Genomic DNA, 51,123 nt, shown 5'->3' on the forward strand with positions numbered 1-51,123 from the left:
TGTGCAAGGTGTGGTAAACTACACAGAGGGGTATGCCGTTTTGGGACGACAGCCTGCTACAGGTGTGGGCAGGAGGGACACATGTCCATGGAGTGTCCTAGAGCAGTTCCTATGGCACGACCCCAGCAGACAGCTTCAGGTAGTGTGGCACAGCCAGCAGCTTCAGCCGCAACACAGGCTAGTGGCAGAGGCCGAGGGAGAGGGTCAGCCTCTTCTTCATCAGTTTACAGAGGGGAAGGTCCGTCAGCTCCAGCACGGATCTTCACAATGACACAGCAGGAGGCAAACGCATCCAACACCGTGGTGTCAGGTAATATCATCATTGGTTGTTCAGATGCTTATGCCTTAATGGACCCGGGTGCATCCCATTCTTTTGTTTCTCCGAGAGCGGTCGAGAGGTTGGGTTAGATGGTCTCTGGGTTAGAGTGTCCCCTATGGGTCAGTGGACCCAAATGTGACCCGTCAGTGGCAGAGTCAGTCTGCCAGTACAGTCCGGTTTTCATAGAGGGAAGATGCCTATCCGCCGACCTTGTGGTTCTAGATTTGACAGATTTTGACGTCATTCTAGGGATGGACTGGTTATCTACCCATTGTGCTACCTTGGATTGCAGAGACAAGGTAGTTAAGTTCAGATGTCAGGATGGGTCAGAGGTTGTCTTTAGAGGAGACAGGGGGAGTACACCTAGAGGTTTAATATCAGCCCTACAGGCTCGTAGGCTGCTCAGGAGGGGTTGTCAGGGTTATCTAGCTCATGTGAGAGAGCTAGACAGAGATGTCAGAGAGCCCGCCTCAGTGCCTGTGGTTAGAGAGTTCTTAGATGTTTTCCCAGACGAGCTGCCAGGTTTACCGCCTCCTAGGGAGATAGAGTTCGAGATAGAATTGATGCCAGGAACCAGACCGATCTCTATCCCTCCCTACAGGATGGCGCCAGCAGAGCTGAAAGAGCTTAAAGAACAGTTGCAAGAGCTGGTAGACAAGGGTTTCATCCGACCGAGTGCCTCACCTTGGGGTGCTCCAGTGTTGTTCGTGAAAAAGAAGGATGGATCCCTTAGGCTTTGTATCGACTACAGACAGTTGAACAAAGTCACTACCAAGAATAGGTACCCTTTGCCAAGGATCGATGATCTATTTGACCAGTTAGCAGGAGCAGGTTGTTTCTCCAAAATAGATCTGAGATCTGGGTACCATCAGCTGAGGATCAGAGATGAAGACGTACCGAAGACAGCTTTCAGGACCAGATATGGGCATTTTGAGTTCCTTGTAATGCCGTTCGGGTTGACCAACGCCCCTGCAGCATTCATGGATCTCATGAACAGAGTGTTTAGTCAGTATCTGGATCACTTCGTTATTGTCTTTATAGATGATATCCTAGTGTATTCTAGGAATGCAGAGGAGCATGCCCATCATCTGCGGTTGGTCTTGCAGACTTTGAGGGAACATGGCTTGTATGCCAAGTTCTCTAAATGTGAGTTCTGGCTGAGGAGCATTTCGTTCTTGGGGCATGTAGTGTCAGAGAATGGTATTGAGGTGGACCCCAAGAAGACAGAAACTGTGGCTAACTGGCCTAGACCCACTTCAGTGACAGAGATTAGAAGTTTCTTGGGTTTGGCAGGTTACTACAGGAGGTTCGTTCAGGACTTCTCAAAGATAGCAGCTCCTCTGACCAGGTTAACCAGGAAGAATCAGAAGTTTCTGTGGACCGACCAGTGCGAAGAGAGTTTTGAAGAGCTTAAGAAGAGGTTGACTTCAGCACCAGTTTTAGCTCTGCCATCTAGTGATGAGGACTTTACAGTCTTTTGTGATGCGTCCCGTGTGGGACTGGGTTGTGTACTGATGCAGAATGAGAGGGTGATTGCTTATGCTTCGAGGCAGCTAAAGAAGCATGAGTTGAATTACCCCACACATGACCTTGAGATGGCAGCAGTAATCTTTGCACTCAAGATGTGGAGGCACTACCTCTATGGGGTAAAATGTGAGATCTTTACAGATCATAAGAGCCTGCAGTACATCCTGAGTCAAAGAGATTTGAATTTGAGACAGAGAAGGTGGGTGGAGCTGCTGAGTGACTATGATTGCAAGATTCAGTACCATCCGGGCAAGGCGAATGTCGTGGCAGACGCCCTAAGCCGGAAGTCACTAGGCAGTTTATCCCACATATCGGCAGAACGAAGACCAGTAGTAAAGGAGTTCTACAAGCTCATCGAAGAAGGGCTACAGTTAGAGTTGTCGGGTACAGGTGCCTTGTTGGCTCAGATGAAAGTGACACCCGTGTTCCTTGAGCAAGTTGCTCAGAAACAGCATGAGGACCCCGAGTTAGTGAAGATTGCCAGGACTGTTCAGTCAGGCAGTGGTAGTGAGTACAGATTTGATAACAAAGGGATCCTCCGCTATGGGAGTAGATTATGTGTACCGGATGACATCAGTTTGAAAGGAGACATTATGAGAGAGGCTCATAATGCTCGATACAGCGTTCACCCTGGAGCCACCAAAATGTACCAGGATCTGAAAAGAGTTTATTGGTGGCCAGCTATGAAACGAGAAGTGGCACAGTTTGTGTCAGCCTGCGAGGTATGTCAGAGGGTGAAACTGGAACATCAGAAGCCGGCTGGAATGTTGAACCCACTGCCTATTCCAGAATGGAAATGGGAAAATATTGTTATGGACTTTGTAGTGGGGTTACCGGCGACGTCCAACAGATTAGACTCTATATGGGTGGTTGTGGACAGACTCACCAAATCTGCTCACTTCATACCTGTCAGGAGCAACTACTCTGTGGACAAGTTGGCGCAGGTGTATGTCGAAGAGGTTGTCAGGTTGCATGGGGCTCCTGTTACAATAGTGTCGGACAGAGGACCCCAGTTCACCTCCAGGTTTTGGCGGAGTCTGCAGAACGCTATGGGTACCAGGTTGGATTTTAGCACGGCTTTCCATCCTCAGACGGACGGACAGTCAGAGAGGACCATCCAGACAATAGAAGATATGCTCAGAATGTGCGTGCTAGATTTTGGCGGTTCTTGGAAGCAACATCTACCTTTGGTGGAGTTTGCCTACAACAACAGCTATCATGCTAGCATAGGGATGGCTCCATATGAAGCTTTGTATGGGAGGAAGTGCAGGTCACCTGTATACTGGGAAGAAGTTGGAGAAAGGGCCTTGGCAGGGCCTGAGCTAGTAGAGATCACCAGCAGGGTGGTGCCCATAATCAGAGAAAGGATCAGAATTGCTTCCAGCAGACAAAAGAGTTATGCAGATACCCGCAGAAGACAGTTAGAGTTTCAGGAGGGGGATTTGGTATTGCTCAAAGTGTCTCCTATGAAAGGGGTGATTCGGTTTGGAAAGAAGGGTAAGCTAGCTCCACGGTACATTGGACCCTTTGAGATCTTGCAAAGGATCGGGGGCGTGTCGTATAAGCTGGACTTGCCTGCATCTATGGAGAGAATCCATCCGGTTTTCCATGTTTCCATGTTGAGGAAGTTTGTGTCAGATCCGGGCAAGGTTCTTAGTGAGCCTGATGTAGAGATCCAAGAGGATCTCACCTATGTTGAGCAGCCAGTACGGATCCTAGACACTCAGATCAGGAAGTTGAGGAACAAGGAAATCCCGATGGTAAAAGTCCTTTGGAATCACCACAACATGGAGGAATGCACGTGGGAGACACGGGAGTCCATGCTCCAGCAATATCCTCATCTCTTTTGAAGTAAGTGTAATGTGTTTTATGTATGTTTATGTTTATGTTTTATATGTGTTGTTTGGTGAACATTCGGGGACGAATGTTCTTAAGGGGGGGAGAATGTAATATCCGGCTAGACTCCGGTATCGGAATTCCTACCGTCCGGTAGAATCTCGAATGTCGAAAACCTCTAGAAGGGTAAAACCACGTTTTATGAAATATTTTTAATGTATTTTATGTTTTTAAGTGAAAAGAAAATTGAGTTTTGAATGAAAAAAAAGACCAAGGAGGCTTTGCCAGGTTCGGCCGCCGAAAGTTAAGTTCGGCCGCCGAACATGGTAAGGTTTTGGGAGCGCCTTAGGCCTCCGAAAGCCTTGTTTGAGTGAGCCAAGGTTCGGCCGCCGAACCTCATGTTCGGCCGCCGAACATGCATGAGATGTGGGGGCATGTTAGGCCGCCGAAAGGTGGCAGAACCAGCCCTATAAGAGGCCCCGTGACCGAAATGGGCGAGGTTTTCTCTCCCATTCCGGCCGACGGTGAGTTCTAGCCTCCTATAGTGATTTTTAAGTGTTTTCCCTCAGATCTTTCAGATTTTAACGAGTTATGTTGGTTTTTGAAGAGTTTTAAAGAAAAGAGCAAGTTTTGAGCTTGGAGACCCAAAGAGGTGAAATCTCTCCCATCTCCAAGTCTAGGTCGTCTCTCTCTCGATCTTCAAGAGGTAAGAGCCGATCTTAAACTTTTAGCATGTTTTAAGTGAGTTTTAAGTAGATCTAAGGGGTAGAAATGCATGAGTAGGCTTGTTGGGTTTTTATGAAAATCCATGAGTTTGATGTGCATGTTCTCGAGCAATGTAGCTTGCTTGTGTGTTGTAGTTGGGGTTTAAGTTAGTTTGAGGCCCCTAGGAGCTTGTATGCTTGAGTATGCATGTTGTAGAATAGGGTTATGCATGATTGGTTGTGTAGGGGGTTGAAATGGGCATGAAGAACCAAGTTTCTGCCCTTTGGCAGAAACCAGGTTCGGCAGCCGAAGGCACTTTCGGCCGCCGAACCAGCTTGGGAGGCAGCTTTAGGCTGCCGAAGCCTGCCCCCGAAAGTGGGAGTTTCGTCTCTGTCTGAGACTTTCGGCCGCCGAAGGTGCCGCCGAACATGCATGAGTTTCGTCTCTGTCTGGGAGTTTCGGCCGCCGAAGGTGCCGCCGAACCTGCCTGACTTTCGGCTCTGGAGGGACTTCCGGCCGCCGAAGGTGCCGCCGAAAGTGCCCTTCCCAGCCTTTTCTTGCATGTTTTCTAGGGATGTTTTGAGGTGTTTTTAGGAGGTTTTTGGGGGTATGTTTAGAGTTATGTTCTTGTTGTTTGGTGCCTCATTTGAGTCCACCTGTGTAGGTTCGGACCCGAGGAACCGAGACCCCCGGTTGTGAGATAGTCGTTCAGAGTCCGTTGTTAAAGATTCAGTCACCAGGTGAGTGGGATAACTCCCTAAGTTTCTAAGTAAAGTAATTGAATAAATGAATGAATCTGAAAGCATACTCATGCATCATTAATGCCATGAAATATTCCAGGATGTTTGCATTAGAAATTCACGAATATGTTGCATTGCATAATTTGATGTTGATGTGGATGGTTGTTGGGTGATCCATAGTCCTCTGATGTTATGTTATGATGATATGTTATGGAAGACCAGCGAGACCCATTCTACGCCCCTGGCACTATGTAAGAGAAAGACCAGCGAGACCCATTCTACGCCCCTGACACTTTAGAATGTTATGTTATGTAAGAGAAAGACCAGTGAGGCCCATTCTACGCCCCTGCCATTTGGAGATGTTGAGGACTAATGGTGACAATACCATCCTTTATGTGATTAGTTGTGATGTGTTGCATTTCATGAAAGCATGAATAAGAAAAAGAAAAGGTTAAATAAATATGATAATAAAATAAAATAAATAATAATAAACATAAAAATGGTGAAACTAAATCACATGTTTTTTTATCTTTCTGCTCGCTGGGCTTTATAGCTCACCCCTCTCCCCTAACCCCAGTCTTGCAGGTGCAGTGTAGATAGAGAAGTCAGCAAGAGTAAGAGAAGTCTATGTAATAGTATAGTAGTGGACATGGTTTATTTGTAATGTAAAAGTATGTTATGTAATGTAATGAAAGTTTAGAATGTGCTTGACTAGAGTTTGTTTTAATCCCTTGTGTATATGATCCAAAAATGTTTTTATGATGTTTATGTTATCTAAGCCTATCATATGTTATGTTACCCATTGGAGTATTTGATGAGGACTCCAATGAGGGGTTTATGATATGTTATGTATGCACAGGTTAGGCTTGGAAAGAAAAGTTTTAATTTTTATGTATGTTGTTGATCATGTATGGGATTAAACAGGTTCACAGGATATATGTTTGGCTTGCTACGGGTTCTGGCGGCCTTAAGCCGACCTGAATCCTAGCGCCGGTAGCGGTCCGGTTTCCTGGTCGTTACAATTCATACATGTGCATTAGTTTATATGTGATGTATGCTGATATGTGTTGCTTATGTGCTCTGTGATGTGTTGTTTTCCAGCGAGAGGTAAGATGCGAAGAACTCGTCGATCTGCGAGATTGACTGGAGTCCCACCTGTAAGTGAGGGTACAGCTGCTCGTCCACCTGCCTTGCCAAGGGCATGATCTCACAGGTCAAGCAGGGAGGGAACGTCAAGAGACCCTAGAAGGTCTTCTGACGAGAGCAGAAGAGGAATAGGCAGAGGGGGAAGATCAGACGAAGAGAGAGTTTCTATGGAGGAGGATCAGAGGAGAGAGGTCAGTATGGGTATAGGAAGGTCAGAAGAAGGTATGGGGGAGTCCCAGGGAGGCGCACATGCCTCAGGGTTTGGCTATCCACCTTTTCCTCAGGGCCCAGAGTATCCGATGGGAGGCACGTCGGATTACTCCAGCTTTGCCCCATATCCACCCTACATGCCATATATGCCCTATCCTTCCTTCTATCCACCATATCATATGTATCCACCCCCACCTTTTCAGCCAAGTTCAGCATCGCCTGAATCCAGAGAAACAATACCTCCACCACCACCACCTGAACCAATAGCCCCTGTTGTTGAAGTACAACCCAGTTCTTCAGGGGGAACTAAGGTGAAGATGACTGAGTACTTAAAGTTGGATGCTCCTAAATTCAATACGGGAGATGATCCCTTTGAGTATCTCAGTGCAGTCAGAATGATAACAAATGAGTTGGGAGCAGATGATAGCAGGGCCATTGAGATGGCAGGGTTCACATTAAAGTGCAAGAAAGCCAGAGAATGGTTCAAGAACTATGTGGACCCCAGAATTGACAGTATGACATGGGAAGAGTTCGCCAACGAATTTGCTGGGTGGGCTTTCCCTGACAGTTCCAGGGAGCTAAAGGTTGTGGAGTTTGAGCAGTTGAGACAGACAGAGGAGATGAGCGTTGATGAGTATACAGATAAGTTCCTGGAATTGTTACCATACGTGGGTCAGGCGTATGATACAGATCAGAAGAAGGCAAAGAGATATGCCACAAGGCTTCATCCCCCATATTTCTCTTTGATTCTCCACGCGGAGAAGGAGAGTTTCCACTCCATTGTGGATGCTGCTAGAAAGATGGAGGCCAGTGCCATAAGTCAAGGAGTAGTCAATCAACCAAAGGCACAATCTTCTGGTACTAAACCAGGTTCCTCCTCACAGAGTGCGAGTAAGAAGAGATGGGACAAACTTAGAGGAAAGAGAGGCAAGTTCTGGAACCGGATTAAAACGGGTCTGGGAATGAGGAACGGCTCCAGTTCTGGCACAGATATTCCAGTTTGCAATAGGTGTGGGAGACCACATAGCGGAGCTTGTTTGCTGGGATCTACAGCCTGCTATAGATGTGGGCAGGAGGGACATTATGCACGGGAATGTCCTCAGGCGACTTTGGTTACACCATCCCAGCAGATGACCTCAGGTAGTGTCGTTCAGTCAGCAGCTTCAGTCCGTCCACCAAGCAGTGGCAGAGGTAGAGGAAGAGGGGCAGCCTCTTCATCAGGGATGGGTTCCCGAGGTGCAGGTCCGTCAGCCCCAGCACGGATTTTCACCATGACTCAACAGGAGGCAGACACTTCGAACACAGTGGTGTCAGGTAATCTCATCATTGGGTGTTCAGAAGTGTATGCTTTGATGGACCCCGGTGCTTCTCACTCTTTCATTTCTTATAGAGCCGCAGAGAGATTGGGGTTGATAGTCTCCGAGTTAGAGTGTCCTCTTTGGGTCAGTGGACCTAGATGTGACCCATCATTGGCAGAGTCAGTCTGTTAGTTCAGTCCAGTGTTTATAGAGGATAGATGCCTTCCAGCTGACCTTGTGGTTCTAGAGTTGACAGATTTTGATGTCATTCTAGGGATGGATTGGTTATCTACCTATAGTGCTACCTTGCACTGCAGGGACAAGGTAGTGAGTCTCAGAGACCAGGATGGGTCAGAGTGTGTCTTCAGAGGAGACAGGAGAGGGACACCTAGGGGTTTAATATCAGCCCTCCAGGCTCGTAGGATGTTGCGGAAAGGTTGTCAGGGATTCCTAGCTTATGTGAGAGAGCTAGACAGTCAGGTTAGGGAACCATCCTCAGTACCAGTTGTTAGAGACTTCCCAGATGTGTTTCCTGAAGAGCTTCCAGGACTACCACCTGATAGGGAAATCGAGTTCGAGATAGAGTTGATGCCCAGTGCCAGACCGATCTCTATCCCTCCCTACAGGATGGCACCAGCAGAGTTGAGAGAGTTGAAAGAGCAGTTACAGGATTTGGTAGCTAAGGGTTTCATCCGCCCGAGTACCTCACCCTGGGGTGCTCCAGTTTTATTTATCAGAAAGAAGGATGGACCTCTTAGACTTTGTGTCGACTACAGACAGTTGAACAAAGTCACTATAAAAAACAAGTATCCTTTACCCAGGATCGATGATCTATTCGACCAACTGTCAGGAGCAAGTTGTTTTTCTAAGATAGATCTGAGATCCGGATACCACCAGTTGAAGATCAGGGAAGGAGATGTCTCCAAGACTGCTTTTCGAACCAGATATGGGCATTATGAGTTCCTAGTGATGCCGTTCGGATTGACTAATGCCCCTGCAGCATTCATGGATCTCATGAATAGGGTTTTCAGGGAGTACTTGGATCGTTTTGTGATCGTCTTTATAGATGATATCTTAGTGTACTCCAGGAATGCAGAAGAGCATGCCCAGCATCTGAGGATAGTGTTGCAAACCTTGCGAGAGCATGGCTTGTATGCCAAGTTCTCCAAGTGCGAATTCTGGCTAAGGAGCATTGCCTTTTTGGGACATGTAGTTTCAGAGAAAGGAATAGCAGTAGATCCCAAGAAGGTAGAGGCAGTAGCCAATTGGCCTACACCCACGACAGTGACTGAGATCAAGAGTTTTCTGGGTTTGGCAGGCTACTATCTGAGGTTCGTTCAGGACTTTTCGAAGATAGCTGCTCCTATGACCAGACTAACCAGGAAGAATCAGAAGTTCGTATGGTCAGAGGATTGTGATGAGAGTTTTGAAGAGTTGAAGAGACGGTTGACTTCAGCACCGGTGTTAGCTCTGCCGATTAATGATGAAGACTTCACAGTGTTCTGTGATGCATCCTGAGTGGGATTAGGTTGTGTGTTAATGCAGAATGACAGAGTGATAGCTTATGCTTCTAGGCAGCTGAAGAGGCACGAGCTGAACTATCCGACACACGATCTTGAGATGGCAGCTGTTATCTTTGCACTTAAGATGTGGAGGCATTACCTCTATGGGGTAAAGTGTGAGATCTATACGGATCATAAAAGCCTGCAGCACATCTTGAGTCAAAGAGAGTTAAACTTGCGACTGTGGGTAGAATTGCTCAGTGATTACGATTGTAAGATCCAGTATCATCCGGGTAAGGCTAATGTTGTAGCTGATGCCTTAAGCCGAAAATCACTTGGCAGTTTATCCCACATTGCAGTAGAGAGAAGACCGGTGGTGAAGGACTTTTATAGACTCATGGATGAAGGACTACAGTTGCAGTTATCTGGTACAGGTGCTTTGCTTGCACAGATGAGAGTTACACCAGTGTTTCTAGAGCAAGTGGCTCTGAAACAGCATGAAGACCCTGAGTTAGTGAAGATTGCCAGGATTGTTCAGTCTGGCAACAGTGCAGAGTTCAGATTTGACAGTGAGGGAATTCTTCGTCACGGTAAGAGATTATGTGTACCAGATGACGCCAGTTTAAAGGAAGACATTATGAGGGAAGCTCATAATGCAAGATATAGCGTTCACCCTGGAGCCACCAAGATGTATCAAGACCTGAGAAGAGTATATTGGTGGCTAGCAATGAAGAAAGAAGTGGCACAGTTCGTGTCAGCCTGCGAGACATGTCAAAGGGTGAAACTAGAGCATCAGAAGCCGGCTGGAATGCTTAACCCACTGCCGATTCCAGAGTGGAAATGGGAGAACATAGCTATGGATTTTGTAGTGGGGTTACCGGCGACGTCTAACAGACTAGACTCCATATGGGTGATTGTGGATAGACTCACCAAATCTGCCCACTTCATTCCAGTCAGGAGTAACTATTCTGTGGACAAGTTGGCGCAGGTGTATGTAGACGAGATAGTGAGGCTGCATGGAGTTTCCGTGTCGATAGTATCAGATAGAGGACCTCAGTTCACCTCCAGGTTTTGGCGGAGTCTGCAGAGTGAATTGGGCACAAGATTGAATTTCAGCACTGCTTTCCATCCACAGACAGACGGTCAGTCAGAGAGGACCATCCAAACCATAGAAGATATGTTGAGAATGTGTGTGTTAGACTTTGGCGGTTCTTGGAGGCAGCATCTACCTCTGTTGGAGTTTGCCTACAACAACAGCCATCATGCTAGCATAGGGATGGCCCCTTATGAAGATTTGTATGGGAGGAAGTGTCGAACACCTGTTTGCTGGGAAGAGGTAGGAGAGAAGGCTCTTGCAGGGCCAGAGCTAGTTGAGATTACCAGCAAGTTAGTGCCTATCATCAGAGAGAGGATCAAGACAGCTGTTAGCAGACAGAAAAGCTATGCAGACATCCGTAGGAAACAGATAGAGTTTCAAGAGGGGGATATGGTATTGTTAAAGGTGTCTCCGATGAAGGGAGTGGTTCGCTTTGGAAAGAAGGGTAAACTGGCCCCACGGTACATTGGTCCCTTTGAGATTTTACAACGGATCGGAAATGTGTCGTATAAGCTGGATTTACCTACCTCTATGGAAAGAATTCACCCGGTATTCCATGTTTCTATGTTGAGGAAGTTTGTGTCAGATCCAGAGAAGGTTCTTAGTGAACCTGAGGTGGAAATCTTAAGTGATCTCACCTATGTAGAGCAGCCAGTGCGGATCTTAGACACCCAGATCAGAAAGCTGAGAAACAAGGAGATACCAATGGTGAAAGTCCTATGGAACCACCACAATCTAGAAGAGTGCACTTGGGAGACACGGGAGTCTATGCTCCAACAGTACCCATATCTGTTTTAAGGTTAGTTTTTCCCCTTTTCTATGTGTTTTATGTTGTGTTAGGAACATTCGGGGACGAATGTGCTTAAGGGGGGGAGAATGTAATATCCGGCTCGAGTCCGGCCTCGGAATTCCTGTAGTTCGGTGGAATCTCGAGTGTCGGAACCCTCGAGAAGGGTAAGAAATATGTTTTCATGTGTGTTTTAAGAGTTTTGAATGTTTTCAAGTGTGAAAGGAAATGAGTTTTGAAAGAAAAGCAACAAGGGAGAAATGCAAAGGTTCGGCCGCCGAAGGTCACTTTCGGCCGCCGAACATTGCATGGTTTCGGATTCACGTTCGGCTGCCGAAGGTGGTCTGGCCAGCCACCTATAAAAGGGCCAAGGGTCGGTGGAAGGAGGCTATTTCTCCTCCACTTGCAGCCAGAGGTGAGTTCCAGCCTCTCTCACGTTGACTTTCATGGTTTTTATGATTTCCTTCAAATCTTTCCAAGGTTTTAAGAGTTTTGATGATTTTTGAAGGTTTTAAGCAAAAAGAACAAAGTTTGAAGCTTGGAGATTTTGAGAACGGATTTCTCTATATCTCCACGTTAGGATCGTGTAATCTCTTGTTTAGAAGAGGTAAGTACAGATCCTGAACCTTCTTTGTTGATTTTTGAAGGTTTTATGAAGTTTGTATGGGTAGTATGCATGTTTAGGTTTAGGTGAGGTTTTTGGTGATCTTTCATGTTTAAGTGTTATGTGCTATGTTTGTTTGGGGTTTAGGATAGTTTGAGACCCCTTTGTGCATATATATGTGTATGTGCTAGTTGGGAGTAGTTGATATGCATGTTGTAGGTTTTTGGGCAAAGTTTGCATGAAGCAGAGCAAGGTTCTGTCCCCTGGACAAAACCAGGTTCGGCCGCCGAAAGAAGGTTCGGCCGCCGAACATGCTTGGAGGCAGTTTCGGCTGCCAAAGCTTGCCCCCGAAAGCTAAGCTTTCGGTTTAGAAAGGGACTTTCGGCCGCCGAAAGAGGGAGTTCGGCCGCCGAAAGAGGGAGTTCGGCCGCCGAAAGTATGTGAGTTTCGTCTCTGGACGAGACCTTCGGCCGCCGAAGGTGCTGCCGAACATGTATGAGTTTCGTCTCTGGAGAGGGGTTTCGGCCGCCGAACCTGCCGCCGAAAGTGCCCTGTCCAGCCTTCTTTTGCATGTTTTCTGTGAATGTTCTAGGATGGTTTAGAAGGGTTTTGGGGAGTTTCTTAGAAATGTTCTTGAGTGAGTTTGGTCCCTCATTTGAGTCCACCTGTGTAGGTACGGACCAGAGGAATCAGGGAGGTCAGCAGTGAGTCCAGTTTCAGAACCTGCAGAGTCAGTTCAGAGTCAACCCGAGGTGAGTGGAACTGAACTTAGTATTTTAATATGAAAAACGAGTATTTTATCATGCTTCATGCATCATGAATATGCTATAGGGTGAGTGCATTAGTGTACACGAATATGATGCATTGCATTTATCCTTGATTCTATGACTGTATGGACATAGTAAGGATTCAATAGCCCTCAGAGGAAAGACCTGGAACAGCCCTACGGGGACCAGGCATAAAGACCTGGAACAGCCCTACGGGGACCAGGCATAAAGACCTGGAACAGCCCTACGGGGACCAGGCACAAAGACCTGGAACAGCCCTACGGGGACCAGGCATCTGGTATAGAGGGAGTGTTGATCCGTCCATGCTGAGATGTGATTACTTGTGATGTGATACCTTGCATGAAAGCATGTTTTATCACCTGTTCTTTATTACTGTTCTACTCACTGGGCTATAGTAGCTCATCCCTCTCCCCTAACTCCAGTTGTGCAGGTTCAGAATTCAGAGGGAAGTCAGCAGGGTACAGGAAGAGTATATAGTTTGTAATAGTTAGTTAGTGTGGACATGTAACTGTAAATGTAAAGAGATAATGTATGTGTACAGTGTATAGAATGGTGCTTGATTACAAGAGATGTAATCCCTTTTTGTGTTTTCACATGATCAGTTTATGTTTCTATATTGTTGTATGTTTATGAGAAAACCAGGCTTAACATTATGAGTTTTATCCGCCTAGAGCAATGAGGAGCTCTAGTAGGGATTGGTAGAGAACAGAAATAGTGCATGCACAGGTTAAGCCTTGGAATGAAGAAAAGTTTTATGTTTGTACAGCAAATATATGATCATGTATGGGATGTCACAGGTTCAGGATAGCAGGCTTGCTACGGGTCCCGGCGACCTTAAGTCGATCTGGATCCTAGTGCCGGTGGCAGTTCGATTTTCGGGCTGTTACATGAATCTAGCACATACTCTCTCAGGAATTCATTCCTCGTTTGCCGCATGGTTTCTAAGTAGCTCATTTTTTCTTTTCGTAGGAACTGCGACAATGAATCTGCTAATGAATACATTAGTCAGGTCTATGAAGTTCTTGATGCTCTCTGACTCAAAGCTGTTAAACCATGTCCGTGCTGGTCCCGTTAAGATGGTGGGGAAGACCTTACACATTAGAGCGTTCGAATGAGTCTGCAACTCCATGAATGTCTTGTAGTTCAAGATATATTCTCAAGGGTTTCCCTTCCCATCATAGGCTACCATAGTTGGCATCATGAACTTATTTGGTATGGTTTCTTATTGAACCCATTTTACAAACGGCGATGAGGTTGGCAATAAGGGACTGTTGTTGTTTCGTTCTCCCAACTCTGTCAGGAGTTGCTCTTTTAATCTTTCTAGCTTTTGTTCTACGTCTGCATCTTTTCTTCTGGGTCTTTTCTCCAGGCAGTAGTTTCTTTTTAACTCTTCACCTTTCGACCTTTCTATTGGCTCGGAAGAGTAGCTCTTACCCCCATCATTCTCAATAAGCTTCCTCACTACCTTGCCTCTAGTGTAACGACCCGGAAACCGGATCGCTACTGGCGCTAGGATTCGGATCGACTTAAGGTCGCCGGGACCCATAGCAAGCCTACAATACATCCTGAACATCTGATAAAATCTCATACATGATCATACTTTTGCATAAAAATTTTAAACTTTCCATACACCAAGCTTGACTTATGCATGCACCATAACTGTAAATATAAAACCCCACACTAGAGCCCTCATCAAATGCTCTAGTGGGGCAACATACCATATGTCAAGCCTGGTTCAACATAACTCATCATTAAAACATTTACATAAGAATCATGTACAAAAAGGAATTACCACTACTGTTAGGGCCAAGCACAATACTAAACCATGAAACATTTCTTTACATTACATTACATTATATCATTTTACATTATATGCCCACTACTAATCTATTACACTTAACACAACCTTCAACCTTGACGACTTTCCGGTCTATCCTGAACCTGCAAACTTGAGGGTTAGGGAAAAAAGGTAAGCTACTAAAGCCCAATGAGCAGAATAGTAAAATAATTTACTAAACATATGCTTTCATGAAATACATCACAACACAAACAATTCACATCACGGATGGACTTGTCACCAATAACCCCCCCTTTCCTCTTAATCATAACAAAATGTCAGGACGCGTGGAATGGAGTCCTGGACTTTCTTACGTGGTGTCAGGACGCGTGGCATGGGCAGCCCCAGGACGCGTGGCATGGGCAGCCCTGAACTTGCTTATCATACCATATCATATCATATTGAGGGCTAGTGGGTCATCCAATATCCATCCACATCAACAATCATATTATGCAATGCATCATATTCGTGAATTCTAATGCAAAACAACCTAATATATATCATGGCATTCGTGATGCATGGATCATGCTAAAAAGATTTCTTTACTTTGAAAAATAAAAGAAGTTATGTTCTACTCACCTCTGGCTGACTCTGAAACAGCTAACACTGCTGGCCTCCTCGGTTCCTCGGGTCCGATCCTACACAGGTGGACTCAAATGAGGGACCAAACATACTCTAATATGACTCTAAACATCTCCCCAAAAACCTCCTAAAATATCATAAACATGCATGGAAAAATAAGCAAAGGAAGGCTAGGCAGGGGACTTTCGGCGGCAGGTTCGGCGGCCGAAGGTCCCTACAGATCCGAAAGTCAGGCACTTTCGGGGGCAAGGTTCGGCGGCCGAAAGTCCTTCCAGAGCCGAAAGTCACAACCTTTGGGGGCAGGTTCAGCGGCCGAAACTCCCCTTCAGAGCCGAAAGTCACAACCTTTGGGGGCAGGTTCAGCGGCCGAAACTCCCCTTCAGAGCTGAAAGTTCAAACTTTCGGGGGCGAGTCTAAGCGGCCTAAACTGCCTCCTCTGGCAGGTTCGGCGGCCGAACCTGGATCCTTCTGGGTGGCAGAACCTGATTCTGCCATCCCCATCTTGCCTCCCAAAACCCTCCAAACTCATACTCCACACTCAAAAGCATGCATAAACACATTTTCAAGCATAAAGGGGCTTAAAACTAGCCTAAACCCCAACAAACATCAACATTTAACATATATTTATCATTTAACTAACATAAACCCTAACATTTTACAACTAGCCTAAACATGCATCAAAACCCTTAACCCCTTCTTAAAACTTACTTAAAACATCATAAAAGGCGTGGATCTACACTTACCTCTTAAAGATCAAGAGGATATGCGATCCCAAACTCGGAGATATGGAGGAACAAACTCCGGGGGTCTCCAAGCTTCAAAACTTTGATCTTTAGCTCAAAAACTTTCAAAACAAAATAAAACTCATAAAAAACTTGAAGGGATTGAAGGAAAACACGAAATCAACCATGGGAGGGCGAAACCTCACCTATGCCCGAAAATAGAGAGAGAAAACTCGCCCATTTTCGGACATGGGGCCTTTTATAGGTGGCTGGCCAGACCACCTTCGGGGGCCAAAAGAGCTTCCGCAAGCTCCCTATGTTCGGCGGCCGAACCTGAACTCTTCCTCCATGGTGTTTTCTTTCAAAAACTCATTTTCTTTCTTCATTAAAACTATAAAAACATGTAAAAACATTTTATAAAAACATATTTTACCCTTCTAGAGGGTTCCGACATCCGAGAAATTCCGGATTCCAATAGAAATTTCGCCGGAAGGTAGGAATTCCGATACCGGGGTCTAGCCGGGTATTACATCTAGCTTGGGCTGTCGGCTCATTTTTTTACTGGCTTTTGTCTCCATTATCTGTCTTCCTACTGTTCTGTTGAAGGATTTGATAGTTTAATGTGAGTTGGAGCTCATTGATGTTGAGTCCCTCAGCTACAGGTGGTATGCTCAACGGGGTACTGAGCCCTCTCTGTTGTAATATCTAGCCTAGCCAGTGGACAATGTTATGTAACTGGAGAGTCATGCTTTGCAGTTCTTGATCAGATAGGGTAATTCGAGACATGGTCCCAGCTGAGCTTGGTGAAAGGTTAAACAACATGGGTGGCTGATTTATTAGGGCGATTGGGCTAGAGAATAAGAACTGTGAACCTTTATGAGTTGAACTCAGGTCATTTAGGGTGTTTTCGGTATGGTTTTTGCCGTGATTGGCCATGTAAATCTCAGTAGGTGAAATGAGGATGAGAACTCCAGTGATGAAAATATATTATTCGTTCCCATAGACGAAGCCAATTGATGTCTGAGATCCAATCAGAGGTCAAACTCAGAGTATATTTTGATAAGTTTGGTCTCTATTTATCTTTGCATATCATTTTATTTCTTTTCTCTTTTATCCTTTAGTGACATATAACCGTTGTACTATGCTCGTACCCTTTTGTCATAGTCATGTTGGCCGCACGTACGGATGTACTACGTCATTTTCTATCGTCAAGCGACCATTTAATTCCATTCGGCGCCACTTGAACACGATTTCAAATATCACGAGGTTTATTGCCCTATGAGACTAACGAATATTCGTGGTCAAGTCCCCACATGTAGGTTCGCGCCCAAACTGGTTCATTGCCCCATGAGACTAACGAATATTCGTGGCCAAGTCCCCACATGTAGGTTTGCGCCCAAATTGGTTCATTGGAGCAAATTTTGTATTAATACAAGGAGTAGGCTTGTGCATTGGACCCTAATAGAATTAAGACCCAATTTTTCTAGAATGGATTTAGCTAAAACCTGAGTGTCCAGAGTCCGACCGTCATTAAATACATCTCTCATATTTCCTGCAGAAAATAATTAACGGAAAAGTACATCAATTCAATGACATTTTCAATTTCATATAATTATAATGCCACCTTAAAGAGTTTTATACATAATTTTAGCTCATCATATATGGTAGTATAGTGCTATCATAAAGAGTTTTATACATAATTTTGGCTTAATTAATACCGGCTTGCACCTATTCGAGCAGCACCAACCAAAATCTACAATACAGAAAATATAACTCCAACCCACAACTACCTGCCCATATGAAATCCAAGCCAACACGGACAAATTGAACTCAAACTCGACCCTCATTAATAAAATTTTTATTCATTAGTTTCTTTGTTTTAATTTTTAAGAAACATATTTTTATGGCTTAATGGCTGGGAAGTGTAATTAGTGCATTATTAAATAATATTAATAATAATTTTTCAAATATTGACCTAACTTAACACGGTGTCAAATGCGCTTAAATTAAATTTTGGGAGATGTGTTTAACTTCAATTCTTAAATTTTTTATTTTTTTATAAAAAAGTTTTAAAATATCATATTAGCTAAGAATGAACATTTGGTCAGTTCGATTTAAAATCGAATCGAACTGAATAAATCAAAAATCAAAATTTTGATATTTATAAAAATCGAACTAAATTGATTTTAGTCAGAAATCGAATCGGATTGAATCGGTCTGATTCATTTTAATTCGGTTCAGTTTGATCGGTTTGAATTTTTAATATTATTTTATATTTTTTTTACATTTTATTTTTAATATTTTAAAATTTAATTAAAATATTTTAATTTTAATTATAATCTAATTTTTATATATTATTAAAAATAATATATTATTATCATTAATCGATTCGGTTCGATTCGATTTTTTATTATTTTTAATAAAATTAAATTAAATTGAAATAATTAAAAATTTAAAAAATAAAAATCAAACTGCACTAAAATAAATAAAAAATTAAATTAAATTTTAAATTAATTTGATTTCCATAATTTTAAACTTTCAATGGACTTAGAATAAGAAAAGAAATAGGACAACAATAAATATTTCAAAAAGATAAGAGTACAGTCCTTAAATTTTATCTTCTAATTGCATACGAGGATTGATCGAATTTTTACAATTAGTAATACTTTTTAACAGTATTATTTTGCTCTTATCTTTTTTAAAAAACTTTAAAAAGCAAACATAATTAAATAATTATATATTTTTTCTATTTTATAAATTATTAATTCTTCGATCCACTTAAAACTCAATCAATTATACTGATAAATTTAATCTAATAATAAATATATTTAAATAAATTCAAAAAATCTTATATTTTACTCTTCACCTCAAATTTTCATTTCAAAAAAAAAAAAATCAACCAGTTAAACTCTTAAAAAAAAAAAAGTTAAACATATTGGAATACTCATTGCAGCATAAAGGCCTCGTTGTATTGACTTAATAGGGAAATGGGCATCCAATAAATATGTAGTTTTATATATATATATATAAAGATTAATTTCATTTTTAAGTTTTTAAAATTTTTATATATATATATTACTTTTATGTGCATTTCAAATAAAAATTTAATCTAATTCACTTCTTTTTTAGTAATTCTTTTATTTGTAATAAAATGATTTATTTATTTTTTATTTAAAAACTTCATTTTAAAAAATTGAAACATTTTAAGGATAAATTTGAATTATTTTTAATAAGATGAATAATTATAAACGGAGAAATATGGTGGGAAATTAGAATATTCAATAGCAAAAAGCACTCTGGCCTCTGGGCCTTATTGTACAAGCAATTAAAAGCAACGGACCTGACTCATCTGCATGCGAACGTGGCAACGCCCCGTTGGACTGAACACTACAGTTAGATTCAAGAGATTCCTTTTAATAACAGAACTTACATGTGACTTGCAACGTAACGTAAGCACGGCTTACGTGTTCGAATCCAATGTAACAGCTACTACCCATTTCTTGTGTTGTCCCAAAACTCACCAATCAAAAACCCATGTGGAAATCTCAATTTTCTAAACTACACTCACTTTTAACTGTTTAATTCCTTAAATACCCTCTCTCCTAAAAGAATAGACTTGCTTTCACATTGAAAATCTCCTCTCGGATAAGATGTTTCTCTCTCTTTCGTTTTCCCTCTTTTTTCCATATTTATGACGCAAACACAAATTCTCAAAATCCCTCTCTTCCTGTACTTCTCTTTCTCCGTCTCCCATTAGGTTTTCGAAAAATCTTTACTGCTTAGATCCAGAAGCGCGTATAACCCTAAATTTAAAGCAAGTTTAGCTTTCCTTGGGGGGGGGGGACTCGATTCTTCTGATTATCTTGATTTGGTGTTTGGTTATTCGAGGAAGATTATAAGTTTTTAGGGTTTTGCGGGGTTTGATTAACCTGAATTTCTTAATTTGGCCTTTTTGGTGTGTGAGAAAGTTAAGGTTTTTGGGGTTATTATGCATGAGGTTTTCATTAACTTGTGTATATTTTGGGGACTTTTTCTGTTTGAGAATTGACTTGGACCTTTTGCGTGGAGTTTCAGGGTTTAGGCTGGTTTTATTAGCTTTAAACTGTCTCTAAATTGGCTTTTTTTAGAGTGAATTTTGTTTTATTCTAGGTTTGGTTTAATGGCGAAGGTGGGCGAAGAAGACATTGAATATGAGAGCGATCCTGAAGAGGAAAAGCGCCTGCTGGGGATGAGAAGGCGTGAAGCGGCAAGTGACGATGAGGAAGTCGAAGGGGAAGAGAAGCCCACAATGGAAAGGAGGGCTCCCATTCACTCTGACGAATCCGATGGCCAGGGTGGGGCAGCAGAATATGAAGATGATGAAGAGGAATTAGAAGGGGAAGATGATGAAGAAGAGGTTTATGAAGATGAAGAAGCTTATGGGGATGAGGAAGAAGAATATGAAATTGATGAGATTGAGGAAGGGAAAGAAGGAACTGATGAGAGAGGAGGAGGTCATGGTGGAGTGGAGGTTGAGGAGAAGGGAGTAGAGGGGAGGAAGGTAGATGAGCTGGTAGAGATAAAAGCAGTGGAGAATCATTTGGAGGAGGAGGAGGAAGAGGAAGAGGAAGATCAAGAGGGGAAAAAGGAGAATGAACCGTTTGCAGTACCTACTGCTGGGGCTTTTTACATGCATGACGATCGGTTTAGGGACAATGCTGGTGGTCGACACAGGTACTCTTTTAGTAGCATAAGTTTGGTAATCCAGTAGAAGATATTTGTTGGAAAGACTTATTTTTTCCCACGCGGTCATTTCGCATTGTTGACTATCCAGCATAGTTAACTGTTATTCCCCTGAAATGCATGTAGAGTTTGTGTTTTTCGATAAATACAGGCGTTATGCGTTGGGTGGTTACTATTAAGTTTCATTGTGAAATGACATTACCCTTTTAAAATATTAGTGTAGGACCTGATCCTATTTGGTATTTATCCAAACTATTCCCTTTTTCGGGATAAGTGGAAGGGAACAATTTTCTGCCGATAATGACATGTCTAAAATTTGCAAATATAAGTGTAAGACCTGAGATCTATTTACAAATTTCCTATGCTTTGAACAAGTATAGTTCGAATGCAGGGGAATAGAAAAAGGCATTTCAGACAATCTGATATCATTGTGGTTTTTGTTTTTGAGGGGATATATCAAGCTATGCTACCAATGGGTTAGTGAGGCGTCTGTTCCCAGTAAATGTTGCTTGGATCTAAGGAAGACACAGAAGTTTGACGTGTTTTTACTGTGCTTGAACTTTTCCATCTTGTTTGCCTTTTCAAATGTAGATGGCTTTTGGAGGTTGTGTTCTTGGTGTATCAATATTTAAATGTCCTCTTTGGGTTGCTATTACCTTGGAATTTTAAGCATTTTCTTCATAAATTAGTTCACATCTATATCTCTTCATTTAGTGGTTCTGGTGGGATGTCAAGTTTCTGTTTTGTGTTTGAGGAGAAAATACAGTTCTTCTTTTTCTTTTTTTCCCCCCTCCATTTTCTCCCTTTTGCAGGGAATTTTTTCTTTAGATGTTCTTGGATGACTTCATGCTGGTTGAATAGGAATATGCACAGTTAAAATTTATCATACACAATGAATCTGTAACAATATTGTTACAGTTGCATGTGCAGGCCTAAATATATGCTTTCATGTCGTTCAGATTTTGTTGTTGAGGTTTTTGTACTGTATCATGTGCGTGTCTCTATCCACATTTTGTATTTGAACTGAGACACGGTTATGCTTTTCTTGATCCCTTTGCATTTCTTTTTCCAATTTGATGGTCTCAGATAAAACTTTGTTGTTGCTTATACCTTTCTGGCTAGGTATTGATGGAAAAAACAGGTGAAAAAAGGGGGTTGAAATGATTTTCACGTCTAGCTGTTGTGTCATTGCATGATCATGTTATTTGTGATGTTGCGCTTCACTTTCCATATTGCCAAAGTGCTAATATTTCCATCTTATTTTACCTGCTATTGTGTCAATTTATTAAACAAGTAATTTTAAAATCAATGTCATATTTGGTTTAGACGAACATATGTTGGAAGGAAGTTGTGGGAGTCCAAAGATGATAAGAAATGGGGGCATGACAAGTTTGAGGAGATGGATTTGCAGGAGAGGCGTTATGAACAGGTGATATATATATAGTATGAGTTTGCCTATATTCTTTCATTTCCTTCTTCCCTTTTTCTTCTATCTCTCTGAAGCTTTCCTTGACAATAATATCAGGGAAGGAGGGGTTCTAAAGGTAATTTTCGAGGTCGTGGTGGGAAAAACCAAGCTCCAGATCGTGGATATGGAAGAAGGAACAAATCAAAAACATACAGCAATAGTAACAATCAGAACCAGGCACCTATAAGTGTTAGGGGGAGGGGGCCTAGAAAGTATGAAAGCACATGGAAGACCAGCAGCCTGGCACCTCCAGCACAAAACAAGCAGCCTGGGAAATCATTGGATAAAACTTCACGAAGTAACTCTGGGAGAGCCTTTACACCAACACCAAATACAGAATCAGATCAAGTGCCTACTGCTAGAAAACATTCAAGCTTGAGTTCTGCTTCTCCTCCTTTTTATCCTTCTGGATCTTCAAATAAAGATATCCCTTTGACTCAGAAAAGGGATATACAAGCTGGAAGTACAAGCAGGAATATTCGTACTTCTGTTATGGATGAAAGTTTTTCAATCCAGCAAACCAATGCATTGATTCAGGGAAAGAATATAGCTGCTTCTGTTGGTATTGACAAGCTTTACATTGACGATTCTGTTGCTTCAACTGCTGCTAAGTCCTTGAACACTATGCAAAAGTCATCTGGATCTTCATTGGTCAATGGCACACAATCTTCTCAATCCAGAAATCAAGGAAGGGGTGTAAGTATTTCAAGTCAGATGACTTATCAATCAGCCCCTCTGCAAAACCAAGTTAACAGAGTCTCCTCTTCAACACAGCCCCATTCTATTCAGCGGAGTCCTGTTCAAAACCGTGCCCAACCTTCTGTTCAAGTTTCTGGTCAGCAGTTGGGACAGCGTCCTGGTAGTGGATCTCAAGCTTCTTCACCACCAAAAACAGCATTGTCAATAAATTCTTGTGAGCCTGGAGAAGCAGAAACTAATTCAGAATCAAGTAAATCTAGAAGTGCATTGGTTGGAAAGGGAAAAGGAAGCAGTCAAGGGAGTGGAAGAGGCTCTTTTATGTATGGTGGGGCACAGGTTATGGGAGCCTCAGGAAATATGGGTGTTGGTCATGGTGATCAGAACTTCCCTGCAACTCCAGCCTTCTTGCCAGGTATGGGTTCTTAGATCACCTTTTTGTTGTTTTGTGGGGAATAGAGAATTTAATATTGGATAGTTGAGTGCTTCCATTATGGTGGCCATTTAGGTTACTGCATTTGTTTTGTTACAATGCGGTACAATATTTTCTTTTTCTCTTTTTTTTTTAAATTAATTTTTTTTTTGTTACAGTTCATTAGATTATCCAATATCTCCTTTTTGTTTTATAAATTGTTGAAAGCTTTTCCTTTTCCTTTTTGTTTTATGGTGTAGGAAGGAGCTTTGAAATAGCTTGTTGATTATATTTGTGCCCGTATTATCTAAGAAACTAAGAATTTCAAGTATTATATTTGCATTTGGTTTATTCCTTATCATGAGTGATTGTCATGCAGTTATGCAATTTGGGGGCCAGCATCCTGGTGGTATTGGAGTTCCTGCTGTTGGCATGGCATTTCCTGGATATGTTGCTCAATCTCAACTTGGTTTAGGAAATTCTGAAATGACATGGTATAACAATTTTTTTAATTATTTTTTTCCTTGTCAGCTACTGCACTATTCTATTTAGGGATGCTGGCTAAGGTGATCTCTTTTTTCACTTACAAGTGACCGATTGATGCTTTTTGTGTATTCCTTTTCTCCACTGGCACACTCACACTGGTTATAATTCAACTCTTAAAAGTTCCTTCTTCGTTACTTTAAAGTTGTACTCGATTGTGTGATATCCAATCGGATAGCACTCTTGCAATGTAGTTAATAGCAGATAAGAATGATCACATGATATGGTGGATTTGATTGCTAAGTAAAATCTGTTGCAGTATTTTTCTCAAGGAGCTTCTTTTCCCTTCTAAATGATAATAATAATAATGGTGGCAGTTGTTTTGATATTTAGGCTGCCAGTTTTGGCTGGTGCTGCGGGTGCTTTAGGGGCTACTTATTGTTCACCTTATATTGCTGTTGATGGGGCTTATCATGCACGCCCGTCTGGACAGACATCTTCTGTGGGTTCTTTGAGGTTAGTAGGCTGTCACTTGTGTTGTTTATCTAGAATGTTCCAATCATCTTTTGCCTTTATGGTTCAATGGGATGTATCGTAAGCTCTGCCTAAAGTGTATCATCACTGGTATTTTTACTGTTTGTCATATAAGCTTCATCATGATATGCTATAGGTAGATGCGCACATATGTACAAGTGTTACTAGGCCTAATGCACAAAATTTTCCCTTGAAAAAATTATGCAACCTTATTAAACCACTAACTTTCATTTTTGACCTATTATACCATTATACTTTTTCCCCTTCGTGTTTTTATATCTATTAATCCACTCATTATGAGTTTCTTACTTTAATCTCTTTGAATTCTATCTGTGATATGTTGAATTTTTTTTATTTGGCCCTGAAAGTTGCCATGTTAGCCCTGGTTGAAGTTGAGGCTTTGTTGACGTATTATTGGTCCAAGATTATGACTTTAGTTATTTATTTATTCATTGGTGTAGCAAAGAGAACAACGGTACTAACAAGACCAATAATGAATGGAAACTTACTTCTCAGAGACCCGGTGAGACATAATTTTTCTTTTTATGCTTTTGCACTTCAATTTTGTGGACTTAGCTTGCAACATGGTTATTATATTCTTATAGGTAATTTGTCTTCTACAGAACTTGTGAATGATGAGTTTGGGCAAAGACAAAAGCCTCGCAGGCAAGTGGGAATTTATATTTTGCGAAGGGGACATGCCCCTTTTTTCATTTATGTTGGTGTGATATCGCTTAGGTTTTCTTCTTTTTTATTTAATTATTATTTTTTCTTTTTTATAGATACTCAGAGATGGATTTTAAGCAGCCAAGTCCAAGTACTTAGCTAAGGAGGATCATATCTGAATAAGCAGAAAAAGGTTAAGTTCAGCTCAATTGACATTTTATATTGTTTGATGGTTTCAAGATCCTTAGTTGTGATGTGGCTGTGTTCTGCAGGCCCTTGATCATGCCCTATGTGTTCTCCAGCATTTGTTCTGGAGTGCCTTGGGCTGCATTATGCTCCAGGATATTTTAGGTAACTACATTCTGGCCTCTTGACTGTCTTAAAGGAAATATCCCTTTCCATTTTTTTTTTTGATTATTTTACCAGGCCCAAGCTCCTTGAGGGATTTGATGCTGTTTCAATTAAGTTGTCTTTTTTTTTAAAAAAAAAAAAGTTATTATTATTATTATTTTTTTATAAATTAACAGCTGTGAGAAATTTGAAATCCAAAACTCTTTTATCAGTAGGCTTGTTGTAATTTCATGATTCAACCCTTTTAACTTGCTAGTTTAAATGCCAAATAATCCGTTCTTTGGTTGAACTCCAGCTTGCTGTTTGAATGTTGCAGTTACACATAACAAACACCTGCTCATGCTGCAGTCAATTTGAGAACATAATTGTGGCTTGACGGGTGGTAGTTTCTTGTTTAAATGTGAGGTACAAACACTAGAGAAAGATCCCTTTTGATGTGTTAGTTTCTGAAGGAAAGTTTGACAGACTGAGATTTTGGCTGGGTTTTTGTTGTTTTCAGGTTTTCTTGTGGTTTGGTTTTGTAGTGAAGCTTGAGATGAAGGCTTCTTCAAAAACTATATGCTAAAAAATATGAAAAACAACAAGAACTATTATGCATAAGCGGCTTGGTCAGTGACGTTGAGTTCTCCAATTCATACTAGTAGATGGTGTTTGAATTTTCCGTCCGACTTTAATGACCTTAGCTTTGTGGTTGAGTGTGGTTACAAGTATGTTGGGATTTTTATTTAGATGAGGGCAGCATATTTGCTGATTTGTTCAGCAGACATGTATTGTGTTGACAAGTGCTTTTTAAAGCTACGGAATGGGCTGTATGATTTACATGTTATGAAGAAATTGTGGCAATAAATTTCCTAGCCATATTAATGTGTTTTGAGGAGTTTGATTGAAACCCAGGAACTGCATTACATCCCAATTCCACCTTTTTTCTATGCTGCAGCATCCCTGGCCTCTCCTGTAGAGGGAAGATGAGGAGTGGCAGTCTGGCAGATGGCAGTCCTTTGATGAATTTTGAAAATTCTTAGCTTCTTGTGACCTATATGAATTCCAAGAGGCAGTCTGTCTATTTGGGTTCTTTTATATGGTCCCCCTGCCTCGGCATAAATTCACAAGTTTGCACTTTGGTCTGTGTTTAATCGATGCTGGCTGCTACTGCTGTTGTTACATTTTCTTCTTTTCTATAGTTTTCTTCAGCGATTAATAGAGCTGAGCTTTCATTACAACTAGTTCGACTGGCAATTCTATAAATGCTTGGATGAGGTTACCACTTAATAATTTAACCTTATCTTAAAATGATTCCTTATTAATTTATACTGGCTAATATGTCAACACAACTCACTATACTCCAATAACTTAATGAAACTATATTAATTTATTTGGTAATAGTAAAATTAAAAAAAATTTATTTATAATTGACCACGCGTAATCAATCCTGCGGTTATGATCCATTGATCTATGGATGTGCATATGCAAGTGAGTTTCACAAACAATAAATAACAGAAAATGGTAAAAGAAAAAAGAACAATAAAAAACAGAAGGCGAAGGTGTTGGTGTTCTATCTAAATCACAATTGAACAGATCAACGGCCAAGATCGAACAATGTGATGCGCCGACAAGCACAATATTTCCCAACATCTAAGTCAATTGACATAATAAGAGAAATCACTAGCATAAGATAGAAACCAATTGAGGATTTATATAATTATTGGAAAATGTTTGAAAGACTATGTACAGGTTGTCCATAACATGATATGTCAGACAGGTCCCTCATGCAATTCTTCTATGGAGGATTAACACCTTCCGAAAGGAGATTCATTGATGTAGCTTGTGGAGGATCCATTGCAGACAAGACGCCTAGGGAGATGAGGGAACTGATCTCCACTCTTGCAGCCTCATCTAGGCAATATGGAGAAGAAAAGCAAATGCAAAGAGGAATACATGAGGTAAGTACATCCACTGTTGAATCGCAAATTTTAAAACTGACTTCTCTTGTGGAAAAGATTGTGTAACAGCCCGGAAACCGATACCCCTTTGTAACGGCCCGAACCGCCACCGGCACTAAGATCCAGATCGGCTTAAGGCTGCCGGGACTCGTAGTAGGCCAACTATGAACTCTGAGAACCTGATAAAATCCCGTACATGATCAAACATAAACATAAAGCTATAAACAGTTCTACCAACTACCAGGCTTAACTGAAACACACACTCAGATATACCAATCTGAAACAGCCCTCAAGGCTTACACTAGTGAATACAGCCGCTTTGGGTTTATGCCCAGCGTTCTTCCCCTCACGGGTTAGCTTCTGGGTCAAGGGATTCAAACCCTGTCCTCCCAAGCATATGCACAGGAAACTCTTAACAAACCTGCCATACTATACACTAAGCCTGGTTCAGCACATTTCTCATCAAGAAACGTAAAACAGGATCCATGTACAAAGGGATTAAACATACACTAGCATACCAGGGCATAACACAACTCTATCCATACATGACATTACATAGCTATACATAACTGTACAAGACATAACTTTACATACAATCCTTTATATTTACATCATGTCCACACTAAAGGCTATTCTATTACAAAAACATCACGTCTACCCTTGACGCCTTCCTGATCCACCTCTGACCTGCAAAACTGGGGTTAAGGGAGAGGGATGAGCTACAAAAGCCCAGTGAGCAGAAACTAATAGAACAGTTCATTAAATCATATGCTCTCATGAAATACGTCACAGCACAAACATTTCACATAAACTCAGGTGAACATGTCACCACTAGTCCCAGAATACTATACCGTTGTGCCAGGGCGTAGTCAAAGGCTCCTGGACTTCCTATATATCTGCCAGGGCGTAGTCAAAGGCTCCTGGACTTCCTTAGGACTAATGGATCATTCATCATTCACCCGCACCAACAACAGTAAAATGCAATGCAACATAGTCGTGAACTAGTGCAACCAACTTATTGCATATTCATGATGCATGAAACATGCTAAAAGCATTTAATCTTTCAGTTAAAATGGTTAAGTTTAGTTCCACTCACCAGGCAGACGCTGACTGACTCTGCACAGCAAACACTGCTAAACACCTCGATGCCTTGGGTCCAATCCTACACAGGAGGACTCAAATGAGGTACCAAACACACTCTAACAAACCTCTAAACAACTCCCCAAAAACCCTCTAAAACACCCTAGAACAATCATAGAAAACATGCAAAGGAAGGCTGGACAGGGCACCTTCGGCAGCACCTTCGGCGGCCGAAAGTCTCCTCCAGAGATGAAAGTCCAAATGTTCGGGGGCAACCTTAGGCAGCCGAAATTGCCTCCACAAGTGGTTCGGCGGCCGAACCTGAGTTTATCTAGAACCCAGCTTCGTGCACAACCAAGCCCCCCAAACCTCCAAACTCCCACAACATGCATCCAACCTCTCCAAAACATGCACAAACACTTAACCAAGCATATAAGAGCTTAAAACATACTAAAACTCCAACAAACAACATACATAAATGATAGAGCATAATTTAGTCCATTTTATATTGATATTATTAATGATTATTTACATGATTTCTGCTTAATTTAGTGCTTTTGATATTATTTTGCAGAAAATGGTGTAGAAGGACACTTTGGAGAAAATCCCCCTAAAATCGCCTTATTTGGAGTCAAATAAGGCAAGCCTATCAAGTTGGATTTTAAGTCAAACTGAATAAGCAAAATATTTTGGAAATTAAATATTCAAGCTCATTCTCTCACGTGGATCAAGTCCATTCTTGCACATGGGCCCGCGCATCCTCCGCATGGACCATTCACGCACACGGGAATTCACAGCCCGTGCACACCCACGCTTCACGCCATTGGGCCCGCGTCATCAACTCCAGCACCTTTCACTTGCAACATGGCCCACACCAATCCATCAATTCACGTGAATGGACCAAGCACAAGTCTTCAACCTTCACGCCGTGGCCCCACCAGGCGCTCAACACTCACGCCCCAGCTCCCGCACACTCCTTCACCTTGGGCCGAGCGCGCAAATGGACCAACACTCATGCACAAGCTCAACAGGCAGCACTTCACATGGACCAAGTGGACCCACCTTCATCATCCACGCTCACCAGCCTTCACGCAACCTTCGCACACGGACAGCCCGTGGACCGAGCTCTTCACATGGGTCACTGCCACTCCGCAATTTCCAATTTATGGCGCCTCTCTGCACTTATAAATAGAGCCTTCAGTGGCCGAATTAAAGGCAGAATTTCAATTCGGCAATTCCACCGCCCGGCGCAATTCGGTTCTTCTTTCTTTTCTTTTCTTTTTTTATTTTATTTTTCTGTTTTTAATTCAGTCATGAGTGGCTGAATTATTTTCATCTAGTTGAATATTGGTTGAAACTTTAATTGGTTAATAGGTTGTGAGACTTGATCAAATATTATTTAATTTTTGGAAATTCAATATTCATGCAATTTCATATTTAATTCTCATATTATTTTGTTATTGAGATCTACGTTGATTTTTGATTGCAAAATAATTATTTGTTAGTTTGAATAATTTAAATCCGTAATTGCTTGGGTTATTCTTACATGAGAACACTTGGGATAAAATCTAAGGAAATTGCATGATCTAGCGTTATCTCCATACATTTGGGTAGCTAGGATTGGATCTCTCTATTTCTTAATGCAATTAACAGTTGTTTTGATGCCTAAGGTCCAAGGACGTTCCTTGGCAACTTGTTGATTAGTAATTAATTAGAGGACGTTCCCTAATTAATTTATTCCTAAGGAGAGATAATGGTGGTGAGAAGCGTCTTCCATCTCCATAAACTGATTTATTGAATCAACCCAAAGTGTCTGTAATCAATCCCAACAGCTAAAGTGGATCCAATACTTCAACTAGAGCTTTCTTATTATTTATTTCTCTTTTATTTTATTATTCGCTTATTTTAATTGTTTTCAGTAGTTTGTTAATCAAATCAATTTCAAACCCCCCATTTTACTTTTACTGCAATTTATTTTTATTCCACTTTCAGTTTATCTCGCTTTCAGTTTTATCTCGTTTCAATTTATTCCTCTTTCAATTATATTTCTTTTCAGTTTATTTCTCTTTCAGTTTTATTTCTGTTTATTTTTATTTCAGTTTATTTTATTGGTCTTGATAAGGAAAATAGGTAAGTATTCAATTCCCTGTGGATTCGATCCTTTCACCACTATCTGCAGTTATAAATTGTTGATAACCAGAAAGGTTATTTTTGACCGGCTTCGACAACCGCGAGTCAATAAACAAGCTTTCACCATCAAAACACCAAAAACACCCTATTTACCCTAAACATGCAAACCTGCCCAAAAACTCCATAAAACCTTCTTAAATCATGAAAAGAAGTTCTGGATCTTCACTTACCTCTTGGAAACAAGTAGATGAACGATCCAAACGTGGAGCTTTGGAGCAACTCTCCTCCAACACCACCAAACTTCCAAAACTAGGGTTTATAGCTCAAAAGCTACAAAACAACATTAAAACCATCAAAACCTTGCATGATTTGGTGAAAATATGATGAAATCTCAAGGAGAACCCTGCTCTCACCTCTGCCTATGCAAATGGAGTCAATCCTTATCCATTTGCCGACTGAGGGACCCTTTATAGGTGACTCACCGCCTCACCTTCGGCGGCCAAAGCTGCAAGCAAAATCATGCAACGTTCGGTGGCTGAACTTGGAGTTTCGGAAGCCAAACCTAGGGCATTTTCGGCGGCCGAACATCACTTTCGGCGGCCGAACCTGGCAAAATCCTTCTTGTTCTTTTCTCTTCAAAACTCAACTCTTTTCTAAACCAAAACCTTAAAAACACTTAAAACATTTTAGAAAACCTTTACTTAACCCTTGCTATACCCCTCAAAAAGGATCTGACATCCGAGATTCCACTGGACGGTAGGAATTTCGATGTCTGAACGAGCAGGGTCTTACATTCTACCCCCCTTAGAAAAACATTCGTCCCCGAATGTTAAAACAACAAACAACAAGCAAGCAAGCAAGCGAAGCCTAAGATCTCTCTCCAAAGAGAGACACAGATACCGCTGGAGTAAAAACTTCCGGGTCTTCTAAGCACACTTCCATTCTGTGGTGATTCCAAAAGACTATCACCACCGAGACTCCTTGATCCTTAACTTCCTAACCTGGGTGTCTATAATCTACCTTGACTACTCAACACAGGTGAGATTTCCTAAGATCTCCACCTCTGGTTCCTTAAAAACCTCACTTGGATCTGACACAACTTCCACAACACAGGGACATGGAAAATCTAGATGAACTTTCTCCATCTGAATAGGTAAATCTAGCTTAGATACATCCCTAATCCTTCACAGGACTTCAAAGGGTTCGACGTATCTTAGAGCCACTTTACCTTTCAACTCACAATAGATCACCACTTAACTAAAAAAGACACTATAAACAAAACTCCAACTTCCTTCTGAACTCCACAAGCTTCCGCTGTGCACTCTGATCTTTGCCCTTCTCTCTTCATCTTTACTATACTGGCCTCTTCGCTAGCTCTCAACAGGCTACTACTGCTTACTCTGAAAGAAAACTCTTCTATCTTCTCACTACTAAACGAAAACTAGCTCTAACTCTCAACAGGTAGTACCCAGATCTCAGATCTATCTTGGAAAACAACTGGCTCCCACGAACTGTTCCAATAGATCATCAATCCTGAAGGAAACACCCGTCCTTGGCAACGACCTTGTTCAACTGCTTACAGTTGCTACAAAGTCTCAAGAATTCATCCTACTTTTCCCACAACCACACTGGAACACTCCAGGGTGAGATACTAGGTCAGATAAAACCCTCGACTACCAAGCCTCTCCACTGCTCTAACCAATCTCCTACAACTCAATAGGTGCCATCCTGCAGGGAAAGATAGAAATGGTTCTGGTACCAAGTACCACCTCTAAACCAATCTCCATCTTCCTGACAGATGGAAAACCTGACAGCTTACTTGGAAAGACAACCAAGAACTCTCTCTCTACAACAGGCACTGAGGCTGGTTTCCTGACCCAACTACTAAACTCTCACACAAGGGCTAGAATCCTCTGACAACCTCTCCTGAGCAACCAAGAGCCTACAGGGCTGACATCAAACCTCTAGGCACTCCTACTCTGTCCTCTCCAAGGACAAACTCTGATCCATCAGAACCCTAAACCTGACTACCTTGTCTCTACAGACACAGGTAGCACCACGGGTAGCTAGCCCAACTGTAACGACCCCAAAATGGACCGTCACCGGCGCTAGGATTCAGGTCGGCTTAAGGCCGCCAGAACCCGTAGCAAGCCTGCTATACTCTCTGTGTACCTGTAAAACTCATACATGATCATACATTTTCTGTGAAAATAAAACTCTTTGCTGAACCAAGGCTTAACCTGTGCATGCACTATCTCTGTACTCTGTACTCTGTACTCTGTACTCTGTACTCTGTACTCTACCCCTGACTAGAGCTTGCTCTAGATGGGTTAATTCATACCTGTTAAGCCTGGTTTGTCACATACAGAAAAACATAGATATAGATACATATCCAGATCATGTACAACACATACAACACTAAGTCAAGCACATGTCTAACTTTAGACACACAATTATTACATCTCTTTAATATTACATGTCCACTCTAGGCTATTACAAATCTCTTTACTCTTTCTGTACTCTGCTGAACTGTCCCTGTACACTGTACACTGAACCTGCAAAACTGGGGTTAAGGGAGTGGGATGAGCTCTATAGCCCAGTGAGTAGAACAGTAAAATATCTCAGTAAAACATGATCTCATGGAATGCGTCATAACACAAACATTTCACATCAAGAGTAAACCTGTCACCACATAGTCCCAGTAACTCTGTGCCAGGGCGTAGAATCGAGCACCTGGTCTTCCTGTCATATATGTATATGTGTATATAACACCTCTGTACTTACCATTGCCAGGGCGTAGTCAAAGGCTCCTGGTCTTTACTATACCTGCCAGGGCGTAGTCAAAGGCTCCTGGTCTTTACTATACCTGCCAGGGCGTAGTCAAAGGCTCCTGGACTTCCTGTCTGAGACTATTGGATCATTCAGCATTCACCCACATCAACAAATAACTATGCAATGCAACATATTCGTGGATACTAATGCAATCAACCTATGGCATAATCATGATGCATGAGATATGCTAAAACATTCCATTAGTCAATTAAAAGAGTTAAGTTTAGTTCCACTCACCTCTGGCTAACTGGACTGACTGACTCTGCAGGCTCTGAAAACGCTGGGCAGTACTCACTACTGCTCTCTCTGGTTCCTCTGGTCTGTATAGGTACAGATAAACTCAAATGAGGGACCAAACTAACTGCTGACCAACTCTATTAAACTTCCCAAAACTCCCCTTAAACTCACTCTACACCTCATGCAAAGCATGCAAAGGAAAGCTGGACAGAACACTTTCGGCGGCAGGTTCGGCGGCCGAAAGTCTTCTCCAGAGACGAAACTCAAGCACCTTCGGCGGCACCTTCGGCGGCCGAAGTCCCCAAACAGAGCCGAACATGCAAAGCTCGCGGGGGCAAGCTGTGGCAGCCTAAGCCACCATGCAAGAGGTTCGGCGGCCGAATGAACCTTCGGCTGCCGAACCTGAGTTCTTCCAGAACTCAGCCCGACGGCAAACCAAGCTCTTCCTTCCCTTCAACATCTCCAAACATGCATATATCAACTCCTCAACACTCATATACATAAGTATATGTTCACAGGGGTCCAAAACTATCTACTAACCCCAAACAACAAATCAAACATAACACATAAACATGTATACATCCATAAATCATCAAAACCACCATGACTAACCTAAGCATGCATCTCTTTCCTTAATCCCCATAAAACCTTCAGAAAACATATAACAAGATCCGGATCTTCCCTTACCTCTATAAACAGGAAGATGAACGTTCTGAACCCAAGGAAAACAGATCAACTCTTCTTCAACCGTACTCACTCTCAACCCTCACCTTTTTACTTCAAACTCTCACACTTTGATGAACACAAGCTAACTCGTGCATGAGCTGCTCAAACTGAGCAAATAAAACATGGGAGACGTAACCAACTTCTGGACATGACCTGGTGATAACACCTGTCCAAAATGCTGACTAAGGGATACAAAACTGCTGGCTCAGCAACTCAGCTTCGGCTGCCGAAGCGCATGCAAAACCATGCAACATTCGGGGGCCGAACCTGAATTCGGAAGCCGAACATTGAGCACTTTCGGCGGCCGAACTTACCTTCGGCGGCCGAACTTGGCTCCTCTGCCTTGGGTCATTTCAGCTCAAAACTTAATTACCACAGTAAAACACATCATAACCCTTAGTCAAACATAAAGCCTACCCTCCTCTAGAAGTCCGACACCCCGGATTCCACCGGACGACAGGAATTCTGATGCCGACTTCTAGCCGGGTATTACATTCTCCCCCCCTTAAAAACATTCGTCCTCGAATGATTCGAAAACAAATAACACAAAAACCGGAGGAAACTAACCTCAAAACAAATATGGATACTGCTGAAGCATCGACTCTCGCGTCTCCCAGGTGCACTCTTCTAGGTTATGGTGGTTCCATAGAACTTTCACCATCGGAATCTCTTTGTTCCTTAGCTGTCTGATCTGTGTGTCCAGAATCCGCACTGGCTGCTCTATATAGGTGAGATCTGTATGAATCTCCACCTCAGGCTCACTCAGAACCTGATTCGGATCTGACACAAACTGCCGTAGCATAGAAACATGAAAGACCGGGTGAATCCTCTCCATAGAAGCAGGCAAATCTAGCTTATACGACACATTTCCGATCCTCTGCAAAATCTCAAAGGGTCCAATGTACCGTGGAGCTAACTTACCCTTCTGTCCCAAACCGAACCACTCCTTTCATTGGAGACACTTTCAGCAATACCATATTACCCTCCTGAAACTCTAACTGCTTTCTGCGAACGTCTGCATAACTTTTCTGTCTACTCTGCGCTGTCCTGATTCTATCTCTGATCACGGGCACTACTCGACTAGTAAGCTCTACTAACTCTGGCCCTGCAAGAGCCTTCTCTCCTATCTCTTCCCAACAAACAGGGGATCTGCACTTCCTCCCATACAAAGCTTCATAAGGAGCCATCCCAATGCTAGCATGATGGCTGTTATTGTAGGCAAACTCCACCAAAGGTAGATGCTGCCTCCAAGAACCGCCAAAGTCTAACACACACAGTCGAAGCATATCCTCTATGGTCTGGATGGTCCTCTCTGACTGTCCATCAGTCTGTGGGTGGAAAGCAGTGCTAAACTCTAATCTCGTGCCCATCGCACTCTGCAGACTTCGCCAAAATCTAGAAGTAAACTGAGGTCCTCTGTCTGAAACTATCGACACTGGAACACCATGTAATCTTACTATTTCATCCAGATAGACCTGTGCCAACTTATCCACAGAATAGTTACTCCGTACTGGAAGAAAATGAGCAGATTTCGTGAGTCTGTCCACAATCACCCATATAGAGTCTATCCTGTTGGACGCTGCTGGTAAACCCACTACAAAATCCATGGCTATGTTCTCCCATTTCCACTCTGGAATCGGCAATGGGTTAAGCATTCCTGCTGGTTTCTGATGCTCTAGTTTCACCCTCTGGCAAACTTCACAAGCTGTCACAAACTGCGCCACCTCTTTCTTCATGGCTGACCACCAATAGACCTTTTTCAGATCCTGATACATCTTGGTGGCTCCTGGGTGAACACTATACCGCGCATTATGAGCTTCCCTCATAATGTCTTCCTTCACACTGCCCCTATCTGGTACACAAAGTCGACGCCCATAACGAAGGATCCCTTTGCTATCAAATCGGAACTCTGCACTGTTGCCTGACTGAACAGTCCTGGCAATTTTCATCAACTCAGGGTCCTCATGCTGTCTCTGAGCGATCTGCTCCAGAAACACAGGTGTCACTCTCATCTGTGCTATCAACGCACCTGTACCAGACAACTCTAACTGTAATCCGTCGTCTAAGAGCTTGTACAGCTCCATCACAACTGGTCTCCGCTCTGCTGCTATATGGGATAAACTGCCTAGTGACTTCCGGCTTAGGGCGTCTGCCACGACATTCGCCTTACCCGGATGATACTGGATCTTACAATCATAATCACTGAGCAATTCGACCCATCTCCTCTGTCTCAAATTCAGCTCTCTCTGACTCAAGATGTACTGTAAACTCTTGTGATCAGTGAAGATCTCGCATTTAACCCCGTAGAGGTAATGCCGCCACATCTTAAGTGCAAAGATAACTGCTGCCATCTCGAGGTCATGGGTGGGGTAATTCAACTCGTGCTTCTTCAACTGTCTAGAAGCATAAGCTATCACCCTATCACTCTGCATCAATACACAGCCCAATCCTACTCGAGATGCATCACAGAACACTGTGAAATCCTCAGTACTTACGGGCAGAGCTAGCACTGGTGCTGTTGTCAATCTCCGCTTGAGCTCCTCAAAGCTCTCTTCACACTGGTCTGACCAGACAAACTTCTGGTTCTTCTGAGTCAATTTGGTCATCGGAGCTGCTATCTTTGAGAAGTTCTGAACGAACCTCCTGTAGTAACCTGCCAGTCCCAGAAAGCTTTTAATCTCAGTCACTGTCGTGGGTCTGGGCCAGTTAGCTACAGCCTCTATCTTCTTGGGGTCTACCTCAATACCCTCTGCTGATACTACATGTCCCAAGAAGGAAATGCTCCTCAACCAAAACTCACACTTCGAGAACTTGGCATACAAACCATGCTCTCTCAGTGTCTGCAAAACTATCCTCAGATGCTGGGCATGCTCCTCTGCATCTCTGGAATACACTAAGATGTCATCAATAAAGACAATCACAAAGTGATCCAGATACTCGCTGAAAACTCTGTTCATGAGATCCATGAATGCTGCAGGGGCGTTAGTCAACCCGAACGGCATCACTAAGAACTCATAATGCCCATATCTGGTCCTGAAAGCTGTCGTAGGCACATCTGCCTCTCTGACTCTCAACTGATGATACCCGGATCTCAGATCTATTTTCGAGAAACAACCTGCTCCAGCTAGCTGGTCAAAGAGATCATCAATCCGAGGTAGCGGATATCTATTCTTGATAGTGACCTTGTTCAACTGTCTGTAGTCGATACAAAGTCTGAGGGATCCATCCTTCTTTCTGACAAAGAGCACTGGAGCACCCCAAGGTGAGGTACTAGGGCGGATGAAACCCTTATCTACCAAGTCCTGCAACTGTTCTTTCAACTCTTTTAACTCTGCTGGTGCCATCCTGTAGGGAGGAATAGAGATAGGTCTGGTACCTGGCAGCAATTCAATTTCAAACCCTATCTCCCTATCAGGTGGGAGTCCTGGTAAATCGTCTGGGAACACATCGAGAAACTCTCGAACTACTGGTACTGTGGCTGGTTCCCTCACCTGACTGTCTAGCTCTCTCACATGAGCTAGAAACCCCTGACAACCCCTCCTAAGCAAACGACGAGCCTGAAGGGCTGAAATCATACCTCTGGGTGTACCTCTCCTGTCTCCTCTGAAGACACACTCTGACCCATCCTGGTCTTTGAGACTCACTAACTTCTCTCTACAGTCCAAAGTAGCACTATATGTAGATAACCAATCCATCCCTAGAATGACATCAAAATCCGTCAAATCTAGAACCACAAGGTCAGCTGGAAGGTATCTACCCTCTATAAACACTGGACTGAAACGACAGACTGACACTGCCACTGATGGGTCACATTTAGGTCCACTGACCCAGAGAGGATACTCTAACTCAGACCTGATCAAACCCAATCTCTCTATGGCTCTCGAAGCAATAAAGGAATGAGAAGCACCGGGGTCCATCAAAGCATACACATCTGAACACCCAATGATGAGATTACCTGACACCACTGTGTTCGACATGTTCGCCTCCTCCTGTGTCACTGTGAAAATCCGTGCTGGGGCTACCGGATTTCCACCTCGGGAACCTGCTGCTGAAGTAGAGGCTGCCCCTCTCCCTCTACCTCTGCCACTACTCTGAGGCATGACTGGAGCTACTGGCCGTACAACTGGATGTACCACACTGCCTGAACTCATCTGCTGGGATGGTGCAAAAGTCACCTGAGAACAATCCCGAGCAATATGCCCTTCCTGTCCACATCTAAAACACGCAGTAGATCCCATCCGACAAGTCCCTACATGTGGTCTTCCGCATCTTCTGCAGACTGGAGCTGTGCCAGAGCTTGAGCCACTACCTATTCCCAGACCTGACTTCACTTTAGTCCAGAACTTATTCTTTGTTCCTTTTGCTCTATCCCATCTCTTGCTGCCTGACGTGCCTGCACTGGGGGCCTTAGAACCCGAAGCCTGTGCCTTTGATTGTTTCTGAATATTGGCACTAGCTTCCATTTTCCTGGCCGCGTCCACTATAGTGTGGAAACTCTCCTTTTCTGCTGGAAGAATCAAGGAAGCATACCTGGGATGCAATCTCATAGTATATCTCCTTGCCTTCTTCTGATCAGTATCATAGACTTGACCCACATACTGAAGCAACTCCAGGAACTTATCTGTGAATTCATCAACACTCATCTCATCTGTCTGTCTCAACTGTTCGAACTCTATTACTTTCATCTCTCTGGAACTGTCAGGAAAAGCCCACCCTGCAAACGCATTGGCGAACTCTCCCCATGACATGCTGTCCATTCTGGGTTCCACATAGTTCTTAAACCATTCTCTGGCTTTCTTGCATTTGAGTGTAAACCCTGCCATCTCAATGGCTCGACTATCATCAGCTCCCAACTCACTAGTTATCATCCTAACTGATCTGAGGTATTCAAATGGATCATCTCCCGTGTTGTATTTAGGAGCATCCAATTTCAAGTACTCTGTCATTTGCACTTTACCTCCAGATGAGCTAGGTTGATGTCTATCAACAGGGGCTACTGGTTCTGGTGGTGGTACTGGTTCATTTGGCTCTGGGTGTGCTGCACTTGGATGGGTAGGGGACGATGGATACATCGGATATGGTGGGTAGTACGGAGGATAAGGCATATAAGGCATGTAAGAAGGATATGGCACAAAACTAGAGTACTCCGACATACCTCCCATCGGATACTCTGGATAGCCAAAACCTGAGGTCTGAGCACCTCCCTGTGACTCTCCCATACCTTCCTCAAAGCTGCCTATACCCATACTGTCATCTCTAGACTGCTCAATCTCCATAGCTTCCCTCCTTTCCTCTGATCTTTCTCCCCTAACTGTTCCTCTTCTGCTCTCGTCGACAGACCTTCTAGGGTCTATTGACGTACCTTCCCTGCTAGATCTCTGAGACCTTGCCCTCGGCAATGCAGGAGGACGAGCAGCTGGTCTCTCATTCTCTGGTGGGACTCCAGTCAATCGAGCTGATCGACGAGTTCCTCGCATCTTTACTCTCTGGAAACACAACATATAACATAGCACTTTAGCACATAAACAACACATAACAATAAGGCACATGCATAACTCATGGCATAAAACAGATAGGACGTAACACCCTATCCTAGTGGACATGCTTTCCTATTGTGCTTGACCACTCTCTCTATGAGCCCGACACTGTCTCTATAGGTCCGATCATGTGAACCTAGGGCTCTGATACCAATCTGTAACGACCCCAAAATGGACCGTCACCGGCGCTAGGATTCAGGTCGGCTTAAGGCCGCCAGAACCCGTAGCAAGCCTGCTATACTCTCTGTGTACCTGTAAAACTCATACATGATCATACATTTTCTGTGAAAATAAAACTCTTTGCTGAACCAAGGCTTAACCTGTGCATGCACTATCTCTGTACTCTGTACTCTGTACTCTGTACTCTGTACTCTGTACTCTATACCCCTGACTAGAGCTTGCTCTAGATGGGTTAATTCATACCTGTTAAGCCTGGTTTGTCACATACAGAAAAACATAGATATAGATACATATCCAGATCATGTACAACACATACAACACTAAGTCAAGCACATGTCTAACTTTAGACACACAATTATTACATCTCTTTAATATTACATGTCCACTCTAGGCTATTACAAATCTCTTTACTCTTTCCGTACTCTGCTGAACTGTCCCTGTACACTGTACACTGAACCTGCAAAACTGGGGTTAAGGGAGTGGGATGAGCTCTATAGCCCAGTGAGTAGAACAATAAAATATCTCAGTAAAACATGATCTCATGGAATGCGTCATAACACAAACATTTCACATCAAGAGTAAACCTGTCACCACATAGTCCCAGTAACTCTGTGCCAGGGCGTAGAATCGAGCACCTGGTCTTCCTGTCATATATGTATATGTGTATATAACACCTCTGTACTTACCATTGCCAGGGCGTAGTCAAAGGCTCCTGGTCTTTACTATACCTGCCAGGGCGTAGTCAAAGGCTCCTGGTCTTCCTGTCTGTGACTATGGGATCACTCAGCATTTACCCACATCAACAACTAACCATGCAATGCAACATATTCGTGGATACTAATGCAATCACCCTATGGCATAATCATGATGCATGAGATATGCTAAACATTCCATTAATCAAGTAAAAGAGTTAAGTTTAGTTCCACTCACCTCTGGCTAACTGGACTGACTGACTCTGCAGGCTCTGAAAACGCTGGGCAGTACTCACTACTGCTCTCTCTGGTTCCTCTGGTCTGTATAGGTACAGATAAACTCAAATGAGGGACCAAACTAACTGCTGACCAACTCTATTAAACTTCCCAAAACTCCCCTTAAACTCACTCTACACCTCATGCAAAGCATGCAAAGGAAAGCTGGACAGAACACTTTCGGCGGCAGGTTCGGCGGCCGAAAGTCTTCTCCAGAGACGAAACTCAAGCACCTTCGGCGGCACCTTCGGCGGCCGAAGTCCCCAAACAGAGCCGAACATGCAAAGCTCGCGGGGGCAAGCTGTGGCAGCCTAAGCCACCATGCAAGAGGTTCGGCGGCCGAATGAACCTTCGGCTGCCGAACCTGAGTTCTTCCAGAACTCAGCCCGACGGCAAACCAAGCTCTTCCTTCCCTTCAACATCTCCAAACATGCATATATCAACTCCTCAACACTCATATACATAAGTATATGGTCACAGGGGTCCAAAACTATCTACTAACCCCAAACAACAAATCAAACATAACACATAAACATGTATACATCCATAAATCATCAAAACCACCATGACTAACCTAAGCATGCATCTCTTTCCTTAATCCCCATAAAACCTTCAGAAAACATATAACAAGATCCGGATCTTCCCTTACCTCTATAAACAGGAAGATGAACGTTCTGAACCCAAGGAAAACAGATCAACTCTTCTTCAACCGTACTCTCTCTGAACCCTCTCCTTTTTGCTTCAAACTCTCACACTTTGATGAACACAAGCTAACTCGTGCATGAGCTGCTCAAACTGAGCAAATAAAACATGGGAGACGTAACCAACTTCTGGACATGACCTGGTGATAACACCTGTCCAAGATGCTGACTAAGGGATACAAAACTGCTGGCTCAGCAACTCAGCTTCGGCTGCCGAAGCGCATGCAAAACCATGCAACATTCGGGGGCCGAACCTGAATTCGGAAGCCGAACATTGAGCACTTTCGGCGGCCGAACTTACCTTCGGCGGCCGAACTTGGCTCCTCTGCCTTGGGTCATTTCAGCTCAACACTTAATTATCACAGTAAAACACATCATAACCCTTAGTCAAACATAAAGCCTACCCTCCGCTAGAAGTCCGACACCCCGGATTCCACCGGACGACAGGAATTCTGATGCCGACTTCTAGCCGGGTATTACACCAACCATCTCTAGAATGACGTCCAAACAGTCAACTCTAGAACCACAAGGTCGAATGGAAGGCATCTACTCTCAACATACTCAGAACTAAACCGACAGACTAACTCTGCTACTGATGGATCACACTTGGGTCCACAAACCCAAAGAGAACACTCTAAGCCCAGAAGCTATCAAACCCATCCTCACTACGGCTCATGAAGCAACTAGGAAAGAGAAACACTAGGGCTCACAAAAACAAACACATCAGAACATACAAATGTGAGCATACCTGGCATCACTGTGTTCGATGTGCCTGCCCCTTGCTGAGCCTGGGTGAAGATCCAAGCCGGAGCTGACGGACCTTCTCCACGGAAACCCTCAAAAAGAAAGGCTGACCCTCCTCCTTCGCCTCTACCACTATCCTGAAACAAAGCTGGGGCTGCTAGCTGAGCCTCTCTACCAGAAAATGCCCTCTGGGACTGTGCCATCCTAGGCGCAGTAGGACACTCACGCACAAAATGCCCCTCCTGTCCGCACCTAAAACAGGCAGTCGTCCCCGCGAGACAGACTCCTTTGTGCGATCTCCCACACCTCTCGCATCTAGACTTACCTCTGCCAGAGCTCGAACCAGCACCACAACCCAAACTAGCCTTCAACCTCTTCCAAAACTTACCTTTCTTTGACCTTCTCAGGCCTCTATTTCCTTTTCCAGTGGTTTTCCCCCACTTTCTACCTCTCTTGGCAGCTGTACTCAGAATGGAGGGATCAACTTCTCCTGAACTTGAGATCCTGGAATCCTTAGTCTGGGCATCATCTTTCGACTTTCCCATACTTTCTTCATCCATATACACTTGCAACCCTACATCCCTCCTCTGGACCTCCCTCTTCTCTTCTCTCACATCTACAGACATTCTCCTCAGACTCATATCTTCCCTGCTTGCATCAACAGACCTCCCCGGGTCATTTGATGTTCCCTCCCACTCAGACGGATCTGATTCCACAGATTGACTAGCACTTTGCATCTTAGCTCTTCTGGTAACAACATGCACACAAGCAAACATTAGCAATTATAAAGTTCAAGTGAAAACACATGAACCTACAACACATAACAAATTATTAATGCGCATGCATGAAATCATGGCATTCCACATCATCCTCAAGACATGACTCTATACCCTATCCTAGTGGACATGATCATTCCTATTGTGCTTGCCCTCCTAAAAACAACCTCTTTTCGATGTGGGATATCTCTAATCCCTGAGCACCCGTGCTCAATACACCGTACTTTTGAGGCCCTATGCTCTGATACCAATCTGTAACAGCTCGAAAACCGATACCCCTTTGTAACGGCCCGAACTGCCACCGGCACTAGGATCCAGATCGGCTTAAGGCCGCCGGGACCCGTAGTAGGCCAACTATGAACTCTGAGAACCTGATAAAATCCCGTACATGATCAAACATAAACATAAAGCTATAAACAGTTCTACCAACTACCAGGCTTAACTGAAACACACACTCATATATACCAATCTAAAACAGCCCTCAGGGCTTACACTAGTGAATACAGCCGCTTTGGGTTCACGCCCAGCGTTCTTCCCCTCACGGGTTAGCTTCTGGGTCAAGGGATTCAAACCCTGTCCTCCCAAGCATATCCACAGGAAACTCTTAACAAACCTGCCATACTATACACTAAGCCTGGTTCAGCACATTTCTCATCAAGAAATGTAAAACAGGATCCATGTACAAAGGGATTAAACATACACTAGCATACTAGGGCATAGCACAACTCTATCCATACATGACATTACATAGCTATACATAACTGTACAAGACATAACTTTACATACAATCCTTTATATTTACATCATGTCCACACTAAAGGCTATTCTATTACAAAAACATCACGTCTACCCTTGACGCCTTCCTGATCCACCTCTGACCTGCAAAACTGGGGTTAAGGGAGAGGGATGAGCTACAAAAGCCCAGTGAGCAAAAACTAATAGAACAGTTCATTAAATCATATGCTCTCATGAAATGCGTCACAACACAAACATTTCACATAAACTCAGGTGAACATGTCACCACTAGTCCCAGAATACTATATCGCTGTGCCAGGGCGTAGTCAAAGGCTCCTGGACTTCCTATATACCTGCCAGGGCGTAGTCAAAGGCTCCTGGACTTCCTCAGGGACTAATGGATCATTCATCATTCACCCGCACCAACAATAGTAGAATGCAATGCAACATAGTCGTGAACTAGTGCAACCAACTTATTGCATATTCATGATGCATGAAACATGCTAAAAGCATTTAATCTTTCAGTTAAAATGGTTAAGTTTAGTTCCACTCACCTGGCAGACGCTGACTGGCTCTGCACAGCAAACACTGCTAAACACCTCGATGCCTCGGGTCCAATCCTACACAGGAGGACTCAAATGAGGTACCAAATACACTCTAACAAACCTCTAAACAACTCCCCAAAAACCCTCTAAAACACCCTAGAACAATCATAGAAAATGTAACAGCCCGAAAACCGAACTGCTACCGGCACTAGGATCTAGATCGGCTTAAGGCCGCCTAGACCCGTAGTAAGCCTGCTGTGACCTCTGTGTACCTGTGAAATCCTGTACATGATCATACATTTTCTATAAAAATTTAAAACTTTTCTTTTGCCAAGGCTTAACCTGTGCATGCACTATTTCTATACTGTAAAACCCCTGCTAGAGCTCTCATCTATGCTCTAGCTGGGTCATCTCATATAACGTTAAGCCTGGTTTTTCATGCATATACCATAAAAGTATTTACATCATAAAAGGATCATGTACTCAAAGGACTACAACTCTCCATAATAGTCAAGCACATTTCTATACACTATTCATCACAAGCTATCTCTTTAATATTACATGTCCAGCTAAACTATTACATAACTCTTCTCTTCTTCTGTACCCTGCCGACACCCTTCTTTGGACTCTGAACCTGCAAAACTGGGGTTAGGGGAGAGGGATGAGCTATACTAGCCCAGTGAGCAGAACTATAAAACAGGTGACAAAACAATGTCTCATGAAATGCATCATAACTCATACAATCCACATCAAGGGTAAACCTGTCACCAAACTAGCTTCAGTAACATTTCCGTGCCAGGCCGTGGACTGGGGTCCTGGTCTTCCTGTCATATATATACATATATGTGTATATAACACCTGTTAACTTACCATTGCCAGGGCGGAACGGAGCACCTGGACTTCCTATCATTTGCCAGGCCGTAGAATGGGGTCCTGGTCTTCCTGTCTGTCACTAGTTTGGATCACTCAGCATTTACCCGCATCAACAAGTATCGATGCAATGCAACATCTTCGTGGTTCTAGTGCAACAACCTATACATATTCATGATGCATGAAACATGATAAAACATTTAATTTCTCAATTTAAAAGATTTAGTTTAGTTCCACTCACCTCTGGCTGACTCTGTATAAACTCTGCAGGTTCTGTAGCAGTGCTCACTGCTGACCACTCTGGTTCCTCTGATCTGTTCCTACACAGATGGACACATATGAGGGACCAAACCAACTCTAGAACATCTCTATAAACTCCCCCAAAAGCCCTCTAAAAGATCCTAAAACAATCACACATAGCATGCATAAGAAGGCTGGACAGAGCACTTTCGGCGGCAGGTTCGGCGGCCGAAAGTCCTGTCCAGAGATGAAACTCACATACTTTCGGCGGCCGAATCTTCTACCTTCGGCGGCCGAAAGTCCTCTTACTAACCTTCGGGGGCACCTTTGGCAGCCGAAAGTCTCGTCCAGAAATGAAACTCAACCTTCGGCGGCACTTTCGGCAGCCGAACCTTGCCTCCAGAGACGAAAGTCCAAATTTTTGGAAGCAAGCTTTGGCAGCCGAAACTGCCTCCACAAGGGGTTCGGCGGTCGAACCTTCCTTCGGCGGCCGAACCTGGCTTCGCCCGAAGGGCAAAGACTTGCTCTGCTTCATGCAAACTTTCCCCCAAACCTTCACAACATGCATAACAACTACTCCCAACTAGCACATACCATAAAACATGCATAAAGAGGTCTAAAACTAACCTATAACCTCAACAAACATCACAAATAACACTTCAACATACTTGAACATGCCAAGATCACCAAAACCCCATCTAAACCTAAACATGCATACTACCCATACAAACTTCTTAAAACCTTCAATTCCGACACCCGAGATTCCACCGGACTACAGGAATTCCGATGCCGGACTCTAGCCGGGTATTACATTCTCCCCCCCTTAAGAACATTCGTCCCCGAATGTTCCTAACATAACATAAAACATATAAGCACATAGAAAAAGAGGAAAGCTAACCAACCTCAAAACAGATAGGGATATTGCTGAAGCATAAACTCCCGTGTCTCCCAAGTGCACTCCTCTAGATTGTGGTGGTTCCACAAAACTTTTACCATCGGTATCTCCTTGTTCCTTAACCTTCTGATCTGGGTGTCGATGATCCGTACTGGCTGTTCTACATAGGTGAGATCTCCTAGGATCTCTACATCAGGCTCACTGAGAACCTTACCCGGATCTGACACGAACCTCCGTAGCATAGAAACATGAAACACCGGATGGATCCTTTCCATAGAAGCAGGTAAATCCAGCTTATACGATACATTTTCGATCTTTTACAAGATCTCAAAGGGACCAATGTATTGTGGAGCTAGCTTACTCTTCCTTCCAAAGCGAACCACTCCCTTCATTGGAGACACCTTCAGCAATACCATATCCCCCTCCTGGAACTCTATCTGTTTCCTACGGATGTCTGCATAACTCTTTTGTCTGCTAACAGCTGTTCTGATCCTCTCTCTGATGATAGGTACTAGTCTGCTGGTAATTTCTACAATCTCTAGCCCTGCAAGAGCCTTCTCTCCTACCTCTTCCCAGCAAACTGGTGTTCTGCACTTCTTTCCATACAGAGCTTCATAAGGAGCCATCCCTATGCTAGCATGATGGCTGTTATTGTAGGCAAACTCCACCAGAGGTAGATGCTGCCTCCAAGAACCACCAAAGTCTAACACACACATTCTCAACATATCTTCTATGGTCTGGATGGTCCTCTCTGACTGACCGTCCGTCTGTGGATGGAAAGCAGTGCTGAAATCCAATCTTGTGCCCATTTCAGCTTGCAGACTCCGCCAAAACCTAGAGGTGAATTGAGGTCCTCTATCTGAGACTATCGACACAGGGACTCCATGTAGCCTCACTATCTCTTCTACATACACCTGCGCAAGCTTGTCCACCGAATAGTTACTCCTGACTGGAATGAAGTGAGCAGATTTAGTCAGTCTATCCACAATCACCCAGATGGAGTCTAGTCTGTTGGACGTCGCAAGTAACCCCACTACAAAATCCATAGCTATGTTTTCCCATTTCCATTCTGGAATCGGCAGTGGGTTAAGCATTCCAGCCGGCTTTTGGTGCTCTAACTTCACCCTCTGACATGTTTCGCAGGCTGACACAAACTGTGCCACTTCTCTCTTCATCGCTGGCCACCAATACACTCTTCTCAGATCTTGATACATCTTGGTGGCTCCAGGGTGAACGCTATATCTCGCATTATGAGCTTCTCTCATAATGTCCTCTTTCAGACTACTGTCATCTGGTACACATAACCTTTGCCCGTACCGAAGAATCCCCTCACTGTCAAATCTGAACTCTGCACTGTTGCCTGACTGAACAGTCCTGGCAATCTTCACTAACTCAGGGTCCTCGTGCTGTTTCAGAGCCACTTGCTCTAGAAACACGGGTGTAACTCTCATTTGTGCAATCAATGCACCTGTACCAGATAACTCTAGCTGTAATCCTTCATCCATGAGCCTGTAGAAATCCTTCACCACCGGCCTTCTCTCTGCTGTAATGTGGGATAGACTGCCTAGTGACTTCCGGCTCAAGGCATCGGCTACAACATTCGCCTTTCCCGGATGATACTGGATCTTACAATCATAATCACTGAGCAATTCCACCCACCGTCTCTGCCTCAAATTTAACTCTCTCTGACTCAAGATGTGCTGTAGACTCTTATGATCCGTGAAGATCTCACACTTTACCCCATAAAGGTAATGCCTCCACATCTTAAGTGCAAAGATAACAGTTGCCATTTCCAGATCGTGTGTCGGGTAGTTCAGCTCGTGCTTCTTCAGCTGTCTAGAAGCATAAGCTATCACTCGGTCTTTCTGCATTAACACACAACCCAATCCCACTCGGGATGCATCACAGTACACTGTGAAGTCTTCATCACTAATCGGCAGAGCTAACACCGGTGCCGAAGTCAAACGTCTCTTCAACTCCTCGAAACTCTCATCACATTCTTCAGACCATAAGAACTTCTGATTCTTTCTGGTCAGTCTGGTCATAGGAGCAGCTATCTTCGAGAAGTCCTGAACGAACCTCCGATAGTAACCTGCCAAACCCAGAAAACTCTTAATCTCAGTCACTGTAGTGGGTGTAGGCCAATTGGCTACTGCCTCTACCTTTTTGGGGTCCACTGCTATACCTTCATCTGATACTACATGTCCCAAAAAGGAAATGCTCCTCAGCCAGAACTCGCACTTAGAGAACTTGGCATACAAGCCATGCTCTCTCAAAGTCTGCAGGACTATTCTCAAATGCTGGGCATGTTCCTCTGCATTCCTGGAGTACACTAAAATATCATCTATGAAGACAATTACAAAGTGATCCAGGTACTCTCTGAAAACCCTGTTCATGAGATCCATGAATGTTGCAGGGGCGTTAGTCAACCCGAACGGCATTACCAGGAACTCATAGTGCCCATATCTAGTCCTGAAAGCTGTCTTCGGTACATCCTCTTCCCTGATCTTTAACTGATGATATCCGGACCTCAGATCTATCTTAGAAAAACAACCTGCTCCTGCCAGCTGGTCGAATAGATCATCGATCCTGGGTAAGGGGTACTTGTTCTTGGTAGTGACTTTGTTCAACTGCCTGTAGTCGATACAAAGTCTAAGAGATCCATCCTTCTTCCTGACAAACAGTACTGGAGCACCCCAGGGTGAGGTACTCTGGCGGATGAAACCCTTGTCGACCAACTCCTGTAACTGCTCTTTCAGCTCTCTCAGCTCCGCTGGTGCCATCCTATAGGGAGGAATAGAGATCGGTCTGGTACCAGGCATCAACTCAATCTCGAACTCTATTTCCCTATCAGGTGGTAGTCCTGGAAGATCTTCAGGAAACACGTCTGGGAACTCTCTAACCACTGGTACTGAGGACGGTTCCCTAACCTGACTGTCTAGCTCTCTCACATGAGCTAGGAACCCCTGACATCCTCTCCTCAACAACCTACGAGCCTGAAGGGCTGATATCATCCCTTTAGGTGTCCCCCTCCTATCTCCTCTAAAGACACACTCGAACCCATCCTGGTCTCTTGATAGGCGGTTGTCGAAGCCGTCAAAAATAACCTATTATCAATCAACAAATAAATTTGCAGATAGTGGCAATAGGGTCGAACCACAGGGAATTGACACCAAGTTTCTTCCTAATAATGACTAAGGCAAGTAATAACAAGTAAGTAAAAGAGGGGGGTTTGTTTTGATGAGTTAAAAGCTAAAAACAAAAGAGAAGAATAATTTAAATAAGTGAGAATATCAATGGGAAAGAGATTCTAGCTGAAGTGTGAGTCTAATTCAATTTGTTCAGAATTGATCATTGATTTCTTGGATACTCTTATTTATTTCAATAAGTTAGTTTAGGATGTGGAAGACGCTTCTCACAATCCAAATTCCTCCTTAATTCTAGTTTGATTAGGAAACGTTTGCTAATCAAACACTAGTTAACAAGTTGCCAAGGAACGTCCTTGGGGCCTTTGGCATCGAAAAACTGTTAACTGCATGAAGACTTAGAGAAACCTAACTCTAACCTTGCCAACCGCGTGGTCAAGTTCAGATTATGCAACTTGATTAAATATGTGTTTAAACAATCTAAGCAATTACGGACCTAAACCATTGAAACAATATATTACTTATGCAATTAAAAGCAACAGGCCTTAATTGATTCTAAAAGCAAAGCAATAATTATAGAAAGATCAGATTGCATAAATATTGAAACAAGCAAGAGTTCAACAATGGAGTATTAAACCTCCCAATTCATCACAAATCTGAATGTTCTAAACTTCAGCTAGAAAATAATGAATTTAGCCACTCATGGTGACTAAAATACACAAAAATAAAGAAGAAAAGAAAGAAGGAAAGTTTCTGCTGTGTTGCTGGAGAATTTTCGAGGATGGCAGATGCTGAAAGAGATGATGCCTTGCTGGTTTGGAGGTTGCTCTTTTATAGTTGGAGAGTCTCATCCATCTAGGGTTTTGAAATCCCTTTTTAATTTGACTTGTGATTCCTCTTTTGATGTTGAATTTAATTGCAACTTGAATTCCTTAAGTGAGAAACTCTTTCGTGGCTCTTGGAATTGATTTGGTAGTGATTGAGTTGGATTTGGACTTCTGAAAACTCAAAATTCGGTTTCCAACTGTTTTCCCGCCTCTGCTGTCAAGTTCTGCTGTCAAGGTGATTTGGGCAGATTCTGCGAGTGATTTGGGCAAATCACTTGCTCAATTTGCCCCAATCGCTTTTTGGGATTCAGTCCAGTTTCTGTCTTTGTCTCTGCGAGTGATTTGGCCAGTTTCTGCGAGTGATTTGGGCAAATCACTTTGACCCAATCACTTTTCCAGCTTTTTCTTCATTTTTTCTCTAACTTTCTAATTTCTTCCTTTTCTGCAAAAACATGACAAAAGTATAAATTAAGCTAGAAAAATGTGTAAACAAACAGTAATAAATATAATAAAAATGTGGCTAAATTATGCTTGATCAAATACCCCCACACCTAGCCTTTTGCTTGTCCTCAAGCAACAAACAACTTAGTCAATCAAGCTCCTTTTTCTTTTGAGCCTAAGTACCACTTAATCAGCCCCCCCTAGACTCCTAAATTGAAACACTACAGTGTAGGATGCATGTACTAAGGTTGTCCCCTTCTTTCCTTGTTTCCTATCGCTCACCATGGCCAAGGGAAAGTTTTTTATTTGATCATGCTTATTAATTTATATTAGGTTTAATGCAATCCCTTAAGAGTGACTTGCCCTATTTTAAGCATTTTTAATTACCAGCACTTTTTATCCTTGCCTGAAAAAATCACCAACCTTTTTACGCGATGGTGCATATGGGTGATACACCCCCGGTTACTCAGTTGGTCACTTGTCCAAGTGGCTACTAGCTCTGTTCATAATCTTAGACCATCGAAACTTTATTTTATGCTTGA

The 51,123-nt window shown here is 43.1% G+C and overlaps 1 protein-coding gene across 8 annotated transcripts; it reads left to right on the top strand.

The window, feature by feature from the left end:
* The first annotated feature begins 19,358 nt into the window (after positions 1 to 19,358).
* On the top strand, positions 19,359 to 25,899 carry LOC110626421 (protein MLN51 homolog). Of its 8 annotated transcripts, none has more exons than XM_021772305.2 (11): positions 19,360 to 20,412; positions 21,748 to 21,850; positions 21,947 to 23,000; positions 23,377 to 23,491; positions 23,874 to 23,996; positions 24,476 to 24,537; positions 24,620 to 24,680; positions 24,797 to 24,873; positions 24,953 to 25,031; positions 25,327 to 25,436; positions 25,531 to 25,899. In XM_021772305.2, the coding sequence occupies exons 1-8, from the start codon at positions 19,859 to 19,861 to the stop codon at positions 24,837 to 24,839; spliced, it is 2,115 nt and encodes a 704-aa protein (XP_021627997.1). In that variant the 5' UTR covers positions 19,360 to 19,858; the 3' UTR covers positions 24,840 to 24,873; positions 24,953 to 25,031; positions 25,327 to 25,436; positions 25,531 to 25,899. The 8 variants fall into 8 exon arrangements, with proteins under 8 accessions (XP_043817801.1, XP_043817802.1, XP_021627997.1 ...); XM_021772308.2 differs by having other exon boundaries at positions 25,327 to 25,431; XM_021772306.2 differs by having other exon boundaries at positions 25,348 to 25,436.
* Positions 25,900 to 51,123: the final 25,224 nt, after the last annotated feature.

The sequence above is a fragment of the Manihot esculenta genome, chromosome 11, assembly GCF_001659605.2.
Source record: "Manihot esculenta cultivar AM560-2 chromosome 11, M.esculenta_v8, whole genome shotgun sequence".
NCBI classification, from domain to species: domain Eukaryota; kingdom Viridiplantae; phylum Streptophyta; class Magnoliopsida; order Malpighiales; family Euphorbiaceae; genus Manihot; species Manihot esculenta.

Excerpts from the sequence above, each read along its gene's own strand:
- LOC110626421 (XM_021772305.2), top strand. The coding sequence starts at position 19,859 with ATGGCGAAGGTGGGCGAAGAAGACATTGAATATGAGAGCGATCCTGAA. Across the intron at positions 21,851-21,946 it reads AGGAGAGGCGTTATGAACAG|GGAAGGAGGGGTTCTAAAGG; the intron begins GTGATATATATA and ends CAATAATATCAG. Across the intron at positions 23,001-23,376 it reads AACTCCAGCCTTCTTGCCAG|TTATGCAATTTGGGGGCCAG; the intron begins GTATGGGTTCTT and ends ATTGTCATGCAG.